The sequence below is a fragment of the Erigeron canadensis genome, chromosome 8 (assembly GCF_010389155.1).
Source record: "Erigeron canadensis isolate Cc75 chromosome 8, C_canadensis_v1, whole genome shotgun sequence".
In the NCBI taxonomy this organism is placed as follows: domain Eukaryota; kingdom Viridiplantae; phylum Streptophyta; class Magnoliopsida; order Asterales; family Asteraceae; genus Erigeron; species Erigeron canadensis.
The window spans coordinates 21892633-21964721 of NC_057768.1; the positions used below are offsets into that span (position 1 = coordinate 21892633).

Consider the following 72089-nt stretch of genomic DNA (forward strand, 5'->3'; position numbering starts at 1 on the left):
AGCAGTGAGTAGATTCACATCACGAGAACGAGATGAAGAAGAAGAAGATTTAGGAGCCATTTGTGAATTTAGATTTAGGGTTTTGGACTTAAAGAAGAAAGAGAGAAAAGGATCTCGAATTGTGAATGATTGAAAGAGTAAATGAAGGAATTTTGAGAGAAGTAAATGAGACGGATATATTGGTGGGGGTATATATAGGCAGTAAAAATATTGCCAAAATATATACGAAAGATATTTTAGTCTCCAAAAGTTTGAAATAATTTGTAAAAAGTTATTTTCCAAAATTTTGAGAATTCAAAAATATTTAATACTTCCCATCAAGCATTTAATGCTACGACGGCTGGTATTCACATTTACCCACTAACTTCACCAATACCCATAAAAAGTGCAGTACATTTCGGCAAAAGTCTTGACACGTAAGACATGTCAGGTGACGTTCGTGAGTGCGAGGTTAGTACTCGAGTAACATCACGTGTCACAAGTATCCACCAAGTAAAACACAACGTTATGAAATCTGGCTGACCACCATTTTGAGACAAGACCAAACTAGCAACCAAAAGAAAATTAGATGCCAGTTTCAACTGATAACCTTCAGTTGCATTTTTCAATAATTTATTTGAAAAATATTTTGAGTCTTTTTCCCCCTAAAAATGTGATCCATTTGATCAATGACTAGTCTTTGAGTACATCAAGGCGTTCAATCTCCAACCAATCAAGGATCACCTGGACCATCCTCAACTGAAGGGCCTCTTCAGTTTAATGAGGATTTAACATACCCAGTTCACTGATGAGATGTTTAAAAGTCTTTTCATCAAGAGGTTTTGTAAAAACATCAGCTAACTGTTTATCAGTGGGGATGAAATGTATTTCAATATCTCCTTTCATAACATGATCACGAATGAAGTGATACCTGATATCAATATGCTTTGTCTTTGAGTGCATCACTGGGTTGTGAGATATAGCAATAGCACTGGTGTTGTCACAAAAGATTGGGGTTCTTGTAAATTTCATGCCATAATCAAGTAACTGGTTTTTGATCCAGAGAATCTGGGCACAGCAACTGGCCGCAGAAATGTATTCTGCCTCAGCAGTAGACATTGAGACTGAAGTCTGCTTCTTACTTGTCCAACTCACCAGTTTTCCCCCTAGGAAATGACATCCACCAGTTGTGGATTTTCTATCAATCTTACAACCTGCATGATCTGAATCTGAATAACCCATTAGATCTAACCCTGAGCCTTTGGGATACCAAAGACCAAGGCTAGGGCACCCTTTCAGGTACCTGAAAATGCGTTTAACAGCATGCAAGTGTGATTCTTTTGGATTTGCCTGAAATCTGGCACATAAACATGTTGCAAACATTATATCTGGTCGACTGGCAGTTAGATACATCAGTGAACCAACCATTCCACGATATTCTTTTTGGTCCACTGGTTTTCCATTTGGGTCAGAGTCCAAATTTAATGGAGCTGAAATAGGTGTGGTTTTTGATGGGATTGAATCAAATTTGTATTTTCTCAACAAATCTCTGACATATTTTCTTGGTTAATAAAAATACCATCCATGGTTTGTTTAATTTGTAAACCTAAGAAAAATGTTAATTCACCCATTAAACTCATCTCATATTCTTGAGACATAATTTTTGAAAACCTTTTACACATTCCATCATCAGTTGACCCAAATATAATATCATCAACATAAATTTGTACCAGCAAGATATCACCTTTTTCTTTCAAGATGAACAAGGTATTATCTATTGCACCTCTTTGAAAACCATTTTTGAGAAGATGTTTAGTTAGAGTATCATACCAGGCTCTTGGGGCTTGTCGAAGACCATATAAAGCTTTGTTCAGTCTATATACCCAATGTGGATGCTTTTCATTTATGAAGCCTGGAGTCTGCGTAACATACACTTCTTCTTCCAATGTGCCATTCAGAAACGCACTTTTTACATCCATCTGGAAAACCTTGAATTGTAAGTGAGCAGCATAAGCCAAGAAAATTCTGATGGCTTCAAGTCTTGCAACTGGAGCAAAAGTTTCATCGAAATCAACACCTTCTGCCTGACAATAACCCTTGGCAACTAATCTAGCTTTGTTTCTGACAACGTTGCCATCTTCATCCATCTTGTTCCGGTAGACCCACCTCGTTCCAATGGGTTCTCTCTTTAACCCTGGAGGACAAGGAACAAGCTCCCAAACATTGTTCCTTTCGAACTGGTTGAGTTCTTCTTGCATAGCTTCAACCCAGCTTGGATCTGCCATAGCCTCGTCAATCTTCTTCGGTTCAATTAGTGATAAGAAGGTGACGTTCAAGCATTGATCACTTGTGGCTCTTCTAGTCTGAACCCCACTATCTGGATTGCCAATAATCTGCTCAATGGGATGAGCAGCAGTCCATTTAGTGTATTGACTAGGTTGGTGTAATACAACATCAGTGCAAGACACCTGACGATCTCCAACTGTTGCAGCAACAGGAGGAGAATCAGTCCAAACTACTTCAACTTCATCATTATTGTCAACTGAAGAGTTAACATGATTATCTTCAAACAAAGGTATCTCTTGAAGAACTGGAGAAGCTTGTAGTGGTTCTGATGTTGTTGTGGCACGCACATCAGATCCAATTACCAGTTTTTCAGGTAGGTTAAAACTGATAGAAGGATAGAATGAGGTGTCACAGAAGTTCTTCTTTACCTTAACTGGTTCCAAGACTTGGTGTTTGGAAACATTTTCTGGTGTACTAACTGATTGATGAACCTGATCAGATACACCAAAATCAACTGGGACAACTGAAGATAAATCAAGGGTTGGTCTTTTGTTGATTGCTTCATTTGATTCATCGAACGTGACATGAATTGTCTCATGTACCTTTTGGAGTCTATAATTATAAACTCTATAGGCTTTTCTAATATTTGAATACCCCACAAAGACACCTTCGTCAGCTTTTGCATCGAATTTTCCCAACTGACTGGAATCGTTTAAAATGTAAACTGGACAGCCAAATACATGGAAATATCCAACATTTGGCTTACGATTCCTGAGGACTTCATAGGCAGTCTTCCTATGTCTCTTGACATAAACTGACCGGTTTTGGGTGTGACACGCAGTTGCTACAGCTTCAGCCCAAAAACAGGTGGGAAGACCAGATTCAGATAACATACTTCTGGCAGCTTCAATCAATGTGCGATTCTTCCTTTCAACCACACCATTTTGTTCTGGAGAACGAGCTGACGAGAAGTTTTGAGAAACGCCAGTGTCAGTGCAAAATGTCTCCAATTCTTTATTCATGAATTCTGTACCGTTATCACTTCGCAACTGACAAACTTTCTTGGTAAACTTGAGCTCAATTCGCTTGATGAGAGAGATAATTTCACCAGATGCATCACTCTTTGATCTGATAAATATCACCCAACAAAATCTGGTGTATTCATCGACCACAACCAAAGTGTACCTTTTACCAGCTTTAGTTTGAACATTCACTGGACCAAAAAGTCCATATGAAGCATGTGAAGAGGTTCAGTGATGCTGAAATTCTGTTTGGTCTTGAAACTGGCTCTTTTCTTTTTGCCCATTTCACACCCTGGACATGGCTTCTCCCTTTTAAAGGAAAACAAAGGTATCCCATCAACTAGTTGCTTTCTTGACAACTTGTTAATGTTTTTGAAGTTAAGATGGGATAACCGTTTATGCCACAGCCAGTTGGTGTCCTCATCAACCTTGACATAGAAACAATGCTCTTTTGGAGTAGGCTCCATGTTCATGATGTACACATTCCCTTTTCTTGGTGCAATCATTACTACCTTCCAATCCTTGTTAAAAACAGTGCCTTGAGCAATGTCGAACAGTACCCTATATCCATCATCACAAAGTTGACTGACACTTATCAAGTTATATTTCAAACCATTTACAAATGCAACCTTAGTGAATTGAATCTGCCCATTGTCAACAACACCATATCCTTCAGTTTTCCCACTTCCATCATTACCAAATGTCACTGCAGGTCCATCACATGCAGTGAACTCTTCCAGCAGGGGCTTACATCCGGTCATAGTCCGGCCAGCTGCGCTGTCCAGATACCAAATATTTTTGTTTCGATCGCCCTGCACACCCAAGTTAGTGATCAGTTATTTTTGTGAACCCATCTTTTCTTGATGGGTCCACTGGACTTCTTCCGAGAAGTCCCATGTGCTTGACTAGGTGTTGAACTGGATGAGGAAACTGGAGGGTTCTCTCCAGTTTCTGGAATAAAAACAATTGGTTTCAGTGGAACATTGACCTCCTTTTTCTTTTCGATGTATGCTCCTTTCTGAGCAGATTGTTTTATCTTTTGTTTTTGAGGAGGAGTTTTGACAATTTGTTTTTCAACAGAAGAGGATGCACCTCCTTCCAAATTCTTAATTCTGGCAGTACAACTTTGTACCTGCCTTGACAAATTTTGGATTTGATTTTCCATTCTTACCAAAATGTTTTTTTCTTCAGGCTGCTGGCCTTTGGACTTTGGCTCAGCGGGGGTTTTAGTCTTTAGAGTTGAGGACTCACTTGACTTATGAGGTAAGGGATTGTCACCATATTCCTTTTTAACTGTAGCTTTAGCCTTCTTGGCTCCAGTTTTAACCTCAACAGGGTTGGTCTTAGTGGATTCAGATTTGATTGTGCCAGAGGAATCATAAGGTGTTTCAATTTTAACAGATTCTGGCAATTGGTGAATTGTGGGTAAAACAGCTGCCATCTGAAGATCACCAGATTTCCAGGCAGTTTTTTGAGCATCAATGGTTTTAGAAAAAGCGTCATAATTTTTACCAGATGCTTGAACCCAAGAATTAATAACCATATGTTCTTTTTCAAGATCAAATTTCAGTTTTTGGTTATCTCTTTCCAATGCCTCGTTTTTCAAATCTGACTCTTTAAGAGCCAACTGGACACTTTGCAAATCATTTACTTGACTTTTCATGTTGTTTAATTCAACCAAAACTGTTTCTAAATATCTTTCACAGTCAGTTCTCATGGTTTCAACAAATAACAAGTCATCATTCAATGATTCAGCAATATCCAATTTCAGTTCTGAATCAATTTCGATATCATAATCCCTTACCTTCTTTAAAATGATATCAACCCATCTTCCAGATACAACATCATCCTTCACCACTGGTTGTTGACTCTCCAATGCCATGAAACACATATCTCTAATCTCTTCTTCATCATCAGATGAGTCATCAGAGAGTTCCCATTTCCCTTCAGTTTGAGCCATCATGCACTTGTTCTTTTCTTTCTCATTATTTTGTTCAAGAGACATGAGAGCAATCTGGGCCTTAAGTTTCTTGTATTTGGCCTTATAATCATCAGTTTTAACAAAGTTTGGGACAATAGGACCAGTTTGGTAGTTCATCTGACTAGATCTGCATTCCTTCATGAAATGGCCTTTCTTACCACATTTATAGCAGGTAAGATTAGCCTTATCCATTGAGATTGAATTGGAAGCATTATTGGACCCATTAAATCGATTAGATTTATGCTTAAACCTATTAAAGGTTTTAGCAATCATGGCAACCAGATCATCATCGTCAGTTTCCTCACAACCATCACTGAGATTAGTGGTTAGACCAGAGTTCAAAAAGTTGTTTAACATTTCCTTCATAGAATGTGACTGGACATTCTCAGTAGATATTAAAGCAGCACAAGGTTGCCCAGAAAAGTTGGCAGCCTTGGAACTCTGAGCATGGTTTAAAGCATCTTGTTCAGCGAGTAATCTTGCTGCATCATTATCTTCAGTAAATCTGAAGGCTCCATAAAGAGAGGCAAGAGTATGGCTATGCAAGGTCTTTCCTTGTCTTAAGACAAGAACCATGTGTGCCCATTTGGATGGCAAAACATCACAGAATTTTTCAAGAAGAATATCCTTATCCTTCTCCACTCCCAAGCCTCTAAGTTGATTAATTAGGCCAGTAAATCTGGTATAAGTACCAGTTAAACTTTCATTGGGAAGAGCAAAGAAGGATTCATACTTCTTGTTGAGAGCAACCTTTCTAGTGACAATGGTGTCATTTCCTCCTTCAAACTGGAGAACTAATTCATCCCACATAGATTTTGCACTTGGAAATAGCACAAGAGTAGGAATTAGTTCCTCAGGTATAGCAGAAAGAATCATGTTTTTCAGTTTGGTATCAAGATCAACCAATCTGCGATCCTCATCTGACCAATGTTCCTCAGATTTTTCCCTGGTGCCTCTTCTCCCAGTGGGGTCGAGAAGAGGGCTAACACCACTGGACATGGGTGTATATGGCCCATCCTTAAGGATTTTCAACATATACCTCTCTATCCCACCAAAATGCAAGAGCATTCTAGCCTTCCATGTACCAAATGTCTCACCATTCCCATCGAATTTGGGAACAGGAGAGTTGGAGTAATGTACATGAACGTGGTTAGCTCCAGGAGTAGGAGGAGGAGGAGGAGGGTTAGTATTTAAAGGAGTAGCAATATTAGGATTAGATTCATTTGGACCAGAACCATTCTCACCTTCAGCAGCCATCGAAGCAGACCTAGGTTATAGAATTGAAACAATTCAACCTGCCTGCTCTGATACCACTTATTAGTCCCAACTATCACTAGATGGGTGCTGAAGACACCTCTATGTCGATGGTGAGTGAACTTTGCAACACGATCAATTAATCTGGATGTGACCAGTTTAGTTTGATCGTGTACCAGGTTAACTGGAATTAAGTATTAAAGTGACAGAATGTTAATACATGCAATAATATAAATGACGAGCATATAAACTGGTGAGACAATATGTAATTTTCAAGTGTATTTTATTTATTACTGTTTAAATAAAATACAAGGTTGTTGCGGAACCAAGATAATACAAGAATGTAAATATCCTAACAACCCATGAATTACAATTGATCTAAACTTGGAAATTCTCCTAAACAATCGAAACACTTAGAGTTGTGAAATGTTTCTTTTTGCGATTGAGAGAATATTGCACAAGTTCACCAATATTGCAGAATATTTGTATTTGCAAAGTTATTGAAACAGCTTGTGCAAGGACCTCTATTTATAGTCGAAGATTGAGCATGGGGATCTCAACTTCGATGTACAAATATGGTTGACAGCACACAAAAGTATTGTTTAAATAATCCTTTGTGTGTGTTAAATAAAGTAAGACAAAAGGTTACTTTATTCAACCACTCTACATCTTTGTATCTTTATCCAAAGACAATATCATTGTCCGGTTAAAAGGATGTAGAGTAAAAAGGTCCTCCTCGTAATCAGTGTAAAGCTTTGTAAGAGCATTTACACTGGAGGATTCTCCAGTTGATTGATCTGGTAGATTGTCAACTGGGCTTCGCTGCCATTGCCAATCTCTATTTTCCATTTGTTGTCTTTGACTTCAACTGGAAGGTCTTCAGATTCTAGTCGTCTGATCTCAACTGGAGGAAGTCATCAGTTGCTAAACCTGTACAATGCAACTGGACTTCTAATATTTCGGACAATTCCTCATGCTCTCCAGATGTCACTGGAGAGCTCCAGTTTAGTTAAAACTGGACCTAACAGTTCGGATGATTCTGTTGATGGTTCTGCTGATGACTCCGGGGATGAGTCTGCTGGTTTGGATGTTGGAAATGATGGAGATGATGTTGCTAGTTCCGACGGTTCTGCTGCTACAACTGCGACAGACACAGATGATTCTACTGCTGCTGAACGTCGAACTAAGATGATACATGATATTGCGGCTGCTTCTGAAAGCGATCATTCGCATCAGTCGTTTGATCAAGCGGGTGTTTTGTTTCATAGAGAACGCAGAAGCAAAGCTTGTCACGCAACTCCAGCAATTTCAGATTCTGCTAACTCAATTTCTGCTGCTGAGATTGATCCCGATGTTGCAGCTCAGCATGATTCTGAATTGCGAGAGATCTTTGAAGATATGGAAGACCCGGTGAACAGAGCAAGTTCGGTTAGTCCGGTGAAGAGGCAAGGGAGTATTGATCTTCAATATACCAGAATTAAGCGTAGACGTGTTGTTGAAGCTTCTTCTGTCGCATTGCCTGCTCTTCCAGGCCCGACTGCTGCTGTTGCTCCTGTTCTTGGATGTCGTGTTGATCTTTTGGAGACCAGAGTTCGCACTTTGGAGTCAGATTTCACTGCTACTCGCGCTGCCTTAACATTTTTGATCAACTGGGTCAAGAATCAAGGGGGAGAAGTTCCTGAAGAAGTTTGCAGATTGTCAGCGGTTCAACCACGACGTCAGAATGACGATGATGATGCTGATAATGCTGCTGAAAGGAATGTTTCTCGCCCAGTTGAAGATAGAGGAAAGGGTGCAGCGATCGAGGGGGAGACAGGAGGTGATACTTCTCAAACACTTCTCAGCAAGGTGCTTCTGGTTCTGGTGCTGGTCCTTCTGGTGCTCCTCGTGATTCAGGTTTCTAATTTTGTCTATGATAAAGATTGATAGATAGAATGTATACTTGATTGTGTGTAATAAGTTATGACATTTTATGTAATGAAAATGTAATTTATCTTATTTTAATACAAGTACATTTCATCTTTATTATAATTATTATGTTTATTCTTTTATTCTGGTGTTCATTTTGTGTAAATTTAAATAGATGATCCAGATTATACAGATTTATTCTTTGATGGTGATGAGCTCGAGGAAGGCGAATTTGTCCCTGAACCAAATCTAGATATATTCAAGAAGCCTTATGGGTTTGATGAAGTGTGGGACTCAATTCCTGAAGATCCGTTGATTGAAGAAATAGAGTGTTGGATCAGCAGAGATCAGATGTTAGAGAAAGAATGCTTCAAGTCCCATTCAGCAGCCTAACTCAAATTCTACATTTTGTTGTGTATGCTAAGAATGGTGATGTGTCGATTCCATCTGAATATGAGATTAATGTGACAAGATCATTCAATTCAAATGATTTTCCAGTTCCTCTCAGAGATGATGATTCATTACATATTGTTAATCGACGTGTTCCCGAGAAAAGAGTAAATGATTGGATAATGCATAGGGAAACGTGGAAACCGATTTTGTATTGGACTCATATCTCAGATAAAGATGCTGCAAAGTACAAGACAATCATCTGGAGTTGGTTTTATGATGATGAATTGAAGTTGTTTGTGCTTAAAAGACCAGAAGGTTGTCAGTACTTAGCATGGTGTGAGAGACATTTCAGAAGTTTGTGTGAAGAAGATTTACATGAGCTTGGAAATAACTGGATTATCAATCCAAGTGATGATGGCTTAGCTGACGTTGTTGGTAAGAATCTTAGAAAAGATTTTTGGTTAAGGAAGAACATGAAAGATTCTGATAAACCACAATTTAAGATTGAGCCAAGATCGAAGAAAAGAGTGGTTAAGCCAGATAAAACAGTTGAGTTTGTTCAACATGATATTAAATGTATGATCAAGGTTCCTGCCAAGAAATGGGCACAAGATGTCTTGGAAAAGATGGATAATTGGGAAATTGATCGAAATTCTGGTGAAGCCAAAATGTATGCAGATTCAAAGAAGCAGATTTTGTTGAGAAGAGTTTATGATCCGATGCAGCTGGTGAACTTCTCAAGAAATGATCTGAGGAAGTTATACGATACGGAGTGCTCGTTTTTGCCATTTTGAAGCATGAAGAAAGTAGATATCGTAAGATACTTCAGCTCTGCTTACATGAAGATATTCATGCAAATAGCAAAAGATTGTTGTTTGATGAATGATCAGATTTTGAAGACTAAGAAATCGAAGGTGCTGCTGTCAAGGGGGAGTTTGTTGATGCACGTTGATGTGACAACAGCAACTTAGATTTAATATGTTGTTTAGATTGAGACATTATGTTAATTTATGTCGTATCTATATATGTAATTGATAGATTATGGACTTTATGTTTTGGTAATGATCGATTACATGTTTTGGAGTTGTATATATATATATATGTGTTATGTATGATGTTTGTTGTGTGATATACAAGTACAAACATAATATGTGTTAGGATTCCTTAAGATGAAACACTTAGGAATATAACCAAGTATTACATCTAACGAAGATAAAGTATATCTTCGTTAGAGGCAAACGAAGATAAACTTCGTTTGGTACAAACGAAGATTAACTTCGTTAGATGGGCTGGCAGCTAAGTTCGTAAGAACAAAGCCCAGCAAGCCTAGTTCGACCTGAAACATATATATACGAACGAATACCCTGATATACATAGACGTTCGACATACAAGTACTCCAGAGACCTAAGTTCGTTCTATAGCTTATAGAAACGAAGATAGGACAATACGGCTGATTATTTATTTGATAATTAGCGATATACCAATTTACTAATCAAACTAGTTATCTCGTGAGGATTCCGCACTCACGACATAATCATAGACGATCTCGAGAGCGATCTATAATTATGTCGTGAGTGCGGAATCCTCACGAGATAACTAGTTTGATTAGTAAATTGGTATATCGCTAATTATCAAATAAATAATCAGCCGTATTGTCCTATCTTCGTTTCTATAAGCTATAGAACGAACTTAGGTCTCTGGAGTACTTGTATGTCGAACGTCTATGTATATCAGGGTATTCGTTCGTATATATATGTTTCAGGTCGAACTGGGCTTGCTGGGCTTTGTTCTTACGAACTTAGCTGCCAGCCCATCTAACGAAGTTAATCTTCGTTTGTACCAAACGAAGTTTATCTTCGTTTGCCTCTAACGAAGATATACTTTATCTTCGTTAGATGTAATACTTGGTTATATTCCTAAGTGTTTCATCTTAAGGAATCCTAACACATATTATGTTTGTACTTGTATATCACACAACAAACATCATACATAACACATATATATATATATACAACTCCAAAACATGTAATCGATCATTACCAAAACATAAAGTCCATAATCTATCAATTACATATATAGATACGACATAAATTAACATAATGTCTCAATCTAAACAACATATTAAATCTAAGTTGCTGTTGTCACATCAACGTGCATCAACAAAACGTAATTAACTTTTGTAAGATGAATTTTTTAAAATCAAAGAGAAAAAATAAACACAATCCTAAAACAATTTTTTTTTCGGATCTTCAAATTTAAAATTAATCATAACACCCATCAAAGTTAATAACTTGATATTTTAAGATTAAAAAGTCTAAGATTTTGTACATCTACAAACAATCTATCTATCAGATAAATAAATAAATACAAAAAATTTTATTATCAACATCGATATTTATATATCAAGTAACAAAACATATGAATAAGAATGTGATTTCAACTATTTTTGTAGCAGACGTAGCACATAAAAATGGATTTCAATTATAAAAACATATATCTTTCCATTACCACATAAATCTATACATATAAGTATATGCACACTCAACTATCTACTTATCCAAGAATATATCTCTCACAGATAGAATATAAATACATATATCTTGATTTTCCTTCTGTAAATCACTCAACTATCAATTGATCCAAGGCGTGGGCATACAATCCATATATTTCTATATATCCACAAATGAAAATAAATAAAGAAAGAAAGTATAGATCCGGTGATGGGGACGGCAAGGGAAAGGGTGCCAAATCTGGTGCGGGTGGTGTCGACGGTGATGGGACTATGGTGAATAGATCCGATGCTGGATCTGGAAGGTCATGGATCTGTTGTTCTTTTTGATGGTTTTTGTTTTGTTGTTGACTTTCAGATGTGTATGTAGATGTGAGGAGTTTAGTTTAATTTGATTGAGAGAAAATAGCCTAGATACTCAAAAACCATCTTTAATACACGAAAATACCCAACTTTTTTCGAATTCACCAAAAATACCCATAAAATCGCAAGACCGCAAGGAAGAGTTGCGGATCGCAAGGACTCCTTGCGGATCGCAAGACTGTCTTGCGGATCGCAAGGTTTGCTTGCGGATCGCAATACTTCCTTGTGTTTGACCTGACCCGCTAATTTGTATATTCTAACCCAGTTCCATTTTAAACCCAAATCCTAAAAGCAAATCGCAAGCCTCCATTACCAGTCCTCCAACCACTCTCCTCCACCCCAAATCACCACTGTCGTCCACCACCAATCACCACCGACTTCCGCCACCATCACCACCCAAGCCGCCATCGCTCTCCTCCACCCCAAATCGTTGATGTTCTAGTGTGTCTTTATTCTTTCTTTCTTCTTATATATCTGATTGATTGTTCAAAATTGGTAGGATCGAAATTGATAGTAAGTTTGAGATAAAGCTGCAATATTAATAGGATATATATATATATATATAAATCTGATCAAAATTGGTGGCATGTATACATGTTTGTTTATATATATCTGTATATGTATATATGTGTAAAAAAACCAACCACACAATTGAGAATCTGTCGTGATCCATAAAACAAAGAAGAACAAATTTCCAAAGACTTGAAAAAAAAAAGACTTGAAAAAAAAAAGATTGAAAAAGCATTTTGTACAGTGGTGTTGTTCATAGCAAAGAGTACTAGGTTTTGGTGGGCTTATGTATGGCTTTCTAGAAGTTGATTGAAGAAGAGTGGCAATTTTTGAATCGTTGACTGATGGAGTTTGCAAACTTGCTTCGTTCTTCATGAGGTGCTTCTAAAGAAATATAAAGTTTGCTTCTTGTCATGTGGAATTGATTGTGTTAGTTGATAAAAACTAGTGGCACATGGCATTTGAGGTTTAATTAATCTTCAATGTTAATCAGTAGTGATGAGTCAAAAGCGAATGTGTTATTTACAGATTTTTTAATTGGTCTTTACAACAATTCAGTCGACATAGAAAAAGCAATGTTATCTTAGAGACACTGAGATTAACGACATTGAATGTCTTTGTAATATTTATGCGAGATGTGCGCTTCTGACTTCTAAGTGTGTCTATAAAGCAACAACTCTTATTATTGTTTCTTTATGTATATATTTGTATAATATACAGATTTCATGATATATGGTGGAGATTATATATAGTTTCTGATTTTTCTATCGTTGCTTAGTTTGACATAACTAGAACAGCAGCTCTTATGGTTGCGAATGTTAAGCCAAAATGCTTCAAGTTTTAGTTTGTGTTGTTGCTTAGTTCGTATTTAACTAAGATAGTTAATAATGGTATTGTTCAGTGTTTGGTTTATCGTGTAGTTAACAAGTTCGATTTAATACGTGATGGTAATATGAATATGTAACTTTGAATTTATTTGTAGGCACGAGCACACTTTCTTCGACCCTTGAAACAAGATAATGGAAGAAAGCCAGGAAAGTCAAGAAGCACCACCACCTCCCTAAGGTTAGTTCGGTTATACTTGTATTATCATGACAATCATGTTATTCTTTTTGCTATTATAACAATACTCGTATCTATTCTTTTTGCTATCATATATATATATATGGATTGAATTCACTAGTAACTTGGTTTTTATTGTGTTTTAGGAATATATTCCGTCTTCCTTGACTTTGAGGGGTAGAATGAGCATAATCAATGAAATTGCAAGGGCTCTTATACCGAGACAGAAAGAATTGTTTCAGGGTACCGGTTTTGGCCCATGGTTGCAATTACAACAAACGAGTGGGGACCCAGCTTTCACGCATATGTTTCTGCAACATATGATTAACGAGGATGAGCTACCAATCGGGATCCAACGTGATGAACAGGAGTTCTGGTTTTATTTTCCACCATTTCACTATGCTCGATTTGGACGTGAAGAGTTTTGCTTAGTGACCCATTATGACTCATTCAGTCCATATATCCAAAATATCCGCGACCCATTATGGGTGTTTAATGTTTTTCCGGGCTACAATAAGGGTAATGATGTTCTAAAAGTTTCTGATCTTGAGAAAGTGTTGCAGGAAGGTCGTTCAGGTGGGCTGAGTGATATTGATTTTGTTCGACTATGCGTTATATTGCTTATTGAGGTTGGCTTTACTGGAAAACAATCAACCCAAAAATGTTAGTCCCGATATGTTATCATTGGCCGAGAATTGGGAAGCATTCAACGTGTTTCCATGGGGTTCATACCTTTGGCGAAAGGTATATGAATAACTATCTGGTAGTCGGGCCAAGATTAAGGAAGGAGAGGGGCGTAAATACACTTTTATCGGCTTTATCTGGGCATTCAAGGTATCCACGAAATGTATTTATATATGTATGCATATATTATTTATTTAGATAATAAAATTGATGTGAATTTTGTTGTAGATTTGGATTTATGAAGCGTTTCCCCACATGAATAAGTATGCAAAGAAGATGAAAAATGTGATTCCGAGAGCAATTAATTGGGATAGAATTACACTAGTAAAATTGCCTAAGTTGATGGAGATTATGCCGATTGATGATGTAAACTACCATTTATGTTCTCCCAAGACCCTCCATAACACAAATATATCCAAACGTTGTTTATTTCCATTATATAATAAAAACTAAATTAAATACTAAATAGTTATAGCTAAGAAAAACATACATTTTACTTTGCAAATTGAAAGAAAAAGTTAATTTTTTAACGGGCAATTTTAGTGAACGGTTGATCGAGTTTGTATACTGTAAACTACCATTTATGTTCTCCCAAGACCCTCCATAACACAAATCTATCCAAACGTTGTTTCTTTCCATTACTAAATAAAAACTAAATTAAATACTAAATAGTTATAGCTAAGAAAAACATACCTTTTACTTTGCAAATCGAAAGGAAAAAAAAAATTACGGTGTTGTTTATGCTGAAAGGTTGTTGCTAGTTCATAAGTAAAAAAAGTACATGAAAATCCTGATTACTTTTTATCCTAACAAGTACAAGAAAATCTCACAAAAAATCTTATCCATAAGTCAAAAAAAGTCAAAATCGCAAGGACTCGTTGCGGATCGCAAGCAAACCTTGCGATCCGCAAGGAGTTCTTGCGATCCACAACTCCTCCTTGCGGTCTTGCGATTTTATGGATATTTTTGGTGAATTCGAAAAAAGTTGGGTATTTTCGTATATTGAAGATGGTTTTTGGGTATCTAGGCTATTTTCTCTTTGATTGAATGTAAATATATAAGTTTATGGTTATAATTTACATGTGGATGTGTGAGGATCAATTTTTATGGTTTATATTTATGATTTTAGTTATGATTTCTTGTATGTATATGCTGGTTGGTGGAAGTGGTGGTGGTTGGAATAGTAGTGAGGTGGTGATTAGTGGAAAAGGTGGAGTTTTTAAGAGATAGAAGATGAATCAATAATGTATATAAATATCTTTTTAAACAAAATTGATTGGATGATGAAGATCTGGACATCTGGTGTTTATAAGTGTTGTTGATGATGATAATGATAGCTTGGTATATGATATATATAGAGATACATATTACAAGAGTTGATTACATTTTTGGTCCGTGTAATAAAATGACCATTATACCCTCTGTGTGCAGGTCACATGACCAATTTAACGTCGTTATGCATGTTAACAGAATTCCAAATCTAATGATGAAATGCGTAATTTCGTGAGCTCAAGGATGATATGTGAAAGTTGGTACAAGCCATAGGGACGGAAATGTAATTAACTCTTATTTCAATGATAGTTATGTTTTATAAAACAAAATTGTTGAATATATTATGTTTATTTTTTTAAAAGTATTTATTACATTATATTTAATAATTATATATTATAAAAAAGATTTTTGTGATTTATAAATATTTATGTTTCATTAATAATATAACTATCAGTTATTGTTTTTTTATTTATGTTCACAGTTGTCTCGTACAATGTGTGAGTTTAATCTAATGTTTATATAATTAAGTAAATACAAAAATTTTTTAGCTTAACTTTACAAGTCTTCAATTTCCATTTGGCCTTTTTTACAACGAATTAGACATTGTGGTTGTAGATAAAAATAAAAATAAAAAGTTAGAGCAATAAATAGTCGATACGAGATAGGAGTCAAAATGGTGAGGTATCGACGACTCGACGGGGACAGTTGTCAACCTTGTGTGTCAGTTTGAAACACATCACCACCAGACCCAGTTTGGTCTGGTTTATATTTCCGACCAAAAACACACACATAAAAAAATTAAATTCAAAGAAAGTGAAGGAAAAATTAATGGAGTCAAATGTGTTTGGATATACTAGTAGTAATTCATTGTTGTTGGGTTATTCCAACAAACAACCATATAATAAGCTGAAGAATAAGAAATTATCATTCATTAATAGTAACAATGATAATAATCTGTTACAACAAAAATCGAGAATCAAATTATTATTCCGACAAAAACGAACATCCTTAAATGGTGTCAAATCGATTTCAAACAGTTCATCCGTTGTGGAAGTCAACACTAGCAGTAATGCAAAAGAAGAAGAAAAGAAGGAGGAAGGAATTGTGAAGCCTGTTTATGTGCCTACACCTTCTAACCGATCTCTCCGTACTCCTCACAGCGGGTGAGTTTGTTCTTTCTTTCTTTCTTTTTTTTTTTTTTAATTATTAATCATTTTTTTTTTAATTATAATTTGTATCATGAGGAACAACATAGTGTATAATTTTTTAAAAATATGTTGTATTCTTTATTGGTGCTATGTTAAGCACCCAATGCAACGGGTTTTGTGTCCCAATAGCTCGACGACGGTGTAGAGAGGCTGTAGCCAGGTTGTATCTAAGATAGAAATAGACGTCCCACATTGCAAGGTATGAGGATAGAACCCTTGACCTTTGTCTCTAGAGGCAAGGGTGTTAACCTCTTATCCAACCTTGCTTGTTCTTTCGTGCTATGGGTCGATGAATATGTGATACTGGTCAATGTAGCTAAATCTAAGTATTTGAAAGATTTTCCTTTGAAAGATTTTCCCAGCTATAGAACTTATACAGATGTATTTGTGTGCAACTAATGGGTAATGAAAACTACCAAAAGTGCTAAAACGCTTAGAAACCACTAAAATTGCAAAAATCCTTAAAAGCTGCTAAAAAACGTGACAATCTAGTAATTAATGGTACTTTGCATGGATACAAGGTGAGTGCTAGAAAGTTTGTATAACGGGTCATTTGCAGTCCTGGATCCGCGACTGTACCCCTTTCACATGTTGTGCCCATGTGTTACTTTACTATTACCGATGTATGTACCAAAACACTAACACGGTGCACAACTATTCATTGTAAAATACTGTTAACTAACAGACTTTCAAAATTTGTCTCTTTTCGATCATTGTGTAACTCGAATACCAATTAGGACCGTAAAATCTTCTTAAGTTAGATATGACATGACAAAATTTAGCTTGAGAAGATGATTCAGTACTATATGGCGATGATTTGATACTATTTGTGTTCTCAAATTGACTTGCATTTGCATTTTCCAAGCATTATGCGACGAAGCTTTAGTCAATACTGACAACCCAGTTGTGAATTTACAAGCCAATTTCCATCATGGCATGCTTAGGTTAACAGGGTTTTACCTCCCTTTTCGGTATTCAAGTCAAATACTCTAAAAGTTCGTTGGTTGACCAAAACGGAAAGGAGTAGAATAGTTAAAAGAAGAAATGATAAAATAGGTTGTTATTTTAAATAGATAACACACTAAAACAAGTTCATTGATATATTCTTCAATCAGTTACCACTTTGATGGGACTAGAAGGAATTTTTTTGAGGGGTGGTACTTTAAGGTCTCGATACCTGAACAAAGACAAAGCTTCTGCTTTATGTATTCAGTTGAGAACCCAGCATTTCAGAAGCCATTGAATACATTGGAGCAAATACAGTATGGACCCCGCTCCACTGGTGTTGGAGCTCAAATACTTGGTGCTGATGACAAGTACATTTGCCAATACACACCAGAATCTCACAACTTTTGGGGAAGTAAGTTTCGCTATTGCTTTTTCCCAAGTACACATTCATTGAATGGTTAACATGCTTTATCCTATCGTTAATTTGTCAATACAAATGAAAAACTTGTGCACTTGTTATGGGTTGGGACCTGTATACTGTCACTGAGCTGACTTTATGAACCTTCAGATCGACATGAGCTGATGCTTGGAAACTCTTTTTCTACTCAAAAAGGAAAACGGCCACCAAACAATGAAGTTCCACCTCAGGTTGATTTACTACCAAAATTGTTTTGTTTTACATAAAGGGAATTTATGTGTGTGGGCAAACTGGATCTATGAAATTCAAGTTATTTGTTTCAATTTAGTTTGTATATGAACTTCAAGTAGTGGTGTCAATGCAGGTATTTAATCGTAGTGTGATAGAAGGATTCCAAGTGACACCACTTTGGCATCAAGGTTTCATCCGTGATGATGGAAGGCAAGTTTCTTTCCCATTCTTTTCTCCCTCTAAAGTTTAAACTTATACAGTAATAGACATGCTACTGTCTTTAAAGTTTAGATATGAGAACTAACTAGTTTGTTTATAGTTTTATCTCCTTAACTAAGACCTAAAAATCTAGTCTTTATGTTTACTATGTCTCTTGCTAAAATTGTGTTGGTGATAATGCTTTTATATGTCTGCCGGAGATTAATCTGTGACTGGGATTCAGTCTTTCTATTATAAAGAATTTAGGATAAATTACACTTTTCGTTCCTAAAGTTGGTAGCTTTTTCACTTTTCGTCCCTAATGTTTAAAAATTACAATTTTAATCTTAAAGTTGGCAACATTTTGCAATCAAGGTCCTTCCCCTTGATGGCGTTCTTTTTTTGCCATTAACGTACGCACGTGCGAAACACATGAGGGTATTAATGTCATTTCCTTGTTACACCTGAGGGACTGAAAGTGAAAAACGTGACATGTGGAAAAAACTCTCCTTCTTTTTCTTCTGCCGCTGCAGCAAATTGTAAATTTTTGAATGAATGAATTAACGAAGTAACTATGCATATATATATATATACACAAACCCTATAAATTTTTACGGTATGCTTCGATCTTATGCGTATATTGAATTGCAACACCATAAACCCTAAAATAACGCGGCTGGGGTGGGAGAAAGGAGGGACGAACTCCGTCGTGTTCTTAAACACGCTTGCCCTGTGATCATTTAGAAAGGAGGATAATTATGAAATGTTTGGTATGTATCATCGTTTCCAAATACGAAATTATTGTTTATATGGTTTGTGAAAATTAGTGATGGCCGGACCTGAATGGGTGGTGGCGCTGCGGTGGTTGATCACAGTGGAAGTGGTTGGATGTTTGAGAGGGAAGAAATGATGTTTATATATATATATATATATATATATAAAATAAGAGTTTTTTGAAATCAACCTCCATCCTGTTTCTTGAAATCAATATATCTCCGATCGAATTAATAAGAAAGACTAGGTGGTGTTTGGCAGCAGCAGCGACAGAAGATAAGATATTTTTTGAGATCGCTCAAGACATGTATCACTGGAGGAGAAAAAAAGAAGCAGCGGAAGAAGAAGAAGATAAGAGTTTTTGCAATTTTCGTCCCTAAACATGTCACGTCTTTCACTTTTAGTTCCTCAGGTGTAACAAGGAAATGACATTAATACCCTCATGTGTTTCGCATGTGCGTACGTTAACAGCAAAAAACGAACGCCGTTTATGGAAGGATCTTGATTGCAAAGTGTTGCCAACTTTAAGGTTAAAATTGTAATTTTTAAACGTTAGGGACTAAAAGTGCAAAAGCTGCCAACTTTAGGAACGAAAAGTGTAATTTACTCAAGAATTTATCACATGTAGTACAAGAACACTGTTAAATTAATGTCATTAACATGCCATACATATTTACAAAACCGTTAGGCCAAATCCGTTTTGGTAATCTGTCATTTGGAAATTTGGAGTCCCATTTATTGGCATGAAAAGTAAGAAAATATGGCCAGACCATGAATAAAAGAACAGATTGCCATCTATGAATTGGGCCTTAAGAATTCTGTATGATGACTGTATTGAAACTTTGTTGACCGCTGAAAAGATACCGCTTGTACAAGTTAGAGATTTGGAAGCTTGAAATTGAGGAGAAACTCTAATCTTTATAAAGTATTGCCAATGAATTGGCAATTTAGCAAGATGATATTATTTTGTTGAAGCTCTTTCAGGACTATTAGAGTAACTATATACAGCTTAGGTAGACTGCACGAATGTTGTGTTGGGCATAGACGCATAGTCTATGTATGATTAACTTAGAACCAAGATACAATTACCACAGTGAATGACATAAACTTCAAACAAGGATTACTCCGAAAAGTTCAAGCGTTAGCTCTTCACTTTACTAGTAGTTATAAATACTAATAGCATGTGAATAACCTTTGTTTAAAGAAATACAGATCGGTGTTTGACATTTGGATTACTATGAACTTCAGGACAAGGTATGCGGAAACTGTAAAGACTGCACGTTGGGAGTATAGTACCGTCCCTGTTTATGGTTGGGGTGATGTGGGGTCTAAACAAAAGTCGACAGCTGGTTGGCTTGCTGCTTTTCCTGTATTTGAACCTCATTGGCAAATATGCATGGGCGGTGGACTCTCAACAGGCAAAGCTGGCTTTTTTTTTTTACCTTCTCCTTGTCATATTTCAATCTTATTTTATAATGGTAAACAATTCCTTTGCCTTGAAATGCTTTCTCAGGTTGGATAGAATGGGGTGAAGAACGATATGAGTTTCAAAATGCCCCTTCGTATTCCGAGAAGAATTGGGGTGGAGGTTTCCCAAGAAAGTGGTTTTGGGTAAATATCCATTGCTAATTATGTGATGTATCTTATCAGTATCAAAGAGTTGTTCTTTTCATTTTGTAACATGTTTAACGTGTACAGGCTCAATGTAATGTCTTTAAAGGTGCAAGTGGAGAAGTTGCTTTGACATGTGGAGGTGGATTAAGGCAATTGCCTGGATTAAATGAAACGTTTGAGAATGCAGCACTGGTAAGGATATGTATCTAATAGTCATCTGTCTTTTTTGCGTTTGCTACCACCCATATAAATGTGAATGGAAAACTAGGGCTATATTTGTCTAATAGGATTACTTTGGATCATTTATATTTGTATGTAAATGGAGAACTAGGGCTATATGTCATCCATGGCGCACAGTTATCTTTCATCATTTCACTTTTTTTTTCATTATTGATTGAAGTACACAAGCAGACGTTCATTGTTACATGGTATAGGAGCTCAATAATGCACAATTCAAACCCTATCTCATAAAGCAAACAGCCATCACCTACATTACTCTAAAACCACGATCTCCAGCAAAATCTTTCATGAATATGTAGGGTCCTCCAACTAGTGTTGTTGCCATGGAATTTTAATCAATTGGACTTAAGTGACTGTAACCCTAGACTTTTTGTGAGAATGGATGCTGACTGTCTTTTCGGTTGAAAACATAGCTTCACTTGTTCTGATGGAACAATTCTATGTATAACTCTTTCAGATTGGAGTTCACTTTGAAGGTATATTCTATGAATTTGTTCCTTGGAATGGAGTTGTTGAGTGGGAAATTACTCAGTGGGGTTACTGGCACGTAACTGCGTATAATGATACACATAAGGTGATTATGATTCAAACTATCCCTTTGTTAGCTTTATTCTTTTACAATAGGCCATGATCCTCTCTGTCAATAAAACAAACAAAAGAAAGTAAAAACACAAGCAAAGTAAATGCAATTTGCAACTCTTCGCAACTTAAATGATATTAACATCCAACCTGCGTAAGTACATGTTACTAGCTCCTTAAAGACAGCTCAATGGGAAAAGAATCAATAAATTGCGGTTTGGCAGGACCAGTGTTGTGAGCCTGCAGAAGGTCGGGTACCAGGTCGACATGGTACCAGGTCCCGACTGGTTTGGGTCAGAATGGGTGATTCGTAAGAGGTTAAAACTGGCCCTGTCTGTCAGTTTTAGTTGGCACATAAACCTTTTTTGCCCCTTGTTGAAATTGTATATTAAAGACACTAATTTTTTTTATAAAACCAATGTAAATGAGTATTTAAGCATTCAACTACACTTCGTTTTGATATCAACTTGTTTAACAATCAAACTTTGACACATTTGACACGTTCCTTTTCTAATGACGTTTTAAGATTTACCCATATCTCCCTTGGAGGTAACATTACGCCCGAATTGACTCATTTTTAGGGAAACGTGTTCAAATTTTGACCAAGTGCTACTATAAATATATGAATATTGTGATGAGCAGGTAGAACTAGTGGCTACCACAAAGGATCCAGGCACCACATTGCGAGCTCCAACTACAGAGTCTGGCCTTGCACCAGCTTGCAAAGATACATGCTTTGGTGATTTAACTTTGAAATTGTGGGAAAAAGGATCCGATGGCAGTAATGGGAAGGTAATAGATATTATCCTATAGCAAAAATTAGTGGATTAAAATAAAAGTTGTAAGCATATTATGGAATGTAGGTAAAATAAATATGTAATTTATATAGTAAGATATTTATTACAACCTGTCAATATAATTTCGTATATTCTTGGAGGTAGGAAATGGGGCGGGTTAGACAGGTTTTAAACGCGTAAAATGATCTATTGTTCTTACAGGTTCAGCTGGGCTGACTGAAAACGCTTTCAGTGTATATATATAGTTAGTTTCGAATAGGTTTTATGCATTAGAACTACTTGTTGAGAAACTCCTATAAAAGATTTTTTGAAATAGCTACCTGTATATTATGGCATGCCCTATGGGCTTTGGTGTTGTTTCTATACAACTTCTTTTATTCCTTGTCTAATAATAAATTGCAATATTTCCCATAGTTTTGGAATGTAAAGTATGAATATTTTTTTTTTTAGAAGTTTTCAAGTTGCAGTTTACCCGTTTCTTCGTTTATTTTTTTAGCCTATTGATTTTGTTCACTATATTTTATTGTTATTATGATCAAATCAACTGTTTCAGTAGCTAAGTAGATACTGTATATGTTTGCATAGATAAGTAGTATATCTACATTTTCTTTATGTTTTTAACATTTTCTTGTCATTGGTATGTAGCTTATTTTGGATGTAACTAGCAACATGGCAGCTCTAGAAGTTGGGGGCGGACCTTGGTTCAACACATGGAAAGGCCAGACATACACACCTGAAATCATCAATCGTGCCCTTAATCTTCCGGTTGATGTGGAAGGAATCCTTGGTTCATTTCCATTGCTCAAACCTCCTGGCATGTAGGCAAATATCTCCCTTTGTATTTCAGTCAGTTTTTAATGATCTAACCTAATACATATAATAAATACAAGATAAAGTTATAAGATACATACATGTAAATAGATGCTCTGTTGTTAATCCAATGGCAGTTTATTACAAAGTATTCATTTGTTTTATTACCCAGAAAAAGTGATGAAACTAATTTTAAGAACCTAATTGATCTCTCTTCTCGGTATTTGTTTATCCATCTTTACAAAAGAACAGAAAAACAAGCAATTTCACATATTAACAGTGCTCAAATAAGTTTTGATACAATAGATTCCTCGACCAGTACCAGCTTCATCACCACATTAACAGCATTTTCTTCGGTAGCCAATTAGCCATAGAGAAAACATATAGAAATGGAAGGGGCAAGTACTGTTTTTGAATAGAAGAATCGGTGTGCTCAACATTGTCGTTACAATAAGTAATACTTAATGTGGACATTGTCGTTACACACTTGTGAATATAGTGAGCTTAACAATTTTTTTTGAAACAATAGTGTATATTAAAAAGGAGTTTACAAAACATGGTAGACAGACAGTAGTCAACATGTATATTTGCAAAAGTGGTATGTCCGAGCCCAAACTTTTTCATGTTGCCTTTTCTTTATTCGATAAGTGGTATGTCCGAGCCCAAACTTTTTCATGTTGCCTTTTCTTTATTCGATAGTTTGTTGAAAGTACAGTAGAACCTCAATAAATTGATACTCGGTAAATTAATAACATCAATAAACTAACAATTTGTCTAGTACAAAATTGAACCCCAATCAATAAAATAATCAAATAATAACTTTTTTGAAGTCACTGTGTATTTATATTGGTCCTAACAAAACTATAAATTAATAATTACTAAAATATTTTAAATTTTAGTAGAAAATGATATATAGTCACCTATTTTTTTTTATAGAAATTTAAATATATATTTAGTGTATTTGTAAATCTCATCAAACTTAAGAATGCAATGTAAGAGTTTAAGCATTGTTTACTCGTATTTGAACAATAAGTTGTGAAGAGATCTATCTATAAATCATACTCAACTTCGTTATCAATCGAATTTTGAATGGTATCCATCATACTTTTTTCAATGTTTTGATCCTCATAAGATTTATTATTTTCACTAGTATAATTTAGTAAGTAATTCACATCTGGTAATGCATACCAGTAATCAAGGTCTCATAATCACAAATGTATTCTTCAAAATTTACATTATAAAATCTTGTTAAGTTAATAAATTTTTAATGTATCGATATAATAATATCTCACTAAATTGATAAAATGTGTTGGTACCAACATTATTAATTTATAAAAATTTAGTGGGTAGCAAGCTATTAGTCCATACTTGGTTAGTTTTTAGTAGGCTTTAGTTTTTTTAACCCATTATATGAAATCCACGTAGGTTAAAAAATGAAATCAACCATCCAATATCTTTTAGAAGCTACGTGTGGTTCGAAATAAGAAGTTGAATAGATAAATGTTGGTAAAAGTAATTTTAATGAAACTGAAGATGTTAATATTGTCTTTTGCAACATCCTATGTAATCACGTAGCCCAAATAAAATGCCGTGACTGTGAAGCGGCAACCCTTTCACCCTGATGTTTGAAACCATAAAAGGCCAAAAATATAAAGTGTGATTTTGAATTAATTGGAAGTATAAATGTATTGACTGTGATGTTTGAAAATGTTCACTTATAATTTACATTGTGTATGAGCCTTCAAGGGTCTTTTAATTTGACTATTCTGCATTTTTTTTATACTATAAAACACATGTTTCTTCCACCACATGTTCCATTTTAGTCCACCCATTGATACTGATACCGAGAGTAGGCCATGGTCATGTGCCTTGCAACATCCATATCAGAGAAATTCAATTAGCATTTGCGGTACGACACAGGTATATAAATGCATAATATTCAGGTCTACAACGAAATCCTACCGACAAGAACTTATCTTCCTTGCAATGGGAGCAATAACTAAAGTAAAAAAAAAAGTAACTTCTAATACTGTTATGGGCCTCAATACCGCATTAAACGGTATATGAGAAAGGTTAAGATGTAGATAGTTTTAACCCTACCTATAAGAAAAAGATGCTTCTTAAATTTACCTAATTTTGAAAAAGGACAAAGAATAAGTTTAAACCTTTGATTTCAATCTTCCGAGGTAAAGGTGTTTAACTATTTTATCCAATTTGCTTGTAACGAGCAAAAATGACTAAGAGTTGCAACTTATGCAACAAATGTGAATTGTAACAAGATAAACAAGTCAGGTTTGTACTTATAGGTATGGGAAAATTTCATATATACAACTTAGCACGACTAATACTTGGTTGAATTGAAGATGGCTTCTTATACCATTGACAATGAGAAAGCTAAAGTTTCTAACACTTTCTTATGACCCTTCTTTTATTGTGTATTTTCAAACTACTTGATGGTTGCTCATATACTCATAGCACAATCTTTTCATAAAGCGTCAAAAGTATGAAGACTTGCAACTTCTAATGTTTATCGTATGACTGTTAACTAAATGCATTGATACATATTAACCCACTAATACACCAATCCAAATATCCAATTGCCACTTCAAGGAAATCAGATATAAAATAACAAAACAAAAACTAGAAAAGAATGGGCAAGGGCTAATATAGATTTTATATAACCCCATGGTATCTGTCAATAGCTGAATGAGAATTAATACCTCAAGTAAAATTTACAAGAAGCTCACTCTCCCTAAGATTTGAAACTGCCAATTTTATGGCTACATTTTCGACAACACTAAGTTATTTCGTTTGGACAATAATGGTGCACAATAAATGCACAGATAGAGGCATGTCAATTGCTTACATTTGAGAATAATTGAAGACTGGGCGAGAGTAGAGGCTATGCAAGAAGGATAGGGACACTCTGAAGTTGCTTTCAACTTTACTAGTAAAGTTGGAAGCATCTTGACCCTTGTATTACAAGAGAGCAACACATGCAGATTTACTATCCACAAACATAGTAAACATATGTACATGTCGAACAAACCAGATCATAAGCACTATTGATCTACATAGAAGCTAACAGCTTAACAAATCATACTAGTAGCGAAGTATCACCCGCTTAATCTTTACTTATTCTCTCTAAAATGATTCATGTGGTAGGCTTCATGAGCTTATGAATTATGCCAGGTATTCCCATAATTGAGCCAAGGTTGATCTAGTCATTACCTTCCAATGCCTATTGGCTTTCTTGTAGCATACTTGATATAGATGAAAATGATATACAGGCCTGGTATCATGCTTTAAAAGATGGCAGAAACCAGAGACTATTATATGCAACCCTTAACAATCATTATAGTTTGATTGACTCAGGGGTAAAGGCAGCAGTGGGAGATCTTCATTCTGACTTCTCCTTGTGTGTCCCTTGGTTGATAAAAAACAAGACTGTTAGAATTAGTAATAAAAGAACATTATCACTTTCAACTAGAACTGGCAGTTTTGACCAATTTACATTGGAAAGGGCCAATGTGGGTTAGAATTTATCAAAACCAGCACAACGGGCTACCTCAAATTACTTCATCTCAAAGGGGATAGATAAGTGGAAATGGGTCAAAAAGTCAAACCAGTAACTTGAGTACAGACAGCCTCCTAAATTGCGTTTATGCAAAAACTAGATGAATAATGTAACAATATAGTTTATGCAGGCACATTTAGCACCCAATTTTTCTGTACAGCTATATAAAGCTTTTAGCTTGTTGGGCCTTATAGATAAAAAGACAATCGTCTCAAAAATCATAATTGAAGAGGGAATGCAGCCTTTGGACATCCCTTTATTAATGTCATTCTTCAATCTTTGATTACTTATCCTTGCTGAACACCCATTTATTTTTCAAACTTTTTCCACTTTATACAAACCAACATAAAACATATAGGGTAATTTCCGTAAAAACCACTTGTACTAATTGTTTATACCATTTAACAAAACGAACCCATAATAGTTCCGTATATCCAAACAAATGTACAATTTTGTACCAATTAACCATATCAGCTCCAGAAAAAGTCTCACATGCCAAAACCAAATTTTAACGACACATAATGACCTGACATTTTTGTTGAAACAAAACAAAAATTAAACTTTGGTTAGGCATGTGGGACATTTCAGAGTTCACTTGGATGCAAATGAAAAAGTACATGTCTTATGTAAATTACCCGATCATATACTACGCACCTGGAAAACACAGTATACAATTAAAAAACCACTCAACTTCTCTTCACTTCTGTCTTCGGAGCAATGAATGGGTGCAACCTTCACGGAAATCGGATATACGGTGTTGCAGGTCAACCTACCCCAAACCTGTCTCCGATCCACCCAATTGACCAACACTACGTTCAACCAACAACTCTTATCTCAGTCTCTAAAACAAGAACGTCTTTCACACTACACATACCAAATTCACCATCTTGGTGCATCATGACTACATACCCCATTGACCTATACAAGTGTTGGAAAAGAAAGTTTTGACTCGAATCAAATAAGGAAAAACTTTAAGAAGATTATAACTGGGTTCAACGCTAATACAAAGAAGAAAGTGGCAGAAAGCAAACGGAGTGAAAAAAAAAACTTGTACAATATGAATAAGAAGTTTCTACAACTCATGACATAAAGTTGGCTATAGGGAGACAGTTGCTCAAAATACTACAGGGTCACCAAATTTACATCACAAATCAGAGATTAAAACCCTTGCAAGTCTTCCCTGTCCCAAAAGACACAATTCATATTTCTTTACAGAAAATCAGTTGGGTTTCAAGATTGAGCATTAGAATAATCTTAGTGATCATTTATTAGTCTTACCATCTATTAACAAGGTAAAAACTTTTTTAAATTTTCTTGAATCATGTCTTATAGCGTTTTATTATGATTTTTAACACTCTATATAACTCAGAGCATTCTCTTTTTTTGGACCCAGGGGCCAGGGGGATTAAATAAATGTAACTTACCCATTTTGTAGATGACCCAAATGGAAGAAAACTGAACCCACAACTTGCAACATTTATAAACCAATTTCCAACTTAGTAATTGCAAATGTGTTACGATGGTATAATTACCTTGGAACATCCAAGGACTAAAACTCCAACCCGTAATCATGACAAGTGTCAATGTACTAGAAAATCCTTTTATAATAGAACCTGGTAAAAATAAAAAGTAAGATTAGAATAGAAAAATACTTTACACAAAGATGCCACATAAGACTTGAATAAAATGGTATGTACACAAATACCTGAACAAGTCATGGCATACACATTCGGAAGAACTCTGGTACCTATGTTAAAACTAACATAGTGAACATCAGAAAACTCAGATTTAAATAGGTAAAAACAGAAGTACATAAAGAAACTTGTTCCTGAACAAATGAAAAGGCAACAAATACAATGGCAACCCAATATCTATTTTTTTTTAAAAAAAGCAAAATATATACAGCGTTATCCATACAATGACCTAATTAAGTCAAAAGTCACACCTTAACTGGAAAAAATCAAGCACTATCAAACATGTTGTGCTTTGTAATCACCTTAAGAAATTACATGTCCGACCATGAGCAGAAGCATCCAAGCAATTACTGTAAATCACCTCCAAAATATTCTAACAATCGAACTGCTGGGTGATTAATTGATTGAAACCTTTGGTATGATTACCATCTTCTGACTGAAGTAAACTTCCTGCTACCATTACTTCGCTGAAGAAACACGGTGCAAGGATCGCATCCAACTACCTGAACCACCCGCAGCTTTTCTGTCAAGACCATGGTCAACTGTCATGTTATCCAGTGGCTCATCTGGCTTCACAACAGGTGCTTTATGAGTGCCACCCATAGAGAATGAAGTGGAAACTTTTGGTGCATTACTTATCATCTGTAACAATCAAAGGTCGAAGAAATTAGTGATTGGAAAATACGGATGACATCACATGAGAAAATGGTTGGAGACAATTTCAAATAAATGTTATTATTAACACAAAAGTTACTTTATCTAACAAGGACTCACATGTTTTCCAGGTGAAGTATTATCATTGAGTTCGTATGGTGGCCTTGATTTATAATGCATGCCGGGACGTACCAAATTGTTTGATCTTCTTCGCTCTGTTGCTCCAACTTGGTAGGAATCATCATTACCCCCTAAGAAATGGTTTGTGTAAAGCAAAACAGGATAAGATTAGCAAAAAGGAATAATATCCAACAAAACATAATGCCATATGAAGCTAGAGAATATGGTAACTTGTTATCCAAATCCTGCAAATCTAAGTAACACGCATCACATCATAAATTTTGTAAGTCCTCTTGGGAAAGCCTACTAAACGCAAAATTTCTGACATTTTTAAAAACGACCAATACGCCCTCATAAGAGTCATTATTATCACTAAGTTAATTGCCTTTCAATAATTAATTATCACTAAAGTTGATTTTGATACACACTTTGCCCATAAATCAAACTTTATGCATACGTGTATATTAAACAAGAATACATTAACATATCTGAGAAGTTTTTTATAAAAACTTGTTAGATATAGTGTACACACACACACACACACACACACACACATATATATATTAGAACTAGATAAGGGGCCCCTTCATCCCCATTTCCTATTTGATCTCGATAATGGAGCTAAACGCACCAGATGTGTAACAATTTGAATATGGAAAAAATGCAAGACCATCCTTGAATTACATGAACAGACCAAAGTTGGTTAAATTGACCTTTGTTCTTTTTAATGGTAGAACAGATGAAGAAAAACAAAATCAAATTCAATAGAGGTTATAACGAAACATGTCATGTTTGGCTATCATTTTTAAGAGGTTTTAGGTTTGAAAATCTTATAGCCTCTGTTGAATTTAAACAATGATTGAGATCAAGAATCTACAATGATAGGAGTTAAATTACAGACTTGAATCTCACTAACCAATAACAAACGGGAACAAAAATGCATGCAAAATACACAATCCAAAATTCCTTGTACATGTCAATAAGCTTAACACAGATTTAGATGTGGGGCCATGTAGAAAACTTTAATATCCTAATAAAACTCCCTAATAAGATGAAGTACCTTGACGCTTATTTGAATGTGCCAGCATTGCTCTATTACTCACTCCAGGAACTGGTCGGCTCTGCCATCATCCCCAAACTATTAGTGCATACAGCAAAGATGTCTCGACAATGTTCAATTATGTAATTACAATGAAAATACAAAGAATAAAGGCTAATGAAAACTAACAGTTGATTGAATCTGTGGCTTTGTCTTCTCCGATTGCTGGTTTTTTAAAAGTGTCCAATCGAACACATAATCAAAATCATATCCTGAAATAGGTAAATGTAGAACATCATATTGACAACCACATAAAAAACGACAAATAAACGACCCATATAAGCTGTGATCCCTAGAAGAAAAGTGTATACATGAATTAATAATAGCGTTGACAGTGTAAAATACAAATGAGAATCTGCTGTAGAAATGTACAAACATCTCTTATAAGAACATGAGTATCTACAAAAGTCTCAAAAGGTTAACTTATCTCCACACACGTAGCTTAAGACTCGAGCATTTTGTGAACTAGCATACCTTCCCGTATAAACAAGTCACGAAAAAGACGCTTCAAGAATCCATAATCAGGTCTTTGCTCAAATGTCAAAGATCGGCAGTATTGGAAGTAAGAAGCAAACTCCACATGATGAAACTTGCATAATACCTATTAAAAATTTAAAAAAAGTTCACTCATTCATAAAGCATATAGTACATCAAAGCTTAATTAGTACAAGCCTAGTAGTGCACATACCTCGATGGGAGTTGATACCTTCTTTTCACATATTTTGTCATATTTTTGCTTCTTTGTTGCACCTTTAAGGCCCTGCCATGGCAGACTGCAGACAAAAAGATTCACTTGTTTAAGGTAATAAATCATGCTCACACCTTTTCATATCAGAGACTATACAATTTTTTTATGCTATAAATTTCAGAGTTCCTAAAAATGATATTCAACGGCACTAATCATAAAACCAAAATTGCAGGGAATACATTCTAGGGTCTCCAAAAGCTATATGCAGTAACAAAGAAAGAAATAGCTGTCTAGTACATACCTCCCTCTCAAAAAGTATAAAAAAACGTAGCCAAGTGACTCCAAGTCATCACGCCGACTTTGTTCTGGATTTAAACTTATTGTCAGATTAGAAGAGGAACTGAGAGAAAATTTCAAAGTGCAAGAAAACGTCATACAGCAATAATTGCATACCAATTCCCAAATGTGTATTGCAGCTGGCATAGCGAGCAGTCCCAGTCAAGTTTTTGTTTGCTCTGTATATATGAGGAGAAAGAAAGGCTTGCTTAGTACAAAAAAAAAAAAACGCAAAAAGATAGCAGCAGAGGGAAGGGCTAAACCAAAAAAAAGGCAAGGTAGAATACCACAAAATATATAGCATAGCAGTAATGATTTGATATAATGATATATCCTCCTTTCTCATTAGCCTAAAAATCCTCCTAACGATAGGATGATGACATTTGGAAAAATCAAGGGATAAGATTAGGAAAGAGAATTAGCGGAATTCACATGTCGTACTCTTAAGGGTTTAGTGGATTTTATAAGAAGATTTATCATTTTCCTATTTCTTAGACAAACTTACGGCTTGCTTACTATGATATTATGAAATTGTCCATGTGCATAATAATATTCATTAATACAAGCCTCTTGCACATAAGAAACCATTTATATGATGAAAGCACAGATGAAGCAAATTCATTAAGATTCATAAGTGTATAGATTGCTTTATAAAACTAAAATTTCAGTGCAAACTTCCATGGAAGGCTTTCACAAGATTCAACCTTGGACATCAGCACTGAGAAATAATAACAGAGAAAATTCAAGCATGATGAAGTTCCACAACCAAAAGGGTATTATTATCAATGTGAAAGATAAAAATCACAACAGACATTGCATAGCACCTCACTGGCAAATTTACAGTATAAATCCGAAGCCTTACAGATAGACGGCCTCAATAGAGGTCCTGAAGTCATGCAGACCCATTAAAAACAATCTAAAGCACAACATGAACAATATAACACAAATAGAAAAGAAACAAAAAAGATCATACTTGTAAGGAATATGGCAACTTGTAGTGGGGTCACGATATCTTTTAGCAAGTCCAAAATCAATGACGTAGACCTGAAAAGAGATTAAATTTGTTAATGTTAGTAGATCAGCAACATATAACTGCTTCAATCCTCATAACAGAAATACACTTTAAGAAAATTCATCAATCCGAAGGACACACAGTGAAATAAGGTCAGTAGGATTAAATTACTTGATTTGCTTTCCTGCCAAGACCCATTAGAAAATTATCTGGTTTCAAGTCTCTATGCAGAAATCCTTTCGCATGCATAAGTTCAATTCTCGTAAGCTGTAGAAATAACACAACAAACTAAAGGTCAGTACTAATTTGAGCCAAAATATTATTCGGTTAGCAGACAACGAAATTACCATTTGATCGGCTAACATAAGAACAGTCTTCAACGAGAACTTCCTTCCACAATACACAAATAAATCCTCGAGACTCGGCCCAAGAAGATCAAGGACAAGCACATTGTCCTGATCATCTACCCCGGACCAATGTATCCTAGCTACACCAACTAGCAGGCAATACCAAATGAACCCGTCAAAAATATTTCGATAAAAATTGAAACGAAACCAGACATTGTATCTATATATAAACTTACCAACTCCTTGGAGATAATTATATAGCTTAGCCTCATAAAGCAATTGTGGGTGCTTAGTCTGCCTATTCTCCTATTACACGAAAAAACGCAAAAATCTCAATTCAACCATTCCACTTATGAGATATAAAAACAATACAAAATTTTCATAATTTACGTGTCATATGACAAATAATTAAATCCATTCACATGCCATTAACACAAAAAAAAGAGTCATAAATATGTGAAAACACAAGATGTTCACAACTAAATGAACAAATTTGGAAGAAAAAAAAATCAATTTCAGTTTTATGTGAATAAAAAGTAGTTTAATTTAATTTATTTATGAAAAACTTTATCTTTTAGTAATACTTGAAGGTTCATAGTAAGTAACTTGTCACATGTCAATCACATGTGATATAACACGTAAATTAAAAGTTGTGTAACTGAAATATAAATATTTAGTGGACCATTTTAACAGCAACGATTTCATGAGTATCCACATGTGTAGCTGCAAATGAAGGGAAAAAAAAAACAACTTAAGAAATCAATCAATATATTGTATGTATAGATATAGATATAAGATGAAAAGAGACCAAGAAAGATTTCACCGAAGGATCCGCTACCAATTTTGCGACCTAATTTGTACTTTTCTCCAACGATTCTCTCCATTTTCTATCCTTTGCAGATTCGATCCAAAAAAATTGGATTTTTTTAGGGTTTTTGTGATTCAGAAAGCACAAGTGTGTGTGTGTGTGTGTTTCGATAGGTTTCTGTTTTCCAATGACCCCTGCTAGCTGGGGCCCGCTTTTTTGCCACGTCGGTTGTTTGTTGGATATTTTTTCTGGGCTTATGGTATGTCTTGGGCCATTGTTTTCATACCCTGGACCACTTTAACCGAACATTGGACCACTTTATGGAAAAGATCAATGTTCAACCTGTTCAATTTATGGTTTTGACTTTTGAATATTGGATCGGACCGGCTGGTCCAACAAGTCCAACCGTGAACCGGTGGGTTGATCGGCTTATTGTAACCAGGCTTACACGTCAAATATGTCATCTATCGAGTGTTTGAGTGCTAGTGGGTTTCGATCTATAGTCATGATCCGACCTATGGTTTAGACGATGCTCCTTATGGCCCTTTTCCCAGTCGACTCGTTCCTTGGTTTGTGGGTGTGTTTTAAAACTAAGTATTAAATACTAGACGTATGACCACGCGATTCGACGATGATGGTGATAGCGGCGACAACGTGGTGGTGGTAGTCACAGGTAGTAGCTGCAATCGCGGCGTCGGTGATAGGTAGTAGCGATGGCAGTTGCGATAGTGATGTGTGCTATTAGTGTACACGTAATTTATATAAAAGAGGTAGTTTTTTTAAAAGGGGTTGAGGTATCTATATCTTATTATTTCATTAAGATTACTACAAATAGATTTGGGTGATGTTTAATAGAGTCAACGAAGTTGAGGGTAAAGTAGTCACTTTTAGGGATGAAAATGGGATGGGTATTATCATTGATCTCGTTCTCCATCCCGATACCTGATTTTCACTTGTAATCCTCATTCCCGTTAGGGAATTAGATTACATCCTCATTCCCGTTAGGGAATTAGATTACATCCTCACACCCGTCCCCATCAGGTATCGGCCCATCTAGTAATCGGGGATTTCTTATGAATAATCATAAATTCATAGAAGTAGAAAAAAGCTAAGAAAATTGAATGTGTTTCGACCTTTCCTTTTATAAAGTATGAATATAATTCTAATGGTAAAAAAATGTGACATATAAAAAGTTCTAAACAAATTAGTTATAAACTTAAAGTGGGTTTTAAAAAGAGGAAAAATGTAATGTGATTCCATTAAATATATATAATTCGGGTTTAGATACGAAGATCAGGGATTTATGGTAGTCCATCGCCGTCCTCCTACCCATCGGAAAATGGAATTAATCCTCATACTCGTCTCCATCCCAGGTCAACTCGGGGATTTCCCGGTAAAACCGGATTCAGATATCGAATTTTCTATCGAGGTGCGGGTATTTTTTTGGTCATTATTAACTTGTAGGGTTTTTATTTTATATCATAAGGAAGGGGACGTTCCCCTTTAATAATAAGTACTCTTAATACAATTTTTTAAATAACAAATGTCCACTAAAATCAACTCCTTATTAGAGATAGGAGTTGATAAAAATTATGGATTTTTTAGTACACTACACAAAATGTGAAGGAAATAAAAATTAAATTTTTAAATAATAATGTCCAGTAAAATCAACTCCGTATTACAGATGGGAGTTGATAAACCTATGAATCTTTTTATTAGTACACACTAGTACACTACAACATAATGTGAAGAAAATAGAAGACTGACAGTCCACGAATGCACAACTTATGTTATAATTAAGCTAGACAAGAGAATAAATAAGAAGGTAATTAACAAGAACAATGACAAGTTCAAATGTAATAAATTTATGCAAGTATAATTATATGTATCATTGATTAAACGATAAATACATGGTCAATATTACAAACTTGACTTACAAGAATACAAATGAACAAAGTAATTGCTAAGTCTAGATACACTAAAAACTTATACAATTACAAGTGACAAACACTTTTAAGGTGACAAACACACTTGATACAATGCGGTTGTGTTGCCTTTTATAGAGGAGGAATTAGGCCAACACAGCCTTCCTTTGATGGTGATAGATGGTGGTTGTCGACGTCCCATTGGCTCCTTGTACTTCTATGCAAGAGCCCTTGTCTTCTTTACCAAAACAGGTATGAGAAAGAAAACCCTACCAAAACGGGTATGAGAAAGAAAACCCTTGTTTTGGTCCCAACTTGTATCCTTGCCATGTAAGGTATTTTACAGTTGGAAGAACCACCATGTGACTCTTGTCTTCATCTGGTTTGAAATCTCCCGCCTTGACCAACAATTTGGGCAGCATCCAACCCGCTGAAGAGTCACTGGACTCGCTGAACACTCGCTGACGATACACGTCAGCGAGCAAGTCTTGTCAGCGAATCCAAGACTCAACAATCTCCCGCTATTCGCTGAGAAGACTTGCTGAGTAAATAAGACTTTGCAAAGAGTGTAGTATGAAAGAAAGATGTCTTTTATATCATCAAATAATGTTACAAGCTGAAGCATAAAGCTTTTACAAGGTAAGACATCTAAAAATTTGCAGCTTCAATCTCCCAAGCGTCCTCTTGCTTGGCAATCCTCAGCACTGGATCTTCTCTTCTCGCTGGCTTCATTAGCCTTCATCTATCTTGTTGATGACTAATCTAGCACTTGTCATTTTAGCGAATCTTCTTCTAATGCTGATCAGAAAGACAGTAGATGCTTTTTCAATTTCTGCCAATCTGAAAAAGAGTTGATCATTCTGGAAGTTTTGGAAGAATATGCCAGCAGGGGACTCCAATATTCTCCCTTCTTCAAATATACTTCTGGGAGGCAATCGAAGATTTAAACTAGCATCACTAGCTAGAGGAGGAAGGGCTGCTGGCAAGGTTTGATGCATTTCTTTTCTTTTCCTTTGAATTTTCTTGCCAGTAGACATTGACATAGCTGCTGGAGCTCCACATACTAGCCTCAACATAGGCAAATCACATTTGAACTTAGTTTCAAAGCCTCTTACCTTCTCAAAGTACTCCCTCAGCATGTTCTTCAGTTGATCGTAGCTGGGAGCCTTTTTGTCTTTAATAAGCATGTACACTTCAGCCCATTCAGAGGCACTCAGCGTGGTTGCCTTGACACCTTCATATTTGACAGGCTTGTCAACACCTTCTCTTAATATCTTCAAATTAGTTTTTAAGCCCATGTCAGCATGAAAGGCTTCAGCAGCCACTATTCTTTGTGGCCTCCTCCTGTCATTCATGTATTTCAGCCACTTAGCCTTTTCTTCATCAAACTTGGCTCTCTTTTCACTCAGCTGCTTCTCTACTTCATCATGTTTATGCCTGTAGAGAGCCTCAGCAACACCAGTCTGCAGAATCATTTTCTGCTCAGCATCCAATTGATCTTTTTCAAGGAGTGGTAGTTGTTTGATGAATTCCAAGTTTTTCTTTTCATTTTCTTGGTTTTCTTTGATTATGTCTAGCTCCTTGATGGCTTCTTCTTGAGTTCTTCCCTCAGCAGTTAGAGAAAGGACATCAATAACTTGGTGTTCATTGCCTGCTGGGGAAGTGATGGAGATGTTCTGAGCAGAGAGAGATGAAGGTCTCTTGAAAAAGCCAGCATCAGTAAATTGTCGCTCCCCCTCAGCAGCATCCTCATTCTTTTCAGTTTCCTCCCCCTCAACACCAGCTGGGGGAACATCAGCAGCTTCACTCATTATTGTCTCCTCCTCAACATCAGCAGGGGGAACATCACTTGCATTCTCATTAACAGCCACTATTGCAAGTTCATTATTTTTGTTCTTGGTGGCTGCAGCAGAATCATCCTTATTCAAAACAGCTTCAGCAGAGGAATCAAGAACGTTATTAAATGCTCCTTGGACTGCTTCAGTGATCAAGGTCAAAGTTTCATCATTTACTGCCTTCTCCCCCTTGGAAGTTTTATTATCAATAACCACTTCCACAGTGGCCACTGGAGCAGTCTGCTGTTTGAGAAGTTGAGAGAGTAGTCGTTTGATCTCTCCAACTTCTTTTTCCAACCTTTCTTGTCGCTTACGATCTTCCTCACTGAAGGATGCTTGATGAGGAGGAAAACTGGCCATTGTAGTCTCCAAGGCATTGATAGCCTTGGTGTTGCTCTCGACCTAGGTGATGAGAGGAGAGACCAGGTCAGCAACCTTTTTTACCTCAGCAGCAGCAGAGTCACTGCTGCTGGAAGCTTTCCTTAGTAAGAGACGTGCATCATTTCCAATTTTGCATAGCGATCGAGAGAAACCTCTAATGGCCTGCTGATCTCTTTTTATGATATTTGAGTATGTGCGCAGCTTCTCTTGATCAGCAGCCATTGAAATGGACTTTTCTTTTATTTTCTCGATGCTGGCAATATTCTCTTGCTTTTTGTACCAGCTTTGCAATGTCGTCACCAGTCGGTCATCTTCAAGATTTTTAATGTCAATTGCAAGTTTGGCAGCACTGGTGAGATCATTGAGATGGTCCTCCACCCTGGCCAGCCTGTCAGAATAATTGGTAAAGTAGGAGATACCCAACTCTTTGGCATCTTGTGGTTTAGTAACAGGCTTGCCAGCAGATGTGCAGCCAAGAGCACTTGAGAAAGATGAAGGCATGCCAAGAGAGAGCATGGTGTTCACTGGCTGCATAGGTGGAGTCTGAGGTTTGGCAGAAAGAGTCAGCACCTCAGTTTTTTCATCATTTGCTACTGCATCATCATTAGCAGCATCTACTTCAAAATTTTCAATGATGGCTGCTACATTTTCATCAGCAGCACAGCAGCAGCCTCTTCTCCAGCATCCACCTCCATATCACTTGCTTTAAGTTCATCAGCCTGGTTGGAGGAATCCAGCTGGAATTCATCAGCCATAAAGTCACCTAACTCTAGGTCACTCTCCTTATTAACAACACAAACATCAGTACCAACACTTTCCACCAAGTTTTCTTGTGCGACAACCTCAGCACTCTCAACCAAATTTCCTTCACCACCACCTACAACATCCTCAGCACTTTCATCACCAACCTGCCTTCTCTCAAAAGAAAAATTTTAAGGGTTAGGGGAACCTGGTGCCACAGCATCAGTGTGTTGTGTCACTGATGCATCATCGGCCGTAGAATGTGCTGTCTCTAGTATCACCTGTGATCTGGCTACTGACAGTGACTCAGAGGGTTGAGAAGAAGAAGAGGGAAGTATTTGTGGGTTTGACTCAACTCTAGTGGGCTGGGGTAACCCAATTTCTACACCAACCTCGCCTACAGAAGTTTGAGGTGGCTGCTTGCGGTTACCCTTTTTCTCATCAGCAGCCTTTTTTGAGACTGCTGATGGGCTGGCTGGGTCTCTAGTGTCCTTGGGTAGTGAGGACTTCTTAACCTTAGTGGGCTGGCCCTTTGGTACTCGCTGCTGCTGTTTTGGGACAGCAGCAGGAGGTGAAGTGGAAGAAGAAGTGGTTTTCTTGGTCTTTTTGGGAGCTTTGGAGGTTGCTGGGGGGATTATCAGTATACCAGCTCCAGTAGGGTTTTGCTTGTATATGTTAGGGTACGTATAAAACAATACATGTGTCATTGCTGGAGAGAGCACAACATACTTGGAGTCAAATTGCTCAGGGTCATAAGCAGGAATTTTATTTATAGAGCTTGCAACACTTGGGGAGAGAATGAATTGAGCACCTTCAGGGAGATACTTATCTTTTAACTCGCGCTTGAAGATCAACGAGAGAAAACGTGCAAAAGGCACTGAGCTCGACCGGTTCTTTATTGTGACCTTCCCCTTCAGGTCTTCAAAAATTACGTTGGCAAAGTCAATGTTGCGACCATTTTCCAGCGCATATATCATTTTCATTTGAGTAGCAGTGGCTTGATCAAAAGAGCCACTGTTGCCACCAAGACATTGGATGACATGTGTGAACAGCAACCTCCATACACCTGGCAAATATTTCTTTTGAGGATTGCTGTGCACAGGTTGTGCTGGTTCCATGTTGGTCCCATACCCAATGGTTAACAACCATTCCTTGTAAACTGCAGTGGGGACCAAATCAACATATGGATGCTCTTCCGATTGTTTGAGAAGATGAAGAGCATCTCTCAGCAAATAAACTGAAATGGAGATGGAGTGTTCTCCTTTCATCACAGTGTCAGTAATGGTACTACCGGCTACTTTGTAGTCACACGTCCACCAAAACTCCCTTAGGAGGTGGACACACATCTCTTTGGGATCACTGTAAATGGCCTTTTTTTACAGGACATCCCATGATGAAGTCGAGCATTGAGAAGTATCCCTTGATTTTGGATGGGATCTCTTCAGATCCCAGATAGTTATTGGCCTTGATGACCAATTTGGATGCTTGAAAGGACACTTGATTAGAAGGACAAATGCCTTCATTATCATACACTTTAGAAGTGAGATAGGAGATATTTTCAGAGATTTGTTGTTGTTGTTGTTCAGGAACATTTTCAGATGGGGAAGCCATTTGAATGATTTAGATGGGAGTAAAGATGAAGAGGATGATATGAATGAAAATGAGAATTTGGAAAGATTTGAGAGAAAAAATGAGTGTAAAAGATGGAGAAGTGGAAGAGATTTTCATATATATGGCATGTATATGGGCCCCATAAATGTAAAAAGTGAGTCGTCACACGTACTCTCTTTCATACGTGGCATATATAATGTTATTTTATTTAAATAAAATTGTATATATGTACGTATGTGAGTAACGTATGAGAGTTGTATGATGTGACAACTTGAACCATGATTTCAGTTGTACTTGAGTACATATGGCGCATACAGTGTACAAGTTGCCCATTTGGGAGAAAATCGAGGTAACCGTTTGAGATATATAATAAAATATTAACAAGAATACGTAGTGGAATACACTAGGATAACTAGAGGTATCCACTGAAGAGTCATATAAAAGAAATTGGTTACCAAGTTTCTAGTCAGCAACTCAAGGAAAGAGAGAGGTGGTCGCTGACTAACTTTATACAATTTTTGGCAAATTGTCAACCATCAACGGATTTTAGAAGTCTTTATCAGCAGCCGTTTATTGCTGGACTAGATAGGGACTTTCAGTACCCTATTACTTTTATTATGCTTTTTCCCAAAGCATCATGGATCAACGGATTTTAGAAGTCTTTACCAGCAGCCGTTTGCTGCTGGACTAGATAAGGACTTTTAGCACCCTATTACTTTCGTTATGCTTTTTCCCAAAGCATCAGGGATCAACGGATTTTGGACGTCTTTACCAGCAGCCGTTTGCTGCTGGACTAGATAGAGACTTTTAGCTCTCTATTGCTTTTTTGTTCAGTGAGTAAGACACACTTGAACTTGCTGAAATGATCTTGACAAGGGTCAAGAGTTAACTTACAAGAGATATGTAAGCTAAGTAGCAGAGTCACCATTCAGCATTCCTAACCTGTTGACTAGATCTTTAAATCTTTTTTCATCTAAAGGTTTAGTGAAAATGTCAGCAAGTTGATCATCAGTGGGGATGAAGTAGATTTCAACATCCCCCTTCATGACATGGTCACGAATGAAGTAATACCTAATATCTATGTGTTTTGCATTGGAATGCTGAACAAGATTATGTGTAATGGCAATAGCGCTTGTATTGTCACACATGATGGGGATCTTAGAGAAATTTAAGTCATAGTCAGCGAGTTGATTTTTCATCCAGAGGACTTGAGCGCAACAACTCGCTGCTGATACATACTCTGCTTCAGCAGTGAATATGGAAACTGTATGCTATTTCTTACTAGACCAACTAATCAGCCTTCCCCACTGGTACTTTTCCTATCTAACATGCACCCAGCATAGTCAGAGTCAAAGTATGCAACTAAGTCAAAGATTGAATCTTTGGGATACCAAAGACCTAAGGAGGAAGTCCCTTTGAGATATTTAAAGATTCGCTTGACAGCGAGTAAGTGAGACTCCCTTGGGGACGCTTGATATCTTGCACAAAGGCAAGTAGCAAACATGATATCAGGACGACTCGCTGTGAGATACATCAGCGAGCCAATCATCCCACGATAGTGAGTGGGGTTCACATGCTTCCCATCTGGGTCAACATGGAGATTATTTGGAGGAGACATAGGAGTGGGCTTAGGAGTTATATTTGTCATATCAAACTTAGCCAGCATGTCCCTAATGTATTTTTCTTGGTTTAGAAAAATGCCATCAGAGAGTTGACGAATTTGTAAACCAAGGAAGAATGTTAGCTCACCCATCATGCTCATCTAAAAGTGAGAGGACATCAGTGAGCTGAACTTCTTACAGAGTTTCTTGCAGGAGGATCCAAAGATAATGTCATCTACATAGATTTGGACATAGAGGACATATACACCCTTTCTATATATAAAGAGGGTGCTGTCAATGGATCCACACTGAAACTCATTGGAAAGAAGGAATTCAGAAAGAGTGTCATACCAAGCTCTGGGAGCTTGTTTAAGACCATATAAGGCCTTGTAAAGACGATACACATGGTGTGGCTTTGCTGGATCTTCAAAACCAGGTGGCTGCTCCACATAAACTTCTTCTTCGAGTTTTCCATTTAGGAAGGCACTCTTTACATCCATTTGATATACTATGAAGTTTCGATAAGCAGCATGTGCCAATAATAAGTGTATAGCTTCTAGTCGGGCCACTGGAGCAAAGGTTTTGTCATAGTCAACACCTTCTTCTTGAAGGTAACCTTGTGCAACCAACCTAGTCTTGTTACGAATAACTATACCATCTTCGTCCATTTTATTTCTATAAACCCATTTAATTCCAATGGGTTCTTTGCCAGGAGGTAGAGGGACCAAAAACCAGACATGCTATCTTTGGAATTGGGTTAGTTCCTCTTGCATGGCAGCGACCCAAGATGGGTCAACAATAGCCTCTCCAATGTTTTTAGGAATGATCATTGACAAGAAATTAACAGAGACATGAATTTCTGGTCGCTGATCGAGCATAATACCCTGCTGAGAATCACCTGTTAGAAATCCAAAAATAGTGATAAATTGTAATTTAAGTTAGTGGACGTTGTTGATGTTAAGACATGGTGAAATGATTTCTAAGGATGAGGGACTAGGAGTGTCAATTAGCTTAATTGTAGATTTAGATTATAAATACCCTCAACTCCTTAGAAATCATAAGCCTTTGATCCATTTTACACATACAACATATACAGATCGTCTCCTTTCTTTCTCTCTCTAGAAAATCACACACACTAAACACACCAAGAACACACACACTTGAACCGCAATTGTTGAGATCGAATCAATAGCAGAAATCATGTTATTACATGTGGTATCAGAGCAAAACATCACTTTGATATCGATCCATAACTGTTTTTGATCTCAATTTTCATTCAAAATCAATTCAAAACCATTTCCTCAAAAACCGTCCCTGTTTCATCATTATTTGTTGTTCAAATCGCATAAAATCAACAATTTTTGTTCACCAATCGATTCCTCATAGCTCAAAACGTATTCCTGTTGAATTTTACAATCCAATTCGATCTAAATCTCTAGATTGAATTTTTGGTTTTTGGCGCTAAAATTTGGGTTTTGATTCTGTTGTGTTATAGGCTGAATTGTGTATTAGGATTTGTTGCGGACGTAATTACAAACGTTTTGCAAGTAATTTCACATTCTAACACTCAGTAAATCGAAAGTTATTGAAGCTTGAAAATTCATCAATGGAGTTTTTACTTTGTGTTCTGTTGGAGAAGACGACCTCAAACGATCTTCACTAGGACGATCTTCACAAGATCGTCTCAGTGTTTGATTCTTCATACTTGATACATTCTGTGTTGTGGCTTGTAGGACGATCCTCACAAGATTGTTCTAGCAAGTGTGGTTGTTGGAAAAGTGTTGTTTGTGGCTAACTGATCCATTTTGGATTGGTTTGGTCAAAATTTAAAGTATTGGCAGAAACTAAGACGATCTTGCCAAAATCGTCTCAGTTACCTGACTACTATCCAAGATCGTCTCAGTTACCTGACTACTAAGACGATCTTGACCAAGATCGTCTCAGTGTCTGTTGTTTGTTGAGTTGGTGAGGTTGATCATTTGAAGTTGTTGTGATTGGGAATCACACACTTCCTGGGTGACTGATCATTATTGATTGGTTTTGCTCAAATCTAATTCCTTCCAATTATAACAAATCTCTGTCCAAAAATTCTCAAAAACACTTAGAAAAATTTCCAAGTCTTCTAAAACGATCTTATCAAGACCGTTTCATTCCCTTGATCAAAATTCCAAGACGATCTCTTTTTAGATCGTTTCATTTCAAAGTTCTTTATACTTCAATTTCTTTTTCAATTTACTTTAATTCCTTTTCAGTTTCCATTTCCAAAACTCAAAATCATTCCTCAATTTCAGTTTCATTCAGTACTTAGCCAAAGTTCATCAAATTTCATTCAAGACGATCTTCTTTGAATCGTCTCATTCTTCTTAAACTCAAGACGATTTGTTTCAAGTCGTTCTTACTTTCATTCATCTAGGACGATCTCTTCTAAGACGATCTTATCCTAAGACGATCTTCCCAAGATCGTTTCATCTTCTGAAATTTTCAACTTTCATTCCAATTCAAGTTCCAAGTCAAATCTCTTTCTAATGGCTTCTCGTGAAGCTTTGGCATTAGGTTCTGATACAAGACCTCCAGTTCTCTACCGTGGTTCTTATGGACTATGGAAGAAAAGATTCATGGATTATGTGGAATGTAAACCAAATGGTCACCTTCTTAAAGATTCCATTCTTAATGGACTTGCAGTTCATCGCCATCCCACCACTGGTGCAATACTCACTCTTGATCTTTTGAATGCTGAACAAAAAGATCGAACAGCTGTTGTAACAGAGCTAGATCATGCTTATACAAAGCACGGCCAGATGAAATCTATGGTTCTGTTGATTCTTATGATACAGCCAAGGAGATCTGGGATGAGGTGGCAAGACAAATGGAAGGATCTGACCTAACTTCAACAATTAGATTGACAAATGTGTTGACTGAATTTGACAACTTCAGCAAATTGCCAAATGAATCTCTAGAGGCTGTCTACTGTAGATTCTGCAATGTCATAAATGAACTTAGGAAGAACAATGTCAAGAAATCAGAGATGGAGTTAAATATCAAATTCATCAAAGCTCTTGGTCCTGAGTGGGAAGATTATGGAACTCAGATTAAGCAACATCAAAATCTGGCCAAGTTCTTCATCCATAATCTTCATGAGTCCTTCAAACTCAATGAACATCAAGTCCTAAACAAAGCTTCATCAAACAAAATGCTAGAAGTTGTATCTTCTGATCCTTTGGCATTAATTGTTGAAAAGAAGGTTTTTGAAGCTCTTAAAAGGCAAATGGTAGTTGTTTCTTCGTCTGATGAGGAGGGAGATGATATGTTGGCTCCAAGAGATGGTGTTTCTAACGAATTATATCAAGCTCTTGCCGCAGTTACCAAGCATTTCAAGAAAAAGTACTACAAAGCGAGGCCAACTAACAACAATCTCCGCACTTCTTCCACAAGTGCATTTCCCAAGAAGGAACACTATCATTCAAAGAATAATGGTCAAGGTGAATCAAGTGGATCCAAGCATGTGGAAAAGAAAGTTGAAGGTTATGACAAACAAGTTGTTGAGAAAGGGGAAAACTTCTGATAAAAAGTGCTACAACTGTGGTATTCCTGGTCATTTTGCAATTGATTGCAAGCAACCCCGCAAGAGAAACTATGAGTACTACAAGCAAAAGATGCTTTTAGCAAAGCAAGTGGAAGCTGGTCATGCATTACTGGCTGAAGATGACAAATGGCTTTTGCTATCAGATGATGAAGATGAAGATCTCTCTGCAAATGTGTGCTTCATGGCGAGGTTGGCCAAGGACAAAGCTTCTGAGGCTGAAAACACTGATGATGAGTACCCGGATGATGAGGTAAATCTACACTCTACTTTTTCTTTAGTTAAAGATAAAGAGTCGTTTGATTTAGCTTTATCTAACTTGACAACTCATATTACGTCTTTAGCCAACAAAAATAAGAAGTTGAAAAATAGTATTTCATTTTCTAAAAGTAAATTTTCAAAACTCTTTGAAGAACATTCGAAATTACTTTTTGATTATGATACTATTAAACAAGATTTTCAAACCTACAAAGATCAAATGTTGGTTAAAGAGTGTGAGTTGAATGCATCTCCTGATTGTAAGTTATTGCATAAGTGTTATAAACTTGAAAAGACCATTCATGATCTTGAAAAAGCCAATCAAGATCTTGAAATTCAAAAGACCAATGAGTGGTTTCGGGCCAATGCAAGACAAATGGATGTTGATATTCTTAACAAGAAACTTTTAGAATCCAAACCTAACAATATTGAACTTGAAAGAAAGATTTCTGATTTAAATCATACTTGTTTTTTGAAAGGCGTTGAGATTGAAACTCTTCAAAACCAAATAGAGGAATTTAAAAAGAATATACTTTTCTATCAAGAAAGTTATATAAAGTCGAACAAAACCCACTTTTGGATTTTACCGCCTATTTCAACAAGTCAAAGATTGACAGATCGGAACTTCTTCATGGGTTGGGATTTGAGAATATCTCTCCATTACAAAAAGCCAAAGAACAAATCGAACCCTTGTATGATGAAAGATTTCTTCGCCTTGGTATGGTACAACAATTTATTCGTCCACTGGATGACGATTTTGAGACTGATGAAGTTGAGAAATTACCACAAAATGATTTTTTGGTTAACTATGATGTTATTAATGCTTCAAATAACTCGAAAGAATCTTCAATTTTCAAATTGGAAGAAATAGCATCAAATTTTCAAAACCAAGAGTCAGTTGGTAATTCACCTAAACCTACTAAAATGTATGTTCCATCTACCATTTTGGAAAAACAAATAGAAGGTTTGCAACAAACGGTGAAATCTCAACAAAATGAAATTGAAAAACTTAAGTCTCAAAGTTTGAATTCGGAGGATAAATTAGTTGTTGTGGATACTAAGAAAGTTTGTATGGATGCTTCTACTCAAACTGACCTAAGTGCTTTAGTAGACCATTTCACTCAGACTACTTGTGTTTAATCTACTGTTTCCTCCACCCAAACCTTGCCTGATTCTCTTGAGTGTTCATGTCAAAATGCTGCTACTGTTATAGCTGATGATTATGTGCAATCTGATTTATCTCATAACGAACTTGCGCATAGTTTAGTTTTGATATGGTACTACTTTAGGTTTTTCACATGTGAGTCTCTTGAAGAATTAGTTGTTCACCCTAAGCTTAGTGCTAGTATAGGTGTTGATACTTATACTCTAATTTCTTGTGAAACCAAAGATGTGTCAGTTCAAGTTGATTTCATTCCTGAGACTACCCATAGTATAAAGTTGGATACCAAGATTCCTGATTTTTCAAAAATATCTCCGATTGAACATTTCACAAAAGATGATTTTGATAAATTCATGGAGGGAGAATATGCTTTTGATTCTGAAACTGAGAAAAAGATTGAATCTACCAAAATCAAAGTTGAATCAAAAGAGGAATCTCCAAAATTGTTTTCCAAATATCCAACTTCACATTATTCTAAGAAACAAGTCATTCCAAAACTTGTCAAGACTGAACCAAAGACTGTCAAATAACCAAGAATCAATAAGTTAAAAACAAAGTGTCCTACCCCGGAAAAGCATGTTAAAACCAAACAAGTTGAGACCATTCCCAAAATCAAATACAACAAAGTGAAACTTCTGGAAATCAATTCAAATGTTTCTTCGTCTAGCTCTCAATCTAGTTCATTACCTAAAGTATCTAAATCTAGCTCAGTTTTGCTAAAAAGGGATTCTTCAAATGGTGCAACTAGGCATAGGGATAGATATGGCTGGTTTTCTCATGATAAACCTAAGAAACAAGAAGTTTCCGCACCCTCAAAAGAGACTAAAAAGATAAAAGTTCTTCAAAATTCTCGTTCTAATCTTCTTAGTGTCAATCCCACAGGTGGAAAGAGCTTGATTAGTGAGTCTAAATGGGTAGCTAAGTCATTAGTACCTAAGATCACTAAAGTTGAGAAAAAGAAGAAAAGGCAAAGGAGAAAAGCGGGTAGTAAGAAGAAGCTTGTTTCTGATGTTTCAAACAATTTATCTTTTAAGTCATCTTTGAAAACAAATGTTAATGATGCCAAGGCAATGCCTTGTGATGTTGTAAACAATGTTAATTCTCGCTCTTATTTGTATGGTTTGAATGGTGGTAGACATGTTACTTTTGATTCGTGTGTTAATATTCGTTTGTTTGATCCAAATGTGCTTGTTAATAAGTATGTTGATTCGAAAGCATGTTTGTATGCATATCCTAAGTTATATACCATGCCTGTGCTAACTAACCACAAAGGACCCGTCTTCAAGTGGGTACCTAAAGTCGGTTAAATTTCTTTGATTGCAGGAAATAACCATCTGTGTTTGGATACTCGATTCCGGATGTTCAAAACACATGACTGGCAATAAAGCATTGCTCAAGAACTTTATCGAACGATTCATGGGAACTGTTCGGTTTGGTAACAACAATTTCGCTCCTAACTTAGGCTATGGCGACATTGAACGCAATGGAATTGTCATTAAGAAAGTTCACTATGTTGAAGGATTAAGTCATAACTTGTTCAGTGTTGGACAATTCTGTGACAACAATCTTCAAGTTCTTTTTCGACAATCTCTCTGCAAGGTTCAAACTCTAGATGGAGTTGACATTTTGTGTGGCGACCGCGATGATAACCTCTTTACCGTCAATCTTGATGATAACCAACCAACCGATAATATTTGTCTCATTTCAAAGGCTACTTCAAAGAATTCTTGGTTGTGGCATAGAAGACTTTCTCACCTAAATTTTCCTACCATCAATACTTTAGTCAATAAGCATCTTGTTGAAGGCTTGCCAGACTATAAGTATGAAAGTGAGCATGTCTGTCCTTCTTGTGCCGTTGGGAAGATAAAACGAGCTTCTCATAAACCGAAGAAATCTCCAAATTCTTTAGCACCTCTTCATTTGCTTCACATGGATCTTTGTGGACCAACGAAAGTTCAAAGCCGAAATGGGAAGAGATACATTTTGGTTATCGTTGATGATTATTCAAGATACACTTGGGTCAAGTTTCTTGCCTCAAAAGATGAAACAACTCAGATTCTGATAAATTTCATCACTTCAACTCAAGTGAATCTTCAACTTCCAGTCCGATACATTCGTTCGGATAATGGAACTGAATTCAAGAATGCCGTGTTTGATGAATTTTGTAAATCTAAAGGCATTACTCACCAATTCTCTGCGGTTCGTACCCCACAACAAAATGGTGTCATTGAAAGGAGAAATCAAACGCTTGTGGAAGCTGCAAGAACCATGCTAGCTTATTCTAAGTTACCTTCCAACATGTGGGCTGAAGCTGTTGACACTGCTTGTCACACTCAGAATCGGTCCATTGCTAATCAGCGTTTTGAGAAGACTCCTTATGAGGTTGTTAACAAACGGAAACCCAACATCAACTATTTTCATATCTTTGGGTGTGTTTGTTATACTCTGAATGATCGGGAGAATCTTGGAAAGTTCGAGAAGAAAGGTGATGAAGGTTACTTTTTGGTTATTCCAAGACATCAATTGCCTATCGAATCTACAATCGCCGAACAAATACGATTCAAGAAACAATGAATGTTTGGTTTGATGAGATGTCGGGCATGATTTTGAGCAAGAAAGTTTGCTACCAATAAATAATGGTCTAAGTGATTCAAGTACTTCATCAAGGACTTCTACTTTAGCATCCAAATTCAAGAAGTTTCCAGCTCCAACGAGTGATGAGTTAGACATTCTTTTTGAAGAATTCTACAATTCAAAACCGATTCATGATGAGGAACCTCAAGTCATCATTGAACCAATTTCGAACAATGATCCAGTTCCTGACAACCTTCATGAATCATCATCAAGTTCTGCTGAGCAAGTTGCTACTTCTTCAAGTAGTAGTTCTTCATCCTCTTCTAATGATTCTTCTTCTCAATCCTCTCCTGATAATTCTTCGTCAGTGAATGTTCAAGAACAACCTACCCAATTTACCCAGACTACCAATCCGATAAACACTCCAAATGTATATGTCCCTATTGACTTCGATCATCCATCTTACGAGGAAGCTGTTCTACCAAGCTATGATTCCATCTCTCAGCAAAACTCTGGTTTTAATGACGATGATGTTGATGTCAATCAACAAGATCCTCTTCCTCATGATCGCAAATGGTCACGTATGTGAAAAGATCACTGTTGATAACATTATTGGAGATCCACAAGCCGGAGTAACTACTCGTACTTCAGTGAATGAGTGTCTTGTTGCACTTTCTCTTAGCAACATTGAACCCAAAACTGTTTCTGAAGCTCTTCGAGATCCAGAATGGGTCAAAGCTATGCAAGACGAACTCGCTCAGTTTGAGAGACTGAAAGTATGGAGATTAGTTCCTAACCTAAGGAAAAATGAACCTACTGGTACAAAGTGGATTTTCGAGAACAAGAAGGATGAGAATGGAGTGGTAGTAAGGAACAAAGCAAGATTAGTTGCAAAGGGTTATTGCCAACAACTTGGTGTTAATTTCGACGAAACTTTTGCTCCAGTTGCAAGAAGGGAAGCCATTCGGATCTTCTTAGCTTATGCTGCATTCAGAAACTTCACTGTGTTTCAAATGGATGTGAAGACAGCTTTCTTGAATGGTGATCTCAAAGAAGAAGTTTACGTTGAACAACCAGAAGGTTTTGTTGATCCCAAAAGACCAAACCATGTCTACAGGTTAGACAAGGCTCTCTACGGTCTTAAGCAAGCACCCCGAGCATGGTATGATTCCTTATCTACTTTCTTGATTAGAGGTGGCTTTACCAAAGGCACAATTGACCCTACCCTATTCATTCGCAAACAAGGTAAGCATGTTCTTCTTGTCCAAATATATGTTGATGACATTATCTTTGGGTCAACCAGTCAAACATTTTGTCGAAACTTTTCATCTCTAATGGTTAATCATTTTGAAATGAGCATGATTGGGGAAATGAACTACTTTTTGGGTCTTCAAATCAAACAACTGCCAAATGGTATTTTCATATCACAAGGTAAGTATATTCATGACATGTTGAAAAAGTTTGATATGATTACTTGTTCTTCAATTTCAACTCCAATGGCTGCTCGTACAAGTATTAATGCTGATAAAAATGGGAAACCATTTGACCAAAAGAGATATAGAAGTATGATTGGGTCTTTGTTGTATCTTACAGCATCTCGCCCAGATATAATGTTTGCAACATGTATGTGTGCTAGGTATCAAGCTGCTCCAACTGATTTACATTTTCAAGCTGTGAAACGAATATTTCGTTATCTGAAGGGTACACCCAATTTAGGTCTCTGGTATCCAAGGGATACTGGATTCAATTTAACTGCCTATTCAGATGCAGATCATGCAGGTTGTAAGCTTGATCGCAAGAGCACTTCTGGTACTTTACAATTTTTGGGTGATAAAATTGTGAGTTGGTCTTCCAAGAAACAAAATTGTGTGTCACTATCAACAGCTGAAGCTGAATATGTGGCTGCGGCTAGTTGTTGTGCTCAAGTGTTATGGATGAAGACTCAACTTACTGATTATGGTCTGAAATATGATCATATTCCCATCTATTGTGACTCTCAAAGTGTCATTGCTATTGCAGTCAACTCAATAAACCACTCTCGATCAAAGCATATTGATGTGAGATATCATTTTCTCAAAGATCATATTGAGAAAGGTGATATCGAGCTCTACTTTGTGGGAACTGACTATCAGCTTGCAGATTTGTTCATTAAACCACTGGATGAGAAAAGGTTTAACTTTCTTATCTCTAAGCTTGACATGTTAAATCTTGAACCTTAACTTATTTTGTTCTTGATACATTCTTGAAAAACAAAATACAAAATTTTAAAATTCCAAAATCAAATACAACAATATAAAATTTTGAAAAATAACAAAAAGATTTTCTTAAATTTTTTTTCTTTTTTTTCTTTTTCAAAGTGGCTTCCATATGCAATGTATGTAACCCGGGTTTCATAGTTTTATTTATTTCAAAATGGCTTGCATATATTCTGTATGCAACCCGTTCTTTATTGACCTATTTATTTCAAAATGGCTTGCATATATTCTGTATGCAGCCCGTTCTTCATTGAGCCATTTATTTCAAAATGGCTTATGCACACTTTGTGCATAATCCGTTCTTATTTGAAATTATTTATATTTCAAAGTTGGTATAAAATGTGTTATTATACATATAGATTGATATAAGATAACGCGGAATTGAACGTCTTTGTGTACTTCCATGTAGTCTTATATGAATATGTATGTGTAATAGCAATTTTTCATTTGATTGAAATTGCAAACAATTCTCTTCAAGAGTCTTGATTTTGTTGCAAACAACTTCAAATTTTTCAAATGAATTTCATGTTTCAAAAAACTCTCAATTGTTGATATGAGAAGCAAAGGATTGAACGCCTTTGTGTACTCCCGAGTTGTCTCATCTTGAACACTTGATTGAGTTAAATTTTTGCTTAAATGTTTTATTTGCATCCAACTTGTTGATGTAAGATGCAAAGGATTGAACGCCTTTGTGTACTCCCGAGTAGTCTTACTATGAACATTGTTGTTGACGCAAAACTTTGTGTTTCTTAAAATCTTGTTCACTTTTAGACTCTCAAATTTCTTTTTCATGTATATATTAGTTGACTTCACAAAAACCAATTTTTTCTCTACGTTTCTATGAAAAACATTTTTGATCTACCTTTGCATAGATTAAGGGGGATTTTTGTGATTTCAAATTTTTCAACAAAACTTCAAATGTGTTTTCAAATCATTTTCATACACACATTTGATGATTTTCAAATGATTCTCATCAATTGAAGTTCGGTGTTTAGTTTGCACTTGAGAGATTCATTCACTCCATGAACTTCATCATCACCGATAAGTTCTAACCCTGGAGTATTCAATTCTTTCTTTAGATTGTAAGGATATTTTGAGTGATGATGGTCTCGTGCAAATAGGATGGAGGGAGTAAAGTTGAAAAGTGAGAGGTTATGGTGATATGTTGTGAGAAAATGGTTAAAAGAAATGATATCCTTCCCTAAAACTCTCAAATCGCCGGGTACAACACATTTCTATCGAATGTCATTTGTTGATATCTTGATAAAGACTTCATGAACCCAGTGAAGCGATGCACATCTTTACTTAACCACTCAAGTGTTTCTTAACAAATGCTTGTTTCATTTTTCACGGAGATTTTTCACATCTCTATTGACTCTTCATTTGGAAGATGTTGATATTGAAAAAGGGAGACATTCTGCTTCAGTCCCTGACTTCATTTGATCACGTTGTGTCTAGAGCTATCTTGCTTGATCATTATTTTGATCCTTATTCATTTTTCTTAAGACACATTTGAGTCATATCTTTGTGATATTATTGCATATCTATGTGATATAGCCGGAACATTTGTAGTGATATCTTAATTGATATTCCACAATGATCAAATGAAAATCCTACCAATGCTAACATATTTTCCAACATTGAACGTAGGTCTCATAATTGCATTTCTGTAATTTTTGAGTAAACGAGAAGTCTAACAGTGACCTCGGTTCTTACTTAAAAGTCTTTAAGGATAATAGATTGTGGTTATCGAACGCCATAGGTGACACTGACCATGATTTCTATTCTTTGAAGCAATCTCGTAGTTGAAAAGCTACAAGACCGAACTATGTTAGAAAATTGCTTTGTGCATAATTCAATGATACATAGGAAATCCGAAAAATGTCATACATTTCTTTCGGTCATTTCATTAATCCTTTTGATTTTTGAACATGTTAACGGATCATCCTTATCCGGTCTTTCATTTCTTATCTCACAAACACAAAAACCACCATGCAAGAGGTTTCTTTTCGCATTTTATCAATCAATGTTTGCATAATGACATTGGTTCCCAACTTTGTCATTATGAGGGGGAGAAAAAGATTATGATTGATTGAGAAAGAAAAAGATTATTTGATGGAGTAAAGGTGGAATGAAATGAAATGTAATTGTGATTGAAAAAGAAGTGAATTTTGCCGCCGAAATATGTTCTCTTGAAAGTTTTTTTAAGGATGAGATCGAAAATAAGGATATTGTTCAAAGATGCTCCAAAATGCTTACACTCATGAATTGAGGGGGAGCATGATTAATTCAAAGTTTTGTTCAAAAGTTTACTTTCCAAAGTGTTTAAGTCAAAATGACAAAAATCAAAGCTACAAAAGTTGAAAGATTGATTGGAAGATTCAAGACAAAGAAGTAAAACTTCGAAAGAGTCTTCATCAACACATTTCATTCAAGATCTTCAATTAAGAAGCTTCAATGCATATATCAAGGGGGAGAGTTTAAGTTTTTGATACTTCATTCCAAGGAAACAAATTTTCATTCAAGAATCGAAGATTGAAGAACCAAAGCCAAATTTATACCTTCCGCACTTCAAAAGACAACTCTGATTCATGGTTCAACAATTTTCAAAGATTCTAGACTCATTCATTTTATTCTCTGTTCAAACAGAACATTGAGAATTTCATCATATTTTAACTACAAGAAGTCCAAAACCAAGATTGATTCAAGTTCTCTAGAGACAATGAGAAAGCTTTGAAGACTTGTTTCATCACACCAATTGTCTTCACCATCGGGCTCATCAACTTAATTCCTACAAGACAAAATAACACGTACTTCATTCATTACAATATATCACTAAGGGGAGAATGTTAGAAATCCAAAAATAGTGATAAATTGTAATTTAAGTTAGTGGACGTTGTTGATGTTAAGACATGGTGAAATGATTTCTAAGGATGAGGGACTAGGAGTGTCAATTAGCTTAATTGTAGATTTAGACTATAAATACCCTCAACTCCTTAGAAATCATAAGCCTTTGATCCATTTTACACATACAACATATACAGATCGTCTCCTTTCTTTCTCTCTCTAGAAAATCACACACACTAAACACACCAAGAACACACACACTTGAACCGCAATTGTTGAGATCGAATCAATAGCAGAAATCGTGTTATTACATCACCAATTACTTGATAAGCAGGATGACTAGACGTCCATTTAAGTGCTGGAACACTTGATGAACCGAGTAGAGGGGCAACGGAAGATTGGAGAATTGGATTAGCAGGAGAATTAAAGGAAGAGAGATCTATAGTTAGAGTTGGTTCAATAGGACTTTAATCAGTGGAGCCATTTGACTGGTTCGAGTCATCTGTTGTGTTGGGGTCATCAACAGACTCTAAATCTTTAGCATTAGCTGAAGCATCATGAAACTCTTCTTCAGTAGAGACATCAATTTGCACAACATCAGCCAGAGATCTAGGTTTGGCTGATGCAGCATGGATTGATCTCAAAATAGGCTCAACTGGCTCAATCGAGTAGATATGAGCAGCAACTTGCTCAAGTTCATCTTCAGCTGAGCTTTCCCCTGTAGGTTGCTGATTGACAGAAGGTAGCGAGCAAGAGGCATCAACAAATGAGTCAGTATCCTCGATAGGAGGGTCAGTGAGCTCATTGAATATAACTTCAGTAGATGAGGATTGGATATTTTTAAGAGCTGGTGAGCTTTCATCAAAAGTGACATGAATGGACTCATCTACTTTTTGAAGACGAGTATTAAATACTCTGAAAGCTTTGCTGATAGCAAAATATCCAACAAAATAACCATCATCAGCTTTAGGATCAAATTTGCCAAGATGATCCTTATTATTAAGAATGAAGACATGACAACCAAATACATGGAAGTATTTGATTTGAGGTTTCTTGCCTCTCAAAATTTCATATGCTGTCTTATCATGTCTTTTGACAATGAGACAACGATTTTGAGTATAGCAAGCAGTGCTGACAGCTTCTGCCCAAAACCTGCTGGGCAGAGAGGACTCGCTGAGCATGGTACGTGCTGCCTCAATGAGATTTCTGTTTCTCCTTTCAGCAACACCATTTTGCTCAGGGGTGCTAGTAGAAGAGAAGTTTTGTGAGATCCCTTGATCAGCACAAAAGATTCAAGAGTGTGGTTTCTAAACTCAGTGCCATGGTCACTTCTGAGTTCTTTAACCGTTATGTTGTTGAGATTTTCCATTTTCTTGATAATTTTTATAATTTCATCAGCAGTATCACTCTTGGAATGAAGAAAGATAGTCCAAGTATATCGTGAATATTCATCCACGATAACTAAAGTGTATTTGCTACCCTTTAGACTTTGGACATTTACTGGACCAAAGAGGTCCATGTGAAGAAGATGAAAACAGCCCTTAACAAAGTTGGCTTGTTTTGTTTTGAAGGTAGCTCTATGGCTTTTACCTTTTTCACAAGCACCACAGAGTCTATCTTTTTCAAAAGAGAGAGGAGGAAGGCCACGGCCACGATCAAGGTTCTTTTTGGCCAGTGAGTTAATGGTTTTGAAATTCACATGCGACATACAATATCTTCCAAACTGTTAGGGTCCCTTAATTTAACGGGCCTTTAGCAATTTAGTTCAGATGCTGACTTTGCAAAGAAACAAGTCTCACTATCAGTTTTGATGGGAGTGAAGTCTACAAGATATACATCTCTCTTTCTTGGTGCTACCAAGACGACTTCCTTGTTAACATTTACAACAGTGCCTTGATGCTTATCAAGAATCACTTTGTAGTCAGCATCACAAAGTTGACTAATGCTTATGAGATTATGTTTTAATCCATTTACATAAGCAACCTTGGAAAATTTGATAAGACCATTAGAAAGAAGACCATACCCTTCAGTTTGTCCAGTGGAGTTATCACCGAACACTACAGTAGGACCAGGTGCCTATGTATAGTTATCCAGTGGGGACTTAAAGCCAGTCATGTATTTTGAACAACCGATGTCCAAATACCACACTCCTTTTCCCAGCGAGCCCTGCATGGATATAATAGAAGGATTTAGGCTTCACTTTGGAACTCATCAATGACCCTGTCAGCAGGGTTAGGGGTAGGTTCATTAGAGGTAGTTGTTGGCTTTGTTGAGAGAGCATCCTCAAGAGTGGGAAAGTAACCCACATTGACATTTCCAAAGGTGGGATAATTTTCTTCAAACGGCATGATGTTAGTCTCATTGCTTTGAAGATATACATAGCTGCTGACTACGTCAGGAGCACTGTATTCAATCAGCATAGCTGGATGTCCCCATGCATCGAAATGACCCTTTGGGAATGAGGAATTTGAATGTGCTGAGAAGAGATATACTCAGCAACATTTTGTTCAGTGACCGAAGAGGGATCATTGGATCTAGGTTCAGAAGGATTTTCACTGACCCTAGCTGAAGAGGAAGATGTTTCAGCAGACATAGAGGAATTTGGTTGTATAACAACCTCTGGAGCAATTCCTTGAGCTTACACTTTCACATTCAGAGGCAACATGTCCTTTGCTGCTACATAGATAACACTTTTTATCAGAGGGAGTGCCTTTTTGGTTCAGAATGAGAAAGTCTCTCAGCTGAGATGATAGATCATTGACTCGCTGAGTAAGCTCATTGATTTGAGGATTAGAGGAAGAAGCCTTGCCTTTTTGCTTAGACTTAGATTTGTTCCTTTGTTTAAGTATAGGTGGAGGCATCTAAGGAACAGGACCAAGAATGGATTGACCATTGTGATCATAAGGATTTTGTGATCCTTGAATGGTTGTCCATGTTTGTCTTCCAGCAGGGTAGGAAGAAGAGGAGGGACCCTGCTGAGATTGAGGCATTCTTCTAGGAGTACTTGACCTAAATTGATGATTGGGAGTTGCTGACCTCATTTGCCTATGAGGCAGATACTCTCTGCTTGACATAGAGGATTGAGAATGCTGATAAGGCAATTGTCCTCTCTGTGGGGTAGTGGGTCTCACTTGCTTATGTGGCAAGTGTCCTCGCTGAGGAGTAGTAGACCTGTTTTGAGAAGGGAACCTTCCTCTTTGAGTGTTACACCTAGGAGTAGACCTAGCTGACACTAACAAGTTTTGAGGAGGGATTGGATGATTAGATAGACCATCAGCAGGTACATTCCTTGAGGGAAGTACTTGCTGAAATCTATCATCAGCGAACCTGACACGTCTTTTGATAAGACGGTCATGCTGGTCATCTTTATGACTAACATGAGCAGGCTTTTGTTGAGATGAAGTTGAGGGATCACATGAAGGTTGCTGACTGACTGAATTCACTCTCAAAGGAGTGTTGTAGTCATAAGACACAGCAACCGTGCTTCTCTTAAAGAGTTCGGCAGATTTGTTGGGAAGCTGCTGAGGAGCAATGGGTTTATACCCATTACTTGAGATATCCCCTTTAAACGTTCTTGGAGGAGAGTATTGGATTCTACCTTCATGTGGCATCATTCCAACAATAGGGAGATGAGAAAACATGTTATTGGTGCTAGTTGAAGAATTAGCACCTTTTACCTTAGTAGGGGTAGAGGATTCACTGGTGGAGGAAGGAGGGGTAGCACCAGCATTCAATTCAGAGTGGTAGTCACTTTGTCCTTTGACAAAGTACCACTTTTTCATCTCCTCAGGAGGGATAGAATAGGAAGGAGGAATAGAAATTTCAGGTTTAACATCATCATGAAACATGTCAGCGAGTGAAGCAACAGCATCAAAGTTGCCACCAATCACTGCTTGAACCTGAGTAAGGACTTGTTCACTTAGACATTGATGATGAAACCTAGAAGCTTTTGACCAAGAGGTCACAATCTTCTTCAGATTAGAAACTTCAGCCTTGAGTTTTCATTTTCAAGTTGAAGTTTTTGAGTCATTAACTCATGAGATTGAAGTTCTACATGAACATTTTTCAATTTCAAGAGTTTTTCATTTTTATCACTTAACTCATTACCAGCAGAGTTAAGTTTAGATTGAAGTTCAGTACGTAAAGTTTCTACATCCTGGAGATCACATGATAAAGACTCAATAATTTTGGTCTTATCATCTTCTGAAGAGGAGAGAAGAGAATGTACCTTTTTGACAGTGACATTTACCCACTGACTTGAGGAGACTTGATCTTTAGTCAGTGCCTCACCATCAGCGAGTGCCATCAGGCACATAGTGTCCACATAATCTTCATCATCTGACTCATCGGAGTTAGCCCAATCATGTTCTTCAGCAACCAGCCCTTTGGCTGGTGCTCTGGCCTCCTCAGCTTCAGCCATCTTAGCCTTTAGCTGATAGTACTTGTTCCTATATTTATCAGCAGACTTAGAAGGGTTAGATTTAGGAGCACCAGGGGTGGGAATGGAGACCCTGCACTCTTTTTGGTAATGGCCTTTTCTGCCACACCTCCAACATTCTTCTTGTGATTTGTCAACAAGAGGCTTGTAAAGAGCAACCAACTTACGGTTCCATTTTCTGGAATATTTCTTTCCAGCAAGAAGAGCAAATTCCATGAAGTCACTAAACATCTCTTGTTTTTTGTCAGCATTAAGCTCGTCAACAAGAGTTTGAATAGGATCATGGAGATTTGAGGTGTTGGCACCATCATAGAGATTGATGGGGTCAGCAGAGATAAGAGCAAGAGGGTCAGAAATAGGGTAAGAAGTGCTGGCAGAGGAACAAGAGCCAGCATGTCTTCGAGATTCAGTAGAGGCTCTAATATTTTGAACCAAGGCCTTCTCTTCAAATTGAAGAGTGCCAAACAGTTCCTCAAGGTCGAAATTTTGGATCTGCTTGGTGGTACGAAGGATTTGTCTCAAGTTTTGCCACTTAAGAGGAAGAGAATCGATGAATTTGTGGCATACTTCAAAGTTATCATGAGTAATGCCAACATTAGTCATGTCATTGAGCAACCCTTTGAAACGGGTATAAGTGCTCTCGAGACTTTCATCAGGAAGAGAAAAGAAAATTTTATAGGCCCGCTTAAGGTCTATTTTCTTAGTCTTTATGAGGTCAGCAAATCCTTCATAGATGCTGAACAGTCTATCCCATACTTCCTTGGAAGGGGGATATTTGATGACGAGCTACATCACCTCAGTAGGAAGGATGGTGATGATCATGTTTTTAAGCCGAGAGTCAAGATTGACTAGCTTACGCTCCTCATCAATCCATTGGACTTCTGGCTTTACCAGGCCAGTCACAATTTCAGGAGCATCAGGTGTAGCACCTGAAGTCCTTTGGACATAAGTGGGTATAAAGGGACCTTCAGTGAGAATGGTCATTAAATAGGGTTCCACACCCACAATGTGAAGAAGCATCCTTTCCTTCCACGACCTAAAATCTTTGGGCTCAAATTTAGGAGGGATGGATACGTAACCAAAGTCACGTTGATTCACAAGGGTTGGAACAGAAGTCATGTTCTTGTTTTGAAGAAAAAAAATTTTTCAAGAAAAGATAAGAACAGAATTAAATGTAAACACAAGAAGGCAAACAGATCTAGTTCCAATGATTTAGGAACGGTGGCTCTGAACTTGACAGTCCACGAATGTACAACTTATGTTATAATTTAGCTAGACAAGAGAATAACTAAGAAGGAATCAACAAGAACGATGACAAGTTCAGATGTAATAAATCTATGCAAGTATAATCATATGTATCATTAATTAATCGATGAATACATGGTCGATATTACAAACTTGACTTACAAGAATACAAATGAACAAAGTAATTGCTAAGTCTAGACACACTAAAAACTTATACAATTACAAGTGACACACACTTTTAAGGTGACAATACAACTTATGTTATAATTTAGCTAGACAAGAGAATAACTAAGAAGGAATCAACAAGAACGATGACAAGTTCAGATGTAATAAATCTATGCAAGTATAATCATATGTATCATTAATTAATCGATGAATACATGGTCGATATTACAAACTTGACTTACAAGAATACAAATGAACAAAGTAATTGCTAAGTCTAGACACACTAAAAACTTATACAATTACAAGTGACACACACTTTTAAGGTGACAAACACACTTGATAAAATGCGGCTATGTTGCCTTTTATAGAGGAGAAATTAGGCCAACACAGCCTTCATTTGATGGTGATAGATGGTGGTTGTCGACGTCCCATTGGCTCCTTGTACTTCTATGCAAGAGCCCTTATCTTCTTTACCAAAACGGGTATGAGAGAGAAAACCCTTGTTTTGGTCCCAACTTGTATCCTTGCCATGTAAGGTATTTTACAATTGGAAGAACCACTATGTGTCTCTTGTCTTCATCTGGTTTGAAATCTTCCCGCCTTAACCAACAATTTGGGCAGCATCCAACCCGCTGAAGAGTCATTGGACTCGATGAACACTCACTGACGACACACATCTGCGAGCAAGTCTTGTAAGTGAATCCAAAACTCAATAAAAACTATTCCTTTAAAATTTCGTAATCAGTTTTCCTTCACATGTTTCATCTTGAATACTCCATTCCTACACACACTCCCATTATTTGCATCCCATAAAAGAAAAATCTTTCATTCTCTCGCTGAAAACACTATTGAGTCTCGGCAAACATATTATTTAGTTCTTTTTCTTTTATTGGTGAATTTCGTTTTAGACTTCATATTGAAAGCAAGAGTTCTAACAAATTATTTAGTAATTTAATCTTTCTTTTTGATATTTTTTGTACCTTATTTAAACAAGATGAAAAACTGCTAATAATACATAATACTAAAATTTCAACTCATACATAGCAAAATCACAAGCCGACGAGATTGGGTAGAGTTACGTTGTTGTTCTTGAAACATATCAACACAAAAAGAAGGTTAATATATATAGATATATATATATCTATACTATATTATAAAGCAGATTTCTTTGAAATTTTTAACATTAAACTGAAATTATCAATATTGATTTTAAGTACTTCCTCAAAATGTCCTCCTATCTATTCTACATTTACCTAAAATAACATCCTATCTCTCAAAATCTTTTACTCTTCTAATTCATTCAAAATCTTTTATCTCAAAAACCGTACATCGATAAATTATAAAAATTATATGGATGTTCTTAAAATTTCATGCTCTTTCATTAGAGTGGTCATTCGATATACTTTCGACGAATTTTTAAATCCGAGAACGGAACTCGTACGGCTAAGGGCGGACCGTTGCCTCCATTACATCACCACCCCGCTATCACCTCTATCATCGCCGCAACGCGCGGATACATATATATATATATATATATCAACACCTTTAATTAAGGCTTTAACCCAAAATACCTAAATTCAACATTACCAAATTAGTCACAGCACATACTTGGAAATGTTAAATTTTGTGAACTTAGATATGGAAATATTTATGAAAATTAAGGTACATGTTTCAGTATTACGATAACAGCCATAAAAAAAAAGTGAAAAAAACGTTATTGTTGTGGTTAAGGGTTGACGAAGTCAAAGTGACAACCACTTTTTATGCGTGAAATAGATAATGTCGACAAACAATTAAATTTTGGGCGATGGTGGAAGTAGATCGTTGCTGGTGAAAGAGGGATAGCAGGATAAAAGCGTGATTGATTTACTACTGAAAAATATTTCAGGGATAAAATTTAATCCATGTAATCCTTTCTAAAGGTATGATAATAATTTTAAAAATAACACGTACGTTCTTGTTATTAATTATAGTCCTTTTTAAATGTCCGTATCATATCTTTTTAAATGTCCGTATGATTATGATATTGCATGCATTTATACATATAAATACTAAATGTTAGCAGAGAACACTTTGTCAGGTTCTTTGCATCGTTCGAAATCTTTTAGCACATCAATTCCATCCTCATATTGTGCAGGATAATTTTGCTCCGAGGCAAAGACGATATATATCTAACAAAAATAACAGCCAACTTGCGAGATAAATCATCATACATCTTCACGTCGGGGCATGGAGGGTAAATAATCCACCATCGTGAAAGAATACAATGAGCGGGAGATTTCGACTATGTGATAGTATATATGAAGGGACTACGCCCACGTCGTAAAAGAAAATTTTCCTTAGAGAGAAATTATGAATGCAAATGTAGGTTGACTTACCATTTAACATATATTCGTCTCATATTTATAATATCAACATTTTAATTAGCTGTTAATCTCTATATATACATACGAGGGTTGGTGTCCGCACGTTGCGGCAGTTAAACGGCGATGATAATACAAAACAGTGGGGAATAATTGATATGAGTGTGTGTAAATAGGAAGGAGAGAAAGAAGTTATTGTATTGTGAAACAAGTATTAAAGTAAAACAAATAAGACAAGATCTTAACCATTAGATCATGGTTAAATTGATGCATGAAGATTCACGAAACAATTGATACACGATGACTTTCATGATCCACAATGATTTTTAGTGAAAAGAAATATATTGTTTTATTTGTTTTACTTTAATATTTGTTTTATTTTACCTAAAACCTATATATATATATATATATAGCTTTCCAGTGAGAACAGGTTGAAAATGAGAACGATGAGAATAGTTTCCAGCCATTGGATGAAAAAAAATGAAAGGCTAAAATGATTGAGGGTATTTTTGAAATATTTAATGAAATTAATGGTGAATATGTCTTTTTACATATATTTTAAAGTACATAAAAGTAATTGAAAAAAAAAACCGAAAATATGCATACAAAATAACACCACGTTCACATGACAGTTTTTCAATTGGAAGTTACATCACGTACATAGTTATATTGCAACCTTTCTATATAGGAATTGAAATTCATGTTAAAAATGCATCCTCCCTGGAGTTCTGCATCCAAATTTTTTTAATATATGAACAACAGTATATTTCCAATGTTATAAAAAAGGCATAAAAGAATAAACCAGTGTACACGTGTTTGATTAGTTCATAATATAACGAATGTAAATATATATTGTGCATCCTATCATTAACGTATTGTGCATCCTAATTTCTAAAAAAAAATACTATAGTTAAATTGGTTGTTCATTAAATTAAGATATTGTGCATCCCATTATATTAAAGGCATCGTGCATCCTATTTATTATCAAAAATAGTTCCAGTATATTAAGGTATTATGCATATATTAAGGTATTATGCATCCATCGACAATGATGCATAAAACAACTGCAACAATTAATTAACAAAGGAAAATGATGTTGAGTAGTTTTAGATGAAAATCAATTAACAGTGTGATGTAAATTTAGAAGAAATGGAAACTGAATAATTTAATATGATAATGGAATAACGGTATGTATAACCATGTAATAAAAAATGTAAATTAAAAGTTGCAATTTTAAATGTTTGAAAAAACTTAAATTAATTGTATTTTACAATTGTCTTAATTACCTTTTTAATGTTTGCTGATTTGGAATTTTCCGTTCTTACATGTCTTTATTTTTATAGTGTTCTCATTGGATGGTCTCCCTATATATATATATATATTAGATTATTGACCCGCATAATATACGAAAAACGCATTAAAAAATATATATTAAAAGTTATGATGGATGTGTAAACATATAGTTTACCATTGATTTTATTGTATAAAGTTGTTAATAAATATAGTTTATTAATCTACAAATAAACCAAAACAAAAAAGAAAAAGCAGTCAGGAACAGTTTTCTTCGAACTATTTTATGGATTGATAAAATTTTTAATCCATAAAACCACTAAAGCAAGAGATCTTTGTAGTTTTGTTGTCAATTGTAAGCATTCTTGTTCCAAATTCAACACCAATGGTCAAATCACGAACCGGTTGAAAACTCTTGTCTATGAACTGCAAGAGAAGGCAGGATTTTCCAACACCTGCATAAGAAAATCACCTTTGATTAATGACGACACTAACAATGTTGTATTTTTCTGAAAGAAATTAGAGGTTAACAAAACAACTTGTGCTTAAATGGTACGGAGTATTTAATAAACGGGAATTTATCATATTTCAGGGGGTGTTTGGGCTATAGCTTTTTATTTTTTGTTTATGCTTAAAGTCTTAAACTACATAGCCTTATATTCTTTTGTGTGTATGAGCTAATGTTGTATATGAAGCTTTTGAAGGAAATTCCTTCAATATTTAAATAGAAGCTTAAAAAGCATCATAAGGATAGCTTCTTCAAAGTAGCTTATACAAGCTTTAAAATAAGCAAAAAAGCTCATCAAAACACCTAAATTAGCTTATGTAAAACACAAATAACCATAAAAGCTATAAGCAACTAAAAAAATGCTAAAACAAACATCGCCTCAAAGGCGCATTAACCAATCCAGTTTTGATGTAAACTGTACTTGCATTTCAATTCTCGTACTATCTTATATTGATATGAGTATTTATTTGAATGTCCAGATTAATTATATAAATTGTAAAGGCATTCCCACCTTGAAAAAGTTGAGTGGTAGCAAATGCATAGCATAGTCAATTAATACCCACGTTGAGAAAGTTGAGTGATAACAAACATACATACATTATTGGGCAAGAATTGGAAGAAGTTCAAACATATCAAAGAGTTGGAAACCAAGGAGAACATACCAAGATCCATCTCGTCAGCGAGTATCACATGTGTTTTTTTTTTTACTAAGAAAAATGCAAGAAATTCAATCCTTCAAGCTGATATGGCCAGATGGGTACTCACCTACGTATACACCAAAACACTCGAGCAACTTAAAATACTATTCGATACTGTAACAAAATACGCATAATCAAAATAAATTTTGAATTGCGTAATCAAAATAAACTAAGAAGAAATTAAAGACTTTTTTTCGAACAAACTGAAATTCTTCGGACTTCTTTTGGGGTCATTTAAATCATAAATGTTGCTTTTATGCTTCCTTAGTTTGCGATATTTAGACTGAAGTCTTTTAAAATTCTCATTTTTAGCTCTATATTTCCTCTATGTTGTCTTATTCTTGCAGTACGTGTTATCCATTTTTGCAGAAGAAAAATAGATATTTTGAAACGATAATCTATGTAATATGGTTTAAAAAGTTGGTCTCTAATAATGACCATGTGCAGCGGTAGCGACAATCGGTATAACAGCGATAACATGTACGGGCAGTGACATTGTAGGCGTTTTTAGAACCGACTTTGTAGTTACAATGAACACCGATGAGCAGAAGTTAAGTAGAGGTTTGGGATGAGTGGAAATGAACACACAAAAGGTTTTTGGGGAAAGATTTATGGTGTATGTATATATAGTTGTTGTGATTATATTTAAGACATTAAAATTAAAACTTTTTAGTTAAAGTAACTATTTATGGTCAAACTGTAGAAATTTATTTTACCAATTACACAACGTTACCCAATTTGTAACAGAAACTAATTATGCAAAAAATTAGATAAAAGTATACCTCTAATCTATCTAGCTCGTGCGAGCTTGTAAAGGCCTTTAGGGTCTCTGCTAATTACACACTTCAAAAGGTATGTTCATGAAAACCTGCAAGAATTACAATATCATTATATTCATCTTCTTTTCAACAAAGACACACACCTGTTCACAAATAAACACAGAGAAGGAAGCATTGCCTCTATAAACTTTGCATCTGTGAACATTGCCCGGCATGTAGCTTTGCTACCTTTCCCAGGCTACCGTTTTCAACACCAAAGCTTCCACCATTCCTGTTACAAAATGATGCATTAATATGCTCTACATGATGGATAAATATAACCTAGATATGCAAGCTCGGATCCATTCCGTAAATGGGTTGTACCAGCACATCAAATAAACGGGAAAAAAACGATTGCATAATGTACTTAAGAACATCAAATAATAAGTTTAGGGGGGAAAATGCGAGATTTAATAAGCACGATGTTAAGTATGTATTCATTAAACGGCATACCGAATAGGGTTGACCCGTGATTTGCTTGAGACATTAAGTCATTCTTATTTGGGCATGGCTAATTAAGTTCTTGATGGCACGTAGTTCTTTGTAATCTCTCTTCAATCACCCTTTCTGACCTTTTTTAGACCAATGAGAAACGATCTATGTTCATTGGATGGTTGAGAACTGTAGGCGATGTTGTCGCAAAACTTGCATTTCTTAGCCGTAATTATGCATATCAGTTAAACCCGTTCCTAGATTACCAACAATAAAAAACAAAAGGAACAAATTTTAATTGAACTGGATAGTAAAATATATAAGAAACAAACCTGATATCATCTATTGCTCATGTTCACTGAAGAATCCATACTCCAATGTCGTTAGACTTCAGAAGAAAATACATACAAACCATGTGATCAAGCGATAACTGCAGCAAAAAAGGAAAGAAAAAGAAAAAGAGAGAAGGATTAAGATTTAAATAACTAAATCTATCACTTAGGCAATATATCAAACACCTTGCGAGCATAATTTTATAAGCAACCAAAACTGATGATATGATACAAATGCAACCATAGAATCGTCTCTATTTATATAGAGACATCATGTGTAACGACGGTTAAGGCTATTTTTCACTTTTGGGCCGGAGGTCCCTTCCACTCCGGTGGATTGGAAGCAGCCTCTCTACCTTTGAGTAGGGGTAAGGTCTATCTACATCATACCTCCCCATAGCCCGGCTTATGTCGGGATTGGGTACCTTGTTGTTGTTGTTGTTGTTGTTGTATTATGTGTAACGACGGCTTGTTCTTCACTTGTCAAATTTAGAGATGTTTGGGCTATCACACCATATGATTGTCTGCCCCTGATAAACCCTTCAATTAGTATTTAATTTCACCGGTTAACAAACCAAATTCAAGACATAAAAGCATGAACTGAACACACTGTATTGCATTTATAATGATGAATATATGAAAGGGAAGAAAAAATAAATTTTGGAAGTAATTTCTTTCTTTCATTCGGTAATTAGCTAACATTACAATAGATCTAAATAAGGAAGTTGAGGTTAGCAATTGATCCTAAGGTTTAATTTAACAGTTAAGGGCTTGGGACTGGAGCTTGACGTTGGGGCTAGGGGCTGGGGCTTTTTTTCCAACTCTCTTCCTACGAACTTTTATTTTAAAGACCTTTTGAGGGTTTTAGAAGTTTTTTGGGGTTGGGGCTTTTGATTTCTTATGTATTGTCAAACAGGCTTATAGTTTTCAAATAGGCTTATTTTTAAAAGCTAAGGGCTTTTAAGTTAAAGATATCATAGCCCTTAATGGAAGATGGGAGATGGGAGATACCGTCTACTTTGAATTCTTAGATTATATAGACGGATGGAGACTCCCTAAACAATTTGAGGGGTCAAGTTAAAGATATCATAGCCTTTGATTTATTATCAAGGGCTAAGATTCAAAGATAAATATTGAATCTTGGCTCTTAATTTTAATCAAAAGGTCAAGAATTTCCTAACTTGACTCAAGTTATGGGCTTAACTTGAGGGAATCCCACTCCTATATAGACTTGGTATGATTATCATATATGTTAACTTTGATTAAAAAATAAAATAAAATTTGGAACGGACAAAACAATTAATATAAGGAAATCTGAATTTATCTTATGCCATGGCGCGGTGGATATCCCTGTTTTGCAATGAAGTTTGGGCCTTGGGAGACTAAGGTTCGAATCCGAGCAAGCAAAGTTTTTCTCCAATTTAGCGTCTCTGTAGCGGCTAAATTGGTGTGATTTTCCCTCCCATGTGGTTATCGCTAGTGACTGTCTGCCCAATTAAATGTAACGACTAGCCATCCTGTGACATGAACGTTTAAAAAAATATATATATTTAGTGTGATAATTATTTTTAAAAACAACCTATAAATATATATTATCTACTAGAGTGGTGCCGTAACGGTTTAGACACCGTAACGGTTTATAGCATTCAGTTTACTTTCATGAGATGCGTCAATACAGGATCTAACCGTATATATCATTTCAGAAATAAGTCGCGTATTAGGTGCAAAAAAAATAATGAAGTGCAAACACAAATCATGAAAAATAACCACTTACAATTGTAGGGGAGGAGACCAAGACAATTAAAAAATAAATAGTCAAAGATTAAAAAATAATACGAATATACAAAGGACATAATTGGTTCGTAATTTCGTGAATTATAAAAAGGTAATTGTTGTTTAAACATTTTGTAATATAATCTATGACAATTAAGATGTTTTTACTTATCCGTAACAATACCTTTAACAATAAATTTAGAGTTAATGGGGATTTTATAACAATAGGGGTTTTAGGTAATTGTGGGGTTTTTTTTATTAAAGATAATTTCAGAATTTCAAGGATAAGATAATTTAAAGGTAGAGAGTTAAATAGGGAAAAGATAGTTTGTTTTTATAGGTAGTATAGATTTGGTCCTTTAACGGTTAGAAACGGCAAAACCAAACCAAAATAAAAACAATTGGCCGGTTTGTTTTCTTTATGCCGTCAAAGACGAAAAGACAAAAAGCCACTGTTTTGGTTTGTTTTCTTTCCAGCCGCATAAAAGATCAAAACAATAGAGACATTCTATATATAGTATCAGTTGCTATCCACAAATTTGGTATAAAAATATACATTTTTGATCTGTTGTACTAATTATTAATTTGGTATTGTATAATCAATTGATTTTTTAATTTTCTCTTGACTATCCATGTAAGACCATGTTCATATTGATTGTCTTGACTTTCGAGGGTTTACAAAATCCTAATTGCATTTCTCACACATTCATGTCTTGACTTTGACATTTTCCTTGTATCAAACCAAAATTTTCTTTGAATAACTTGAGGGCATACTGAACACTCATGACTTGTTAAAGCACACTAAGTTTCTATAGGTGCCCAAAGTACCGGGTTTTGTTACGGAAACCGAGTGAAAATGATGAAAAGTTGATGTTTTTTTTTTTTTTTTTCCAAAATCAAATTTGATGAGATGTGAAAAGAAAATATGGTGATTAGTTAGAGAGAGAATGAAAGTGAAAGTGAAGAGAGAAGTTGGATAGAAAGTGTCAATTATGAAATGTGTGTTTTTAGCTTACAAAAATGAGAAGAAAATAATAGTGGGATGAAACCTTTTAATTTGGGGTTGAGATCCTCTAAAGTTATTATTAACTTTATAAGTAAAGTTGATGACTTTGATCTATGGATTAAAATCAAAGATCAAGATTCAAATATCAACTTTGAATCTTAACATTTGATTTTAATCCAAAGGTCAAGATTCTCTCAACTTCACCTATGAAGTTAGTAATAACTTTAAAAGATCTTAATCCTTTAGTTTATGTCAACCCCATACTTTCATAAATTTACACTTTTGGTCCTTTTGATACCGATATGAACCATTTTAACATTTTAAAATCTACTTGACCAAGGAAAAAAAAAGATTCATGTGAGGAGAAATTTTAGATGATAACTTTGATAATTGATATGTTCATATGCGTACACATTCGTTCATATATAAATAGATCAAGTTAAACCTAATATTATTTATGTTCAGATGTGAATGATTTTTCCGTTAACTTTACTATATACTTATAAAAATTAACTGATTTTAAAAACTATCTCAAATAAGGTATTTTGAAAAACCAAATTAGCGTGTGTTTACATAAATAGAGGAACTATTAAGAAGATATTACTATTGAAAAACTGACTGAAATTCATCGGAAATTGGTAGGAAATGGTCCGTCGGAAACAACTACTGACCAAATTTTTCGACGAATATTTTGTTTTCCGATGAGTTGTTTCATCAGAAATCCCCTACGTTACATTTAAAATAACTAACAATATGTCCAAAAATAGCAATTTAATTATAGATGTGTATTTCCGACGAAAAGTATGTCACTAATTCATCAGAAATGTTATATTTCCGATGACTTTCTACCAAACACTTTTGTCGGATATTCGTCGGTAATGTATCCTAGCTTCTGATAAATTTCCGACGAATCTAATGGTTTTTACCGATAAATTTTCAACGAAATTAATGGGTTTTAATATTTTTTTAGAAAAAAAGGTTAATAACTTTGAGATAAATTCGTTGGAAACCACCTGGAGGTATGATATAGATTTATAAAAGTAATACTTGTAGATAATACAAAGCAATATAAATAATCTACCACTGGTCGTAATATATTTCGAATATAAAAGTCAAAACATACAAAGTAAGTGTCATGCATCTAACGTATTAGAAGCATAAAAACATTCAAAATATTTAACGACCAAGAATTACGTACAAATACTAGCTAGGATTTGGAACAAAAGTATATAAAATATCCAACATCCCAAATTTTTATCAAGTTTTTACGATCAACATAAATTTTTCATCGGAAATTAGTTGGAAATATTTATATTTTCCTATTAATTTCCAATAAACTTATAAAACATACTAGATTTTAATTGTTCAAAAATATAATAATTCGTAGGAAATTTGTTAAAACATTAATTTCGATTTCGACATATTTCCGACAAATCTTTATTTTTATTTTTTAACTTTTTAAACTTTTTGAAAATACATATATTTCCTCATAAATTCCTTACAAAGTTAAATTTTTCCTACAGATTTCCAAGGAAATGTTTTATTTGAAATTAAATTATATTAAACTAAACGTTTCTAAGGTATTTTCGAGATATATATTTTTGACATTAGTTCCTCGGTATTTTGTCACTAATGTGTATTTTAGTGTCGAAATTCCGACATAATTAGTTTGAGGTAATTTCGTAGGAAATTTGTTACAAATGGGACAATTTTCTATACATTTGTTTGACCAAACAATTTCGTCGGTAATGCCCAGTTTTCTAGTAGTGTGTTATGATTATTATATTTTATTTTTGGCTATTCTAAATAGCACGGGTTATTCCGTAGGTACTCGTATCCTTGCATCCACCTCTTAATTTTGTAAGTAAAAGAAGTCTGTAAAATAGTCGAACTTTGAATGTCGCTTTATTTAGATAATTTCCTTATATATAGGTGAAGGTACATGATCTCAATACAACCAATAACAACGAAAAAGGGTACAAAGGAACATGACATTTTGGAGAAGGGTATCACATTGTTACACAAAATTAAAAGTTTTGGATTTCAATATACATATTAGATAGAAATCAAGCTAGGCTAAGGCCAGGTTTTTGGGTCTTAATCTAACTTGTAATTAATTTGCCCAGCCTCACTCAAGTACTTGCTAATGAAAACCGAATAAAATACTAATTAAAGGCAAACAAATGATTGCTAATTAGAATAATTCACCAAAACCTGGTCATACATGTATATTAGGCATACAATTACTACAACAAGCACCAACAAAATTGAAAGGATTGTTATAGTCCTAAAGATTTCCTAGCTATCATTATTCATAACATTCGTGCTTGTTAATAAGTTAAGGTACTACATACCTAGTTGTCGTGTGCTTGTGTGTTAGTCACAGGACCATTAGGATACCTTACTTATGAGATAATGGATTGATCGACCATTCAATGGTCCATCGGTGTCATCTCTCTCCTTAATAAAGCAAAGTTCCTAACTCTAATGACTTTAAAAAATCTGCCAAGTGGCAACTTAACACTTTCTTTAGCCTAATTCCCGTCTAGTAATGTTCAAAAAAAAAATTCCCGTCTAACGTCAATCAAATAAAATAAATCAAACAGAAGATTTAATAAATCAAACAGAAAAAAAAAACTTATATACAACATTACAACCAATGACCATGGCCATGAATCAAATTTATTAAAATCTTTCTGTTCTGTACTTAATCTCTCACACACCCTCAACCCAAAAAAATAAGATGAAGATTAAAGGTGATGCATCAAATAAATTTCAACAACTTTAGGTTTTCAAGGTATTTTTAATGGTTAATTTTCATTATTAAATTTAGGGTATTTTAAGGTTTTTCTTAATTTTAGGTTTTCGATTCCCT

General features: G+C 35.7%; 2 protein-coding genes and 2 long non-coding RNA genes across 8 annotated transcripts; 1 reads left to right on the forward strand and 3 right to left on the reverse strand.

The window, feature by feature from the left end:
• Window positions 1-15889: 15889 nt before the first annotated feature.
• Window positions 15890-23192, forward strand: LOC122578737 (tocopherol cyclase, chloroplastic). Its single transcript, XM_043750764.1, has 10 exons — window positions 15890-16387; window positions 17548-17792; window positions 17949-18028; window positions 18163-18239; window positions 20250-20419; window positions 20515-20612; window positions 20700-20807; window positions 21313-21429; window positions 22077-22226; window positions 22877-23192. Exons 1-10 carry the CDS (start codon window positions 16053-16055, stop codon window positions 23051-23053), a joined length of 1557 nt encoding a protein of 518 aa, XP_043606699.1. The 5' UTR covers window positions 15890-16052; the 3' UTR covers window positions 23054-23192.
• A 2562-nt stretch (window positions 23193-25754) lies between these two features.
• Window positions 25755-33518, reverse strand: LOC122610103 (casein kinase 1-like protein 3). 3 transcript variants are annotated; one of them, XR_006325452.1, is made up of 18 exons: window positions 33377-33518; window positions 33251-33291; window positions 32805-32874; window positions 32569-32717; window positions 32393-32488; window positions 32183-32253; window positions 31327-31388; window positions 31175-31238; window positions 30874-30958; window positions 30660-30786; window positions 30315-30397; window positions 30147-30207; window positions 29087-29217; window positions 28615-28954; window positions 28324-28365; window positions 28151-28231; window positions 27273-27536; window positions 25755-26467 (listed from the first exon to the last, which is right to left on the reverse strand). XR_006325452.1 is itself a non-coding variant. In XM_043783097.1 (14 exons), the coding sequence occupies exons 1-14, from the start codon at window positions 33450-33452 to the stop codon at window positions 28772-28774; spliced, it is 1299 nt and encodes a 432-aa protein (XP_043639032.1). In that variant the 5' UTR covers window positions 33453-33518; the 3' UTR covers window positions 28471-28771. The 3 variants fall into 3 exon arrangements, 1 of the variants encoding a protein (XP_043639032.1); XR_006325453.1 differs by having other exon boundaries at window positions 28324-28376; XM_043783097.1 differs by lacking the exons at window positions 25755-26467; window positions 27273-27536; window positions 28151-28231; window positions 28324-28365 and having other exon boundaries at window positions 28471-28954.
• Window positions 33519-63803: 30285 nt separating this feature from the next.
• LOC122579542 lies at window positions 63804-65720 on the reverse strand. The gene is made up of 3 exons (XR_006320660.1): window positions 65636-65720; window positions 64818-64920; window positions 63804-64102 (listed from the first exon to the last, which is right to left on the reverse strand). It is a non-coding gene; the product is annotated as an uncharacterized LOC122579542 (long non-coding RNA).
• A 95-nt stretch (window positions 65721-65815) lies between these two features.
• LOC122579543 lies at window positions 65816-67137 on the reverse strand. Of its 3 annotated transcripts, XR_006320663.1 has the most exons (4): window positions 66861-67137; window positions 66436-66533; window positions 66125-66360; window positions 65816-65903 (listed from the first exon to the last, which is right to left on the reverse strand). It is a non-coding gene; the product is annotated as an uncharacterized LOC122579543 (long non-coding RNA). The 3 variants fall into 3 exon arrangements; XR_006320661.1 differs by having other exon boundaries at window positions 66125-66533; XR_006320662.1 differs by having other exon boundaries at window positions 66125-66533; window positions 66826-67137.
• Window positions 67138-72089: the final 4952 nt, after the last annotated feature.

Coding starts and splice junctions, on each gene's coding strand:
- LOC122578737 (XM_043750764.1), top strand. CDS start 16,053: ATGGAGTCAAATGTGTTTGGATATACTAGTAGTAATTCATTGTTGTTG. Junction 16,388..17,547: donor CTCCGTACTCCTCACAGCGG/GTGAGTTTGTTC, acceptor TTCTTCAATCAG/TTACCACTTTGATGGGACTA. Junction 21,430..22,076: donor CGTATAATGATACACATAAG/GTGATTATGATT, acceptor TGTGATGAGCAG/GTAGAACTAGTGGCTACCAC.
- LOC122610103 (XM_043783097.1), bottom strand. CDS start 33,452: ATGGAGAGAATCGTTGGAGAAAAGTACAAATTAGGTCGCAAAATTGGT. Junction 32,875..33,250: donor AAATCGTTGCTGTTAAAATG/GTCCACTAAATA, acceptor TTCGTGTAATAG/GAGAATAGGCAGACTAAGCA. Junction 30,959..31,174: donor TTATACTTTTTGAGAGGGAG/GTATGTACTAGA, acceptor TTTTGTCTGCAG/TCTGCCATGGCAGGGCCTTA.